The sequence below is a fragment of the Lupinus angustifolius genome, chromosome LG13 (genome assembly GCF_001865875.1).
Source record: "Lupinus angustifolius cultivar Tanjil chromosome LG13, LupAngTanjil_v1.0, whole genome shotgun sequence".
NCBI classification, from domain to species: Eukaryota; Viridiplantae; Streptophyta; class Magnoliopsida; order Fabales; family Fabaceae; genus Lupinus; species Lupinus angustifolius.
In genome coordinates this window covers 17,686,456-17,756,333 of record NC_032021.1, presented here as the reverse complement: position 1 = coordinate 17,756,333, position 69,878 = coordinate 17,686,456, and the positions used below count along the sequence as shown (strand labels likewise).

The 69,878-nt window shown below is 32.3% G+C and overlaps 11 protein-coding genes across 14 annotated transcripts in view; 7 read left to right on the top strand and 4 right to left on the bottom strand.

Moving 5' to 3' along the window:
• Positions 1,680–2,980, top strand: LOC109363247 (calcium-binding allergen Bet v 3). Its single transcript, XM_019609444.1, has 2 exons — positions 1,680–2,048; positions 2,361–2,980. Exons 1-2 carry the CDS (start codon positions 1,835–1,837, stop codon positions 2,684–2,686), a joined length of 540 nt encoding a protein of 179 aa, XP_019464989.1. The 5' UTR covers positions 1,680–1,834; the 3' UTR covers positions 2,687–2,980.
• On the top strand, positions 5,621–9,678 carry LOC109363179 (protein PIN-LIKES 6-like). Of its 2 annotated transcripts, XM_019609340.1 has the most exons (10): positions 5,621–5,834; positions 5,909–6,113; positions 6,273–6,394; positions 6,491–6,691; positions 7,047–7,121; positions 7,449–7,549; positions 8,303–8,355; positions 8,469–8,657; positions 9,280–9,425; positions 9,456–9,678. In XM_019609340.1, the coding sequence occupies exons 1-9, from the start codon at positions 5,637–5,639 to the stop codon at positions 9,399–9,401; spliced, it is 1,266 nt and encodes a 421-aa protein (XP_019464885.1). In that variant the 5' UTR covers positions 5,621–5,636; the 3' UTR covers positions 9,402–9,425; positions 9,456–9,678. The 2 variants fall into 2 exon arrangements, with proteins under 2 accessions (XP_019464885.1, XP_019464884.1); XM_019609339.1 differs by having other exon boundaries at positions 9,280–9,674.
• Positions 11,058–13,817, bottom strand: LOC109325039 (RING finger and transmembrane domain-containing protein 1-like). The gene is made up of 7 exons (XM_019557182.1): positions 13,324–13,817; positions 12,992–13,237; positions 12,818–12,906; positions 12,568–12,732; positions 12,382–12,459; positions 11,717–11,820; positions 11,058–11,546 (listed from the first exon to the last, which is right to left on the bottom strand). Exons 1-7 carry the CDS (start codon positions 13,742–13,744, stop codon positions 11,441–11,443), a joined length of 1,209 nt encoding a protein of 402 aa, XP_019412727.1. The 5' UTR covers positions 13,745–13,817; the 3' UTR covers positions 11,058–11,440.
• On the top strand, positions 14,374–15,805 carry LOC109325189. The gene is made up of 2 exons (XM_019557386.1): positions 14,374–15,540; positions 15,631–15,805. Exon 1 carries the CDS (start codon positions 14,611–14,613, stop codon positions 15,514–15,516), a length of 906 nt encoding a protein of 301 aa, XP_019412931.1. The 5' UTR covers positions 14,374–14,610; the 3' UTR covers positions 15,517–15,540; positions 15,631–15,805.
• On the top strand, positions 20,836–24,981 carry LOC109325190 (KH domain-containing protein At2g38610-like). Its single transcript, XM_019557388.1, has 7 exons — positions 20,836–21,050; positions 21,143–21,231; positions 21,477–21,628; positions 23,675–23,791; positions 23,893–24,009; positions 24,110–24,253; positions 24,353–24,981. Exons 1-7 carry the CDS (start codon positions 20,971–20,973, stop codon positions 24,497–24,499), a joined length of 846 nt encoding a protein of 281 aa, XP_019412933.1. The 5' UTR covers positions 20,836–20,970; the 3' UTR covers positions 24,500–24,981.
• On the top strand, positions 25,930–27,290 carry LOC109325188 (protein RETICULATA-RELATED 3, chloroplastic-like). Its single transcript, XM_019557385.1, has one exon. It carries the CDS (start codon positions 25,993–25,995, stop codon positions 27,037–27,039), a length of 1,047 nt encoding a protein of 348 aa, XP_019412930.1. The 5' UTR covers positions 25,930–25,992; the 3' UTR covers positions 27,040–27,290.
• Positions 28,307–32,954, bottom strand: LOC109325185 (putative zinc transporter At3g08650). The gene is made up of 5 exons (XM_019557383.1): positions 32,272–32,954; positions 31,355–31,639; positions 30,200–30,328; positions 29,447–29,544; positions 28,307–29,354 (listed from the first exon to the last, which is right to left on the bottom strand). Exons 1-5 carry the CDS (start codon positions 32,746–32,748, stop codon positions 28,541–28,543), a joined length of 1,803 nt encoding a protein of 600 aa, XP_019412928.1. The 5' UTR covers positions 32,749–32,954; the 3' UTR covers positions 28,307–28,540.
• On the bottom strand, positions 35,456–42,396 carry LOC109325183 (probable LRR receptor-like serine/threonine-protein kinase At1g06840). 3 transcript variants are annotated; one of them, XM_019557379.1, is made up of 21 exons: positions 41,964–42,396; positions 41,545–41,695; positions 41,367–41,438; positions 41,203–41,274; positions 40,846–40,989; positions 40,675–40,746; positions 40,465–40,536; positions 40,157–40,231; positions 39,936–40,004; positions 39,776–39,844; positions 39,576–39,647; positions 39,348–39,434; positions 39,164–39,232; positions 38,397–38,905; positions 38,124–38,276; positions 37,743–38,026; positions 37,479–37,530; positions 36,949–37,208; positions 36,352–36,486; positions 35,893–36,264; positions 35,456–35,672 (listed from the first exon to the last, which is right to left on the bottom strand). In XM_019557379.1, the coding sequence occupies exons 1-21, from the start codon at positions 42,205–42,207 to the stop codon at positions 35,670–35,672; spliced, it is 3,036 nt and encodes a 1,011-aa protein (XP_019412924.1). In that variant the 5' UTR covers positions 42,208–42,396; the 3' UTR covers positions 35,456–35,669. The 3 variants fall into 3 exon arrangements, with proteins under 3 accessions (XP_019412924.1, XP_019412925.1, XP_019412926.1); XM_019557380.1 differs by having other exon boundaries at positions 35,456–35,608; positions 35,877–36,264; positions 41,964–42,395; XM_019557381.1 differs by having other exon boundaries at positions 35,456–35,608; positions 35,877–36,264; positions 36,949–37,205; positions 41,964–42,395.
• On the top strand, positions 45,282–48,121 carry LOC109325187 (DNA-directed RNA polymerase II subunit RPB1-like). Its single transcript, XM_019557384.1, has 4 exons — positions 45,282–45,655; positions 45,728–45,776; positions 45,850–46,752; positions 47,163–48,121. Exons 1-4 carry the CDS (start codon positions 45,435–45,437, stop codon positions 47,589–47,591), a joined length of 1,602 nt encoding a protein of 533 aa, XP_019412929.1. The 5' UTR covers positions 45,282–45,434; the 3' UTR covers positions 47,592–48,121.
• LOC109325184 (putative leucine-rich repeat-containing protein DDB_G0290503) lies at positions 49,780–61,048 on the bottom strand. Its single transcript, XM_019557382.1, has 23 exons — positions 60,902–61,048; positions 60,131–60,538; positions 59,325–59,387; positions 59,171–59,233; positions 59,021–59,083; positions 58,871–58,933; positions 58,720–58,782; positions 58,569–58,631; positions 58,426–58,488; positions 58,276–58,338; positions 58,124–58,186; positions 57,973–58,035; positions 57,829–57,891; positions 56,426–56,488; positions 56,262–56,324; positions 56,028–56,090; positions 55,845–55,907; positions 55,674–55,736; positions 55,452–55,514; positions 55,103–55,162; positions 54,318–54,455; positions 50,760–50,858; positions 49,780–50,596 (listed from the first exon to the last, which is right to left on the bottom strand). The coding sequence occupies exons 2-23, from the start codon at positions 60,515–60,517 to the stop codon at positions 50,153–50,155; spliced, it is 2,199 nt and encodes a 732-aa protein (XP_019412927.1). The 5' UTR covers positions 60,518–60,538; positions 60,902–61,048; the 3' UTR covers positions 49,780–50,152.
• The window catches only part of LOC109363658 (putative F-box protein At4g17565), a 1,197-nt gene continuing 1,182 nt past the window's right edge, over positions 69,864–69,878 (top strand). The window contains exon 1 of the mRNA XM_019609914.1: positions 69,864–69,878. This exon is cut by the window's right edge and continues 1,182 nt beyond it. Within this exon, the coding sequence (XP_019465459.1) occupies positions 69,864–69,878 (15 nt within the window).

Genomic DNA, 69,878 nt, shown 5'->3' with positions numbered 1-69,878 from the left:
GCTTTTAGTTGGAGTATGTTAACATTGTGCATCAAGACTTTTGGACAAAAATAACCATACTACTTTAGTTACAATAAGTTTAACATTGAGGGTATTTTCATAATTTACATTTTATAAAAAAAAAATCTACCCGACTCATCCCTAACCCTTTTTCCACCCCCATCAACCTATTTCTCTCAAATCAAGAAAATGCTCTCCACCAAAAAAAAAAACCCTAAACTGCCCTGTCACTACCTTTCATCTATGCTCCTCCAAATGAAGTTCCATTTCCAATCACCGTATATCCATTCACCTAGCATCTATAACGAATGTTAAAGTTACAACTACTAATAACCTAAAAATATCAAAATAAGACTAAAATTAATTTTCATATTCTTTATTTCTTTGAACATAGGAAATAAAATATTTTAATAGTGAACATTAAAATCATAAACTACTGGAAAGCGTCACAAGTTGTTGAATGTCATTACTTAGAAAAATCTATAATGATGGTTTTTATTAACTATTGAGTTTATTTATTTAATTTTTCTGAATTCTACCGAGTTTAATATTTTTTTTGGTACTACCAAAGATATTTTATCATTTTTTGGGTAAGGGATTAATCTTTTTTGGGTTCTTGACTGCCCCTCTTAACAAGTGTCGCTCCTAGAAATCGAACACCGAATTTAATATTTGATTGTGATAAACTTTCAACTTGGGCTTGATTTCCACTAGGCCCAATTTCATATAATATTATAATCTGATGAACATAGAATGCTCCACTGAAAGTCAAAGCCATATAATGAATTTTGGGAGACTTAATTTGGTTATTAATTGTTAAAATTAAAAAACTCCATCTTATTATTTTGTACCTAATAATATTTGTTAAATTACTAATATTACTTATTTAAAGAGTGTAATATTTATGTACTAGTAATATTAAGATTTATACAAAATTATTATATCATTCACTTTCATTTAAAATATTTTTAAAAAAAATAAATAATAATTGGAAATAAATAATACATAATATTTTCATTTCGTCATCTTTTGCTCTATTATAAAACTGTTTCATGTTAAATTTCATATTAAATTTTATATTAAATTTTAAAATACTCCTTAGGAACTTGGACACCCATGCACTTGAATAGAATTGACTAGTCTACAGGCAACTTATTAAGAAGCTGTCTTCCAACCAATCAAAGCTGTCCCATTAAATGAATATATTTTGAAGATCAAGGTTTGACCAACAAGTTGAGAAGCTCAGGATGACTTGAATAAATCCTACACGTTCCGAGTATGAAAGCTACCTCAACCTTCTCTTGCCTTCATAAAAATAAAAAGTCCATGTGCAATTGTAAAAGTCAACGCTATTATGTTTCTAACTATTTATAGATTATTCTTGAATAGAGATAATATGTTTCTAACTATGTATCGTTCAATAAAATTATGACACATTAAAAAATAGCACATAATTTTAATTATATTTTATACTACTTAATTTTAAATATGTATTATAATTTTATTGGGTGAAATAAAGTTTGGAACACATTTTGGAGACAATTAACCTTTATTAGGTTATTATTGTTATTATGGTTGATAAGAGAAAGGGTGGTTGAGAATAAGTCCGTTTTGGCAGGCCAAGAAACACGCACCATCCCTTATTAATATAGCGTAGTAGCACACATGATGAAGATAGAGAAAGTATGGACCATTGATATTAATATAGTTTATCTAAACATTACTACTTTTGCAATCATAAATCTATTGATCTCCAATTCCAAGCCACTTCTAAGGCTGAATTGAGTCCACAACATTGAATAAATACAAACAATAATTGTGTGAGAGTATACGTATGGGACAACCAATGAAGAACATTACATCTTCATCATTCCGCCTTCGAAGCCCGAGTCTGAATTCACTACGTCTCAGGCGAATCTTCGACATGTTTGACAAGAATGGAGATTCCATGATAACCATTAAGGAAATAAGCCAGGCCTTGAACCTCTTAGGCCTTCATACTGACCTCACAGAACTAGACTCTATCACACGTTCCTTCATTAAGCCAGGCAACTACTACTTTATATCATATTATTATTATTATTATTATTATTATTATTATTATTATTATTATTATTATTATTATTATTATTATTATTATTATTATTATTATTATTATTATTATTATTATTATTATTATTATTATTATTATTATTATTATTATTATTATTATTATTATTATTATTATTATTATTATTATTATTATTATTATTATTATTATTATTATTATTATTATTATTATTATTATTATTATTATATCTAACTCCTTATATATCTTTTCCTGGTATACATATATAAATCTTTTATTAATATTGTGGCAGGTAATGAAGGCCTAACTTACGAGGATTTTGTAGCACTTCATGAGTCTTTAGGGGATACATACTTTGGAATTGGAGACGTAGAGGAGAATGAGGATCAGGAAGAGTCAGACCTGCGTGAAGCGTTCAAAGTATTTGATGAAAATGGTGATGGTTATATATGTGCAAAGGAATTGCAAGCGGTGTTAGGAAAACTTGGACTCAATGAAGGGAATGAGATTGATAGAGTTAATAAGATGATTGTATCTTTTGACACCAACCATGATGGTCGTGTTGATTTCAGTGAATTTAAGACCATGATGCGCACCACTCTCATAACCACCTCTTGATTTTCTTACATTTCTGTCTTCTTCAAATCCTAATTCTGTACTATTATGTACAATCGTTTCTTCCCACATAGTCTCTCTCTTTTTTGCTACCTTTTCTTATTATAATTAAGATCAGTGTAATCTTTGCTTTTAGTTTGTTTCTTTCTTTCTTCCCACATAGTATTATGCATGCTGGATGCTGCTCTTTACTGCTTTTCTTATTTTGTACCACCAACCATGCTTTTTATATCCTTTCTTCTTATGATATTGTAAAGCTGGAAATGCATTTGAAGGAATTAAAAATATTTCTGCTCTGAGAAATCATGTTCATAAAAGTGTTAGTAAAATGGAAAAGAACCATTGCCACTACGGAAAAGATTAGTTGTTATCTTTGCATTTATATTAAAAGGTAAAAGAAGTATTATATTATTATATCTAATGGGATTTACATGTTGTTTTTTATGCCAAATGATCAACTGGTCATGTAAGTGCTGTAGTAAGTTCTGAGTATAATCAAAATGTAGACCATATACAAAATCTCATAACAGTATTATTATACCACAAACATAAATTTGGTAGGTTTTTGGGAACCATGTTTGAGAATGGAGATTGGGGAATGGGGTGGAGAGTGAATTAGGATAATTTGGGATGAGGGTGAAGAAGTTTGAACTATCTAACCAGACTAAATATACTTTTGTAGTAAGTGTTCTGAGGAGTTAGTTTCTTAATTCACCTATTAACAACCATTAGGATATTGTTTGAATCTTGACTTACATTTAAGGGTCTCTAGAAAAAGGATTGGTCTATAATAATAGAGATCAAATTGATAACCTTGCATAATCTGATGCATATTAGGTTGGTCTATATTAACTTGTTTGAATCTTGAGATATCATAAAGGGTTCCGAGAAGAGGATTGATCTATGAGAACATGTGTCATCTTGATATCTTTACATATTCTTAAGTAGATTGGGATGTATGTTCGAATGATAGGAAATCAACTTCAGGTTATCGTGTTCCCAATGAAGACAACCTTATCTCATGGAAGAGTAAAAAGTAGAATGTTGTTGCTAGATCAAGTACAAAGGCATACACTAGGAAAGTTTATGTGGCTCAATCATCTTCTCTTGAAGTTAAAGTTTTGAAAAGTTGAATGTATAAAGCTTACTTGTAATAATTACCCCACAACTTTGCACATTAAATCTATTACAATCTTTTATGGAAGTTGAGAATGAATGTCATTATGTCCATAAATAAGTCATTGAGGGAGATTAGTAGATTATTTGAGTTCAAATGATCAATTAACATATATCTTCACTAATTCTTTTAGAGGTCTTAAAATATCTATATATGTGTGACAATTTAGATGCATTCGATATATATGCACAAGCCTAAGGGGTAATATTGAAATTTGTTAAGATTGATTATTATTATCTGATTTTATTATTGATTAAGATATATTTTTGTTATTGATTAGGATATGATTATGTATTTATCTCTTTGATTCTTTCCCTAAAGTCATTTAAATATTTTGTTTGTTCTTAAGTTAACCATTATGAGTGTGCCTTATGCTAAGCACAATATTTTGTATATTATCATATCCATTTAAAAGCATTTTGATAGTTCAAATAGAATGAAAAATCATGTGGTTAGTGTAATTTGCAATTGTTCGATTTCTAGGGATGATATTTGTTGGGATTTGGGAAGAGCAGTCATAAATCTAAAAAAAATTAATTTCTTATTTAAAAGTGAAGGTATACACTTAGTAATACCAACAAATTATTAGTATGTAGCTTAAAACAAACACTCGAGAAACAAGTAAATAAGATTTGACAATTGGTTAAATAGTTTATTATTTCCTTCCTTAATCCTTAGATAATGTTTGATGGCATCGATATTACTAAGTTTATCTAATAGCTACCAAGTTTATAATTTTATTTCGTTTTTTTGTACCAAGTTTATAATTTTATTTCTTTTTTTTGTACCAAGTTTATAATTTGTTAAAATATATATAAAAACATTTGTGATATAATGCTCGAATTATATCTCTCTACCTTTTATATGATTTTATATTTTAATCATATTATTTCATTTTCTGTATAATTTTAAAATATACTATAAAAACATTTATAATATAATATGTAATTAATTATTAAATATTAATGCTTTGATTATATCTCTACCTTTTATATAATTTGCTATTTTAAATCATATATGTTACACTTTTCTATATACTTTTATTTATATAACTTTGTGGAATCTTGAGATATTATCTAGAAGGGGATTAATTGAGAATAGTGGTCATATTGATATCTTTGTATACTCTGATGTAGATTGGGCAATACGTCTAAATGATCGAAAATCAATTTCAAGTTATTGTGTCTTCATTTGGGACGATCTTATCTAATAAAAGAGTAAGAAGTAGAATATTGTGGCTAGATCATATGTAGAGATAGAATACTTAGCAATGATCATTTAGTCTCTTGTTTAAATATGAATCATCAAAATACTATAAAATTAATTATTACTAAACATTAAAGTTCAAATTATATTTTTTCTATTTTTCATATAATTTTCTATTTTAAATTATATATATTTTATTATTACTTTTGTATATAATTCAGATTTATAAAAGTACTAAATTGATTTTTTGGGTATCTAAGGAAGTAATCTTGTTTTGAGGGTGTATAGTTGGTTTTTTGGAATTAGCGTGATGTACATGAATTGGTTGTTTGACTTTTTGATATTCTGGGAATCCTGAGACTTTGTTCATGAAGTATTATTAAATTGATTGTTGAATAGGAAAAAGGGGTTTAATAATAAATAAAAAAGAATAAAATAGTGAAGAAGTGTGTAAAAGGTGTGGGGATGTGAGGCGCGTGAAATGGAAAGTCCGTGAATTAGATTTGATATTTATATTTGAAAATCATTGAGAAGAGAGAAGAGAGAAGAGAGAAGAGAGAAGAGAGAAGAATGCTGAGAATGGTGATGAGAATGTTATCATCAGCGAATGAAGGAGTAACAGGAAGAGGAGGAGAAACATTGTTAGGTTCAATAAAGATAGCAGTATTACCAATTGCGAAAGTGTTTACTGTTTGTTTATTGGGATTCCTAATGGCTTCTAAGTATGTTAACATCTTACCTTCTCGTGGTAGGAAACTCTTGAATGGGGTATGTATTCTCAATTTCCTTTTCAATTATTCTCTCAATTAATCCATTCAATTAATGATCGTGTATTGCTGCAGTTGGTGTTCTCACTCTTGCTACCATGCTTGATTTTCTCACAACTTGGACAAGCTGTTACCCTGCAGAAGATGCTTGATTGGTGGTTTATACCAATGAATGTTCTTCTGAGTTCAATATCAGGTTCACTCATTGGTCTACTTGTTGCATTCATCATCCGCCCTCCATACCCTTTCTTCAACTTCACAGTCGTACATGTTGGGATTGGTAACCCTCACAACTATTCTTCTTTTACTTCTCTATATATCTTAACATACCAAAACAACAACAACATTATTTAATGCTTATTTATCATCACCAAATAGCTTTATTGTCTTCTATGTCTTGCTTTTCCTTCATTCTTACATTCAAAATTCTATCATACAGGGAATATTGGGAACGTGCCGCTTGTCCTCATTGCTGCTTTATGTCGAGACCCATCAAATCCTTTTGGAGACTATGATACATGTAGCACAAATGGAACAGCCTATATATCATTTGGCCAGTGGGTACGTTTCTTGACGTAGTTGTTCGTAATTTACACTAGTTCGTGTATTTATATAGTTCTGTCCTAGTCAGGAATTATTAATTCCCACTTCTCTTAGGTTGGTGCTATCATCCTCTACACGTATGTATTTAATATGTTGGCGCCTCCTCCAGAAGGCACATTTTACATTGATGAAGAAGGCCTTGATTCCATAAAGAGCACTCTAAATAGCAATGGTGGTTCACCTGAACAAGTTCCATTGCTTCCTCAAACTGATGGGATAACTACAACAGATTCAAATCCTTCAAAGAAATGGAAGGTGAGAATGACTTTATACACACATGTTAAGTTTTTTTTTCTTTGTTAAAGTTGCACTTGGGTTGAGTAGATGCCACTTGATTACTTTTCCATGAAATCATGGAGATCCTTGTTAATGAATCTGTTGTTTCATGATTATGCCCGAAATTTAAGTGGATGTGTATTTTAATATCAACTTTCCTTCGATACACTTCAAGTCTAATTCACAAATCGTACTCCTTTTGGTCTCAAAATTGTTGTTCATGGCTTAGTTTTTGTATTATGCACTATATTTCTGGTGATTGCTTTCTTTCACTTATCTCATTTGTATTTCAATTCTTCCATGGATTAATGTTTAGACATGGTTGTTAGTGCAGATTAAGGATATCTTAGCATTACTTTATGAGAAATTGAAGCTCCAGCAAATTATTCAACCCCCTATCGTTGCATCAGTAAGATTCTCCACATTGAACCTGTGATTACTGTTCAGATTTCTAGTTCTATATGATGGATTTTCCTTATCCCTCCTTTTTTGTCGCTCTGTTTGTTGGACATTACATCTTTCTTGTCCTGATATGGTAATCCACTTATGCACGATATGTTTTCTGCAATCAGTTTACCTACTTTCATAATTGTTAGAGCAAATACCTTACATATAAGTTTGTTCAGGTTGATGTTATGTTCTTTTTGGATTAGTTTACTGTTATTTAAGTATGTCAATTATGTGTTAATATATGAACAAACTTGATTTTAATTGAGGTACTGCACACATTTTACAGATTCTAGCCATGGTAATTGGTGCAATCCCATTTCTCAAGCGAATGATCTTTACACCTGATGCTCCATTGTTTTTCTTCACCGACAGCTGCATAATTCTTGGGTATGCGTGTTTAATTTTTAATGAAGTTGATGCATTCATGCTCATGAAGTATTCAACTACTCACCGTCTATTGAACAACATGCCAACTTTGGGCATGGTCAATATATAATTATTATTTTACACGGACAATAAGATAATGACATGTTTGTATTTTATGTCACCTTAATAGTACAAGTTCTAAGTTAAAAATATAGATGCTTTTGGTGTGACAAGTATGAGCCTTTCAAGGTGAATGTTTTCTTTCTGCCCCTTTATAGTATAGAGCATGATATCTTATCCCCCTCACTCTTAATCTTCCTCTTTTCTATCAAATAAATATTTTGCTTAATAAAACACTTATTTTCAGGAAAACATTTCAATCTTGGTTATAAAGCAATCCGTAAACAGATAAACTTCAAAAATAAGTGTTATAGAACTAAGTCACAGTATCTTAGTTTTCTAATACTTTTTCAATTAGAGCAGAACATTTCAATCTTGGTTATAAGGCAATCTATAAACAGAAAAACTTCAAAATATTTGTTATAGAACCACGTCATAGTATCTTAGTTTTATATTACTTTATCAATTAGAGTAGAACATTTCAATCTTGGTTATAAGGCAATCTATAAACAGAAAAACTTCAAAAATATGTTATATAACCAAGTCATGGTATCTTAGTTTTGTAGTACTTTTTCAATTAGAGTAGATTTCCAGTGAGGAATACTTAAGAAGCTATTATCGGTGATACTATCTAATAGTTCCTCTGATGATCAGGGAGGCTATGATTCCTTGCATTCTGTTGGCATTGGGAGGCAACCTTGTTGATGGTAAATTTATGTCGCAATGACCTCAGTATATTTAATCAACATTTCAGAGTCCTCTGATCTTTTGACTGAGGCATTTAAACGAATCATGGTTGGGTTTTCTTTTTTGGTTGCAGGACCTGGAAGTTCAAAACTTGGTTTTCGGACAACTGCTGCAATTATCTTTGCGCGGTTAGTTTTAGTGCCTCCTGTTGGAATTGGCATTGTCATGTTGGCTGACAAGCTTGGTTTTCTGCCCCCTGGTGATAAGATGTTTAGATTTGTCCTGCTCCTTCAGCATTCAATGCCAACGTCCATCCTTTCAGGTATATTTCCCACATCTGTCATAGTCCTCATTGAATTGGAAGTGTTTTGATAAAATTAGCTGAGTTGATAAGTGTAAATATATGACTTAAAAGTTCATAGCTTATATAAGTCATACGCTACTCCTATCAACTTATCAAATCAGGGATTATAAGGTATGGATTTTTTGTAAAGTCCTCCTCCTTAACCAAACAAGGTTTATTTTTTGTGAAATAAACTCATTGACTAGCTTTTAAGACCCTCAAGGGTTTTGCCAAACACACACTTAAGATTTGTTTGCGAGACAGTTTTTAGGGTAAAGAAGGAAAGGGAAAGGCTTGTGAGATGCCTCTCAAACCTTCCTTTCCCTCCAAAAACAAACTCACAAACAGGCCCTTAGTCTCAAGTTGCTCAAGGATGTTTCTTATTGGTAAGAAGAAATAACAATTGTTAATGTATAAGGGCAACTCAGTGCACGAGGCTCCCACCTGGTGAGGTTTGAGGAGGATAGATGTATGCAGCCTTACCCTTATGCGTCAAGGCTCACCCTCTAACAATTGTTCATAAATAAAATCATTTTAAGCTAGACATGCCTTATTTTGGGAGTTAGTTTTTATGCATAATAAATGTTTAACTTGTTTGTAGGTGCTGTTGCTAATTTAAGAGGTTGCGGAAGGGAGTCAGCGGCCATACTGTTCTGGGTTCATATATTTGCTATAATCTCAATGGCTGGATGGATTGTTCTATTTCTAAACATCCTCTTCTGAGACTCAGGAGAGCTGTAAAAGTTTGCCAATAGTTTTCAGCTCAATCCCATTAATTTGTCCATTTGAAGTTACATTACTGGATAAATACCAATATTTAGTGGGGGTATATATACATGGTGTCTACCATCTAAGTTCTGAATAGCTGAGAAGTATTTTCCCTGTTGAAAGTTTACCAATTTATTTATTGAGTACTTATGCCAATGGTACAAGATTATATACCTTGATTTGCAATAATGTGGCATGCCAAAACTGCAATTGCACATTTCTTTTTGATTCCCTTGCTTGCTATTTCAACTCATTATTAGGGTGTAAAGGACCAAGAATTCTCTCCCAAATACCTTGCTTGAACGGGTCCATATCCTTGCACACAATTTCATTTTCTTCTTAATTTTAGTCCCACTCTTTTTAAAAATAAAATACAGATAATCTTTGCCATCACAAGAAAAAAAGTGTAAGTTGCTACTCATTATTAGAACTAAACCAGACTTGTTTTTCTTATGGCCAATTATTGGTGTAGTCACTGCAATCATCCAATCTAAGGGCTGATAGTGTATGATTCACGTGTTCCTTTAATTTTCAAACTTTAAAAATATTATTTTGAAAGGTTGAGATTTTTAAACTCAGATTTTTCCCATATTAAGTCAAAATTTCCATCCGGGGACAACAAATGATCCCTCAACCAACTACCATAGTAGCCAAAACACAAAATGAGCTTTTCTCTATGATCTCCTCAATTTCACAGTACCAAATTTAGATATATCATAGTTCGCATCCAAATGTATTATCTCATAGCTCTCATTTTAGCAATCACCTTACATTAATATTAATGTTCTTCATAGTTATTTTCATATCTCATAGCTCTCATATTAATGCACAATGAGTGATTTATTGTGGTAGTTCAAAGGAAACAGATAGCTCACTATGTTGAGTGCCCATGCAAAGTGGGTTATGTTACAAAGGAGACACAAGGTGAGTTGCAACACAATGAAAAGAATGATTATGTCAAGTAATTATGCAGAAACACACATACACACACATGCAATTGGATAGAAGAAAAAAGATGTAACATGAGGGTTTTCAAAAGAGCTTCTATTTTTAGCCCTTAGAATTATTCCTCTCACTCCCAATTCTGCTCTCTTCAAGCTTTTAATATCTTCTTGATGCCTCAATTAATATTCTTTTCTCTCTTCTCACACAATCATAATATACAAAAGTGAAATCCCATCCCATGCTATAATGAACAACACTTGTAATAAGAATGCTCCTCAATCATGCCATAACTACAAAAACAACAAGTATTTCATAGGGTTTCCATCTATTGAAAACAAATAATTACAAACCTAGTATAAAAAAGGTCCAAAGACAATCAAAACTATAGAAGATGTACCATAACGTGTCTCAATAAAATTTTGATTTTCCAATTTTTCCTAATTTTTTTGGAGCACTTTTTCTTCCCAGTTACAAAATATAATTGTATGGTTGTTTCTGATAGTTTCATGTTTTTGGTTGAGTTTTCCAGAATTTTAAATTTATACTCCACAATATGTTTGTCATAATATCTCAATGAGTCATTGATTCTAAAAGATGTTCTAATCTCACTAGATAAATCCCACATATATATTCCCAACCAAGCAGAAACTTTCACCTTTGGTTCCAATATATATATTTAACTATCAAATTGCCACTTTGATTTACACTATAGGGCACAGTCGCTAAGTGATTTGGAGAAAGCGACTTTCATTCCTTGCAAATGAAGAGTCATAACATGTAATAAGATTTCCATTAAAATTGGTCAGGTTACAAGGCTCATTCAGATTATAGATACACTATACCACTTACTAACCTTACATATATGAACACTGACCAGTTTAATTCTATTTAGGTGCATTGATCTTTTACAAGGCTTGGTTGCTGTTGATCTTTCTCATCATACTTCCAGTCAATTTTACATCTGTTGTTGCAGTATAGTAGATCAAAAAGTATAGCTTCCAAGCAGAAAAACTCTCTGGTTGGTTGGTTTGTTTGTGTTATCTCTGATTTTAAAAGAACTGTAAAAACAAACTAGTAGAACCATCACCAAATGACTTGAGATCTGCAGGTTTTACCAAAGCCCTACACAGTGGACAGGTCCTTTCCCTCTCAAACCTGTCAAAATAAGATAATCAGGAGCCAGCCAACACAAAGTGATAAAAAGGTTAAAGTATTCGGAGCATCCTATGATTACAATTATTAACCATTGGTTAAAAAATTTAAGTGACAAATTTCAGATCCTTTAGCAAAGCAGTTCATAAAGAGAACAACAAAGCAAGGCTCACCACTCTGATACACAATCTTCACAGAAAATGTGTTTACAGCGAAGTAAGACTGGGACATGCATCTTCTCCTGACAAATAGCACAAAGATCACCAGCTGCATTGACCTGCAACATCACATAAATTACTTGCATGAACAACTAGTTGCTCCGAGACATGCATATAGTGGGCTAAACATTTCTCATGAGCAGACTCTTAAGTGTGACAAATGACTAAAGCTCAGATCTTAGAATCAACTGCACCTCTAAACTTTAGAATCAATAAACCATCTCTAGCATCAATTTCTACTCAAGTTTTTAACTCAAGCCTAAAGCATAACAAGCGCTTACGCTTTAGCTATATCTTATTCTTTAAGTTTTCACAGACGAGGAATGTAAAAGTGATAAACAGAAAGAAAAGAAAAATCAGAGAAGGAGAGAAACTGCTGAAACTGTATTTTCTATTTCTGATTGTTGAAATGATTACGAGAGTTAGTTAGATATATATGTAGCAGAAGCTCACCTTAAGTAACTAACAGTTGACAGGTTAGCTCTGAGGCTAATTGTTATACTTTCTAACATAACAGACTAACTATTTCTAATTTTTAATAAAAAGGATAAACAATGAAACTTTAGTGGTTGCTTGACGAACTCTGAAATCAATGATCAAAAGAAAGGGACCCAAAGTACCTGCTCTGATGTTGCATAAGCCCCATAGTGCACTTCTTTAATTGACAATTCCTTCACTGCAGCGAAGAAAGATTGCACCTGACAACCACAACATATATAAGAGAAGAATCACCAGATGTACACCCATGCAATGCACAAGCTATATTTGAAGTTTAAAGAAACTAGAGTCTATGACTATTAAGAAACCTTTTCAACAACAGATGTAAGCTTAAATGTGAGATACAATCCTGTGATCAATGATGAAAAGAGGGTTCCGTATTCTTTGTTGAGGAAGAAACGATACCAAACTGGGGTTGGCAACAAGGCACGGTAGAGCAGAAGAAGATACTCAACTAAAGTCAGCAATTGGCCCTGAATAAATGATAGTAATAAAATGAGAATGTGATAGCATGTGAAAGACTAAAACCATTTAGAATCTGATAATGAATTACCTGACCTGCTTACGATAATTTCGGGGTGTAGTGTTTTTGAAATACATCAACAATATACACTTAAATACCATGGCAGCTTGGCGGACTAAAATATCTGAAAAGAGATAATAATTGGAATGAGATAATAAATGAAATGAAATGAGATAATAGAAGTTTGGAAGGGAGGTGTGGAAAGAGACCGTTGAGGATGATGATGAAGAAGGCATGCCAGAAAGGAGGTATATCTGTGGGAGGAAGCATGAGCAATGGATAGATAAGATCATGATTGTGATACCACCAGTAGACAGCAATTACTTGAAGTGTAAAAGCTATAGAAAGTGCAATTAGGATATGCATTTTTCTTTCTCCCTTTAGAGCTGTTTGTTTGCGTACAATGTCGTTGGACTTGAAAAGGAGTGCAGCAATCCAAATTGTAACAAAGAACCCTGCAAAGAGATACAACTTCTTCTTCTTGATGTTGTTGTTGAGAAACATAGATTTAATAATAATGATGGATGAAATAGAAAGGGACCTTGGAAATGTTGACGGATGAAGAGAAGCAAGAAAAGTAAAGAGAAAGGTAATATCTGTTCAAGGCAGCGGGCGGCATGCTGAATATCATATCTCTGATAAGATGAAGAAGAAAGAGATGAGAATGGTTGATGATGATGATGATTATGATGATGATGATGGGGTTCAGAATCAGAGGGGACAATGATCCTGATAGAAACCTCTCCTGCTCCTGCTCCTGCTCCTGCTGTTGTTTCTGCTGATTCTCTAATATTAGGAACATGGATAGGGATAGGGATAGGGATAGGGTTGTGACGGAGAATGCCGGAATATTCCAACAAGGCAGATAAAGGAGAGCGAAGAATGTTGGAAGGAGATAAGGAATCTGATCCTACTCCTCTCGTCGTTGATATAGGAGGAACACCAACGTGGTTCTCTTCCATAACCCCAACAGGATCAAACCCTGACTCTCTCCTCTCTCTCTCTCCCTCCCTCTCTCACCACATCAATCCTCCTACTAACATATCAATTATCATTATCTACCTATGCATTTAATCTCATATTATCATTATCAAAATCTTAAAACTTCTATTCATGGAATAACAATTATTAAAATGGATAATTATAAATCCAAAACTGATTAATTTCTTACTCATGAGATGGGTCGAGAGGTATTCTTTAAAAAGAATCTCATTATTTTCTATCTTTTATTTTTGCCTTTTAACACTTATCTCTTATTCATCTATATCTACCAATCAATTATGACCCTTTTGCACAAATATGGCATACACATGCTTGGTAATCTGCCAGAATTGCAATGGAGTGACCCCACTTGACAAATGAAAAATATTAGAAGTGAAAAAGGGGAGTTGGTATTTAAAAGTATAGAAAGAGTGGCACGGTGTGTACAGATAGTAGTTGTCTGGTTCCCACTTCCCACTTCCGACATGTGACATGTGACATGTGAGTGATGATTTGATGAGTCTTTATACATTACAACTCTACATAACACAATATATGAATGCACCAACATCCATTACCAATAAACATTATATTCTAAGGTACCCTTACTTTCACCTCCGATTCTCATTCTTTAAAATTCCACTTTTTATTCTTCTATATATACATCTCTCCTTAAACCTTGCCCATTATTATTGCTTACTTACTCCTCCTCCTTAACAAGAAGATTCCCACCCATTCATTCTTCACACAAATCCCACCTCAGTTGGAACACTCCTCACCTTGCTCAAACATATCATATTCCATTACGTGGCTTCTTCTCCTTCCAGCAAGTGTCACCACCACCACCATGCTTGTGCTTCTTCTTCTTCTATGCCTATTATGCTTTCAACCACTTCCTCATGTCAAGGCTCAACCCTCTTCCAACTCCCAACAACTTGATGCACTTCTCCAACAATGTGCTTACAGGGCTCTAGTCAATCCAAAAACAGGTATCACCTACAATGCAACTCAACAACTCCCTTCAAATTTAAATGGGATTAGGACTTCAGCATTGAGATTAAGGAGTGGTAGTTTAAGGAGAAAAGGGTATCAAATGTATAATGAGTTTAGCATCCCAAAGGGTCTCATTCAAACCCCTTATGTTGAAAGGATTGTTTTTGTGTATCAAAATTTGGGTAATTGGTCCACAAGGTACTATCCTTTGCCTAATTATACTTACTTGGCTCCTGTTTTAGGCCTAATTGCCTATAATGGTTCTAATTTGACAGCTACAAATTTACAAGTGCTACATGTTAATGCATCTTCTGACCCTATATTAGTCATGTTCCATGATGTAAAGTCACCTCCTCATGGCACAGTTGCAAAATGTGTTTGGTTTGATTTAAATGGTTCCTTCAATTTCAGCAATGTTATTAAAGGTAACACATGCTATGCTTCACAACAAGGTCATTTCTCTATAGTATTTAAATCTAATGCTCCTCTTACACCAAAAGGAGAAGGAAAAAAGAGTAAAAGCAACAAGGTTTGGATTGTTATTGTTGGGTCTGTGGTTGGAGGATTAGCATTGGTGGTGGTACTTTCATTTCTAGTTTTGTGGATGAGAAAGTTCAAACAAAAGAAGAAAATGGAACAGATGGAGAATGCTGCAGATGTTGGAGAACCTCTTCATATGACTTCTGTTGGAGATACAAAAGCACCTGCTGCAACTGTTACAAGAACACAACCAATCCTTGAACCTGAACATGCAAGCTAACACATTATTTTTTTGTTCACAATCTTCAGTTTTCAAGTTAGTTTAATGTATTCAGAAATTCTTCTAGTCACACTTTGTTTGTTTGGTCAGGCTCCTCGGTTTGTACTTTGGTGGCAATATAGGATTCTTGTGTAAATCTATGATTTTATTTTATGATTCATTGTCGTGTGAACTCAGCAGCCAAAATTGATTATACATGATGAATTCAGTTGTTCTGTTGACAAATAGTAAAGATGTAGCACCTATTTTTGGTTCTTATAGCTTTTGAATTCAGCTTTTATTATCATTATTTGCACATGGTTGAAAGTTGATAACTTTGATATAAATGTTCTGGACTTGTGGGCACTCATTTGCTTATTTGCTCAGACACCAGTTCCTATCTTCCATGTTCATTCATTTAAGTGAAGGAAGACCCATGATCTCAATGCCATAACCTTGTTCTTCATAAGCATATTGACCATTCAATGTGTACTTTTTTTGTCTATCTTATTTTTTGGTCAATGCATTTATTGGTAACGGTCTTGCTAATAATAGCATTTTTTGTTGTTGTAAGCAATGGTTTAGTCTTTTTTTATACACAAAATGGAAACTTACAAATTAACCACTAAGAGAGCCTCATGTATTAGGTGGATGAAATTATTCATGTAGTTATGCTTACAAAGTGTAATCATTGTTTCCAAACAGAGAAGTGGGCAAGGGAAAGTAAGGGAAGAGAGTGAGTAAATAAATAAATAGCAAGACTAGCTGGTAGAGTTTGCTGGCACTTGTGTTGCCATCTACTCCTGAAAGGGACAGTGTAATGCAGGCAACCAAACAAGGACATGTAATTTAAACTTCTTTCCATCTTGGCATGTTATTGTCCAAAGCCAAGGAATCCAATTCTTTTGCCATCACTTCAAATTCCAAATAACATAACTCCCAATTCACATTTAATAATAGAGTAAAAGTTTAAGCCCAAGGCCTGAAGGCTGATATCACTAATTAAGTACTTGAAAAAAAAGAACTTAATTGGTGTGTTAAGTAATTAAAATGACCAATGTAGCAATGTTTTAAATCTTTGAAGAATTGAGGTGATAACAAAAAAACTTTAAAGTGCATGTCACCTGGACTGTAGTTTACATCTGAATCCTTTAGCCCTGTAAAGCTTCAATGTCCCTTAATATATAAACACAACCACTATTTCATAATTTGCATTATTTGTATGAGTCAACCACTCAATCTATGTATAATAAAGTGAATAAAAATGCAGACTCTAATGGGGAATCAAATTCACAGCTCAGCACCAATAACACCTAGCTACAAACTGTTATAGTAATTGAAAACTCAACAATTTGTGTCATCTAGTAGTAAAGACATGGACAAAAACTTATAATCTAAAATTCTTATTTCATTCAATTCTAAGATGCTTAGATGCTTGAGTTTTGAGGCCACCACTCCATAAAGCTACCCAAATTGACCTGAACAATGTATAGGAATAGCATTTACAATGTCAGGACCTTAATCTATGACTTGTTTCTGTCATTCAATAAATTGTTGCATATACGTCACTCATAATCTTTTTTATAACTTGAAGTTTGATGCATTGTTAGTAACTTAGTATGTTTACTTTTTTTTATATAAGTTTAATGATATAAGAACATATATATAATTTGATGTTTGGGTTTGCACTCAGATAATGACATTAATCCATTGCCTTGACCTTGAGGCACCATTTTAGACATGAACTCATTATATATAGATACAATATTGGATGAATATTAAACTGTATTTATAGACATGAACTCATGCAGGACTTTGTATTTATATTTTGACGGTGGTTTAAAAAATGTTAGCACTTCATAACTTCATCTTCATTTAATATTGAATTATTCAACCAAATTTGAATGTAGGAATAGAAATGGTCAAACTCTTTGGGAGTGAAGCCCTTATTGTATGAGCTTTACTCTCGGACTTGCTTTGTTCCAAGTGTAACAGTCACTACAACAACTTTGCAAGGTATTACCTAATTTAACTGTCATACTTGAGATGAGGCAAGACCCTTTTTCTGTTTTTGTTCATCCTTGTAGAAGAAAGAGGAATCAAGGAGAAGGACAAAGGGAAATGGGACAACACTTTATCTTACTATTTTATTGCATAAACATGTACTTGTTAATATGTTATATAGCTTAGGATTCTTCATCAGACCAACTACTTGGTTAAACAAATGGGCCATATTATATTGTTGTCAACTGTTTTATCATTCACAATGTCATCCCCTTTTCCCCACCACCATATTATATTGTTTATCATATACTACACTTACCTCACTTTTTCTTTTGCTTCCTAGATTGTTGGTAATTATATATGATCCTTATTTCTAACAAAAAATGCACACTTATAAGTTTGTGGCGAATCTGACCGATTGTGGCGAATCTGACGTAGCCAGTTACCAAACATTGTCCAAGTTACTAAGCCATCTGACAGTATTGGCATTAGTCTTGATTTTGGTTGTTTCGGTCATGGCTTGTCCAAGTCCAGAGACAGTGGTGTAGAAGAGCTTACGTATAACATAAACAAGTATTCATTTTCCACTTATAACATGTGCGTATTATATTAGTTAGTTAGGATTTTGTTTTTCCTTTTTGGTGCATTGTAATTGTATAAATACTTGATTTAGACTCTTTTATACATTGAATCAATCTTTTCCAATATCAAATAATATAGCAAAACATATTTTCATTCTTTTCTTCGTTTTCATCAAACTTGGGTTGTGTTTCACACCCTTCATTTCTTCTTTCTTCAAACTCAGACAAGTTTGAACTTTTATTAATAGAGGGGATGTTAAGGAATCAATATTAATAGAAAGTTTTTATTGGAGAATTGTTACATTTAATATATTAAAAATGTTATAAACACTATTCTTCAATAACCTTAGAGCAAGTCAAAATTGCATAAAGTTGGGAAAGTTCCTTATGAGTTATAAAATGATGCAGTATAGTGAGACTAAGTCTAGTATATATATTAATAAAGCATTACAATAATGTTTTATATAAAAGATGACATAACTTCCATATATTGTTAGAGTTGAACATAAATTAAGTTGGAAACAGTTCCTTGGATTCATTGACACACATAGGACATAGGACATAGGACATAGAAGGGAGGGAAGAGTTGTAAGAGCGTGGAGTGTCATGGTCCAGCTAAGACCGTGTACGGTGATGGCATAACATCATTATTATATGTGCTGTTCCTCCAAATATTTTTAATGAAATTTCGACCTCTAATTTAACTACACTATTTTCAAAGTTAAAATTAATAACTTCAAACAATTTGGTTTTTGATTAAGTGCATGCCAAACACGCGTCTCCACTCACTCTCTCACTCTCTCTCTCTCTGCATTGTGCCACTCAAATCTAATCTTATCTTTTTTACCACACTTCTTCCCTTCCCCCCAACTCAAATCTTTTTTCACTCGGTCAACCATGTTTCTATCACTCATATTGTAATTGGATTGTGTTTCTTAAATCTCAACAAATTTTACTTGTGAGTTAACAGTTCGAGTTGTAGGATTGTCAACTTAGGAGACTCTTACATTACTATTTACCTTAAGTAGAGTTAATCTCATTATAGCTGTAAGTAGTATAATATTTTTGTCTAAGACTTTAAATTGTGTTAAATTCCAATCTTAAGCTTTTTTTTAACACTATTAGCCCATAAACAAGGCATTGGAGGTTGAAAGAGCATAAACAAGATCGTGATTTGAAATTATTTAGTAAGATTAAATTAATTAGTTAGTTGATACTTATAAAATTAGGGGCTATCATTTGATTTCCTATATATAAAATTTGTCTTTTAAATATTGACCAGACCAAATTTATACTTGAACTTGTCTGTGGACACAAAGAAATTCGAACATGCATGAGGGATAAGATAAAATAAAGATATGTCTTGGTTGATTCAAAATAAAAATAAAAAACATATAATTATAGATTTATCCTTCGGACTAGAATAACAAGCCTAAAATAACTTTGAAGATTTACAAAGAGTATCAAAATTAAGATAATTTTATGTAAGAATACGTATTACACTATGCTTTTGAATCACAAGAGAGATTTTAATAAATGACAGATTTATTCAATCTATCAACAATTGAGCCAAATTTAATATATGATAAGAAATTTGCTCTTTCTATTGATTCCTCCATATATTGGATCAATAGAAATACTTGAATGAAGTATTATGTCCGTCCATGATATGTAGTAGACAAAGAAAATTAATCAGCATTACATGAGAGTGAATTATCTATCCAGATGAAGAAGCGAAAAGGCATGAAGAGCAAATGAGTTAGAATTCAAGAATATATTGCTATTCTTCTATGGCAATGTAGGATGGAAAATGGGAGCCTATAAATTAGGTAAGACTTCTCATTCTCAATATAGATATGGCAAAATAGATTGTCCGGTTCATTTTGTTTATATGTGTAAATGTCTGCAAAATTTAATCGGACATGGACATAACCACATTATTTTAATGAACAAAATTGCATATCCAACATGTCTTAAAATGAACTAATGAACATGTAAGTGGTCTCCATACTTGTTTGGCTACTACCAAGTGTATCCTTTCACCCTTTAGGTAAAGATCTAATCTCTTTCAAAGTTTGTGATTGACTCTTCCAATAAGTGTTAATATCAGGAATCCAACTCTTAACATTTTGCTCATTCTAAGGATCTAGCAATGTTTTATATTACTTTACCAACTCTAAACTCACAGACATTGATGAATAATTAAAACTGAAAAATTATAAATAAAATAAAAAAAATTAAATAAAGTAGTGGAAGAAAACAAAATTTAATATTTTATATGAAGTTGAAGAAATCATATCACATCATAATTTTTGAAATATTAAAAATCATATTAGATCATGATCTATTTAATTTTTTTCTTAAATCATTAATACTTAAAAAAAAAGTAATACAAATAAATAAAAATAATAAAAATAATATATATATATATTATTCTGTTATATAATAAGGCTGCTGCCAAAATGTATGTTTACAATTACATGCTTAATTGTAGCCGGTGCCGTTTCCTGTTCCAGTCCACTGTGTTGAACATTATAATTTATTAATATTATTTTGTCCTTATTGAATTTTTACAACGCAGCCCGTGGGACATGGGAAATTATATGAAATAATAATAATAATCACAATAAAGGAAATATATATTGAGGCTGGCAGACAGACAGAAAAGAAGAAATAAAAAAATAAAAAAATAAAAAATTGGTAGGTTTCCTTTTTGTGTAAAATTGGTAGAGAAGTGAGGGTTGTTTATTGTTTATTGTTTATTGTTTCATGGTTGTGTGTTTGTGTTTGTGTTGTTGTTGAAGAAGTGAAGTAGAGCACCTTTTGATGTGGTTTCTATATTTTTAAGGTTTGTTTGGTTATTATTGTTGAAAGAAAGAAAGGAAGAAAGATGTCAGGTTTGTATAATAAGAACTTCTCAGCAGCTAGAACTGGTTCTCCACAGATTAGAACCCATTCTGACGTGGAAAGGTGTGTTTATGTTATGCTATGTTATGTTATGTTATGTTTATGTTATGTTTATGTTATGTTATGTTTTCCTTATTTCTCTTTTGTTTTCTCAGTCACTATCTTTCTGACTTGCTAGCTGAACATCACAAGCTTGCTCCTTTTTTACAACTCTTTCCTATTTGCACTCGCCTCTTGAATCAAGGTTTCTTTCTCTTTTCTATTTCTTTATTATTCATATCACTTTTCAATACCCTCAATTCACTCACATACCCTCAATTCAGTACACCTTTTTGCACACTTATAACTTTCTACCAATCTCTTCAATCAATCATCCAATATGCATTCTTATATATATATATACATGTAAGATTATCAAATTATATATTTGCTGACATAGTTTATCACTCAATATAGTCTTCAATAGCGAGTTTCTTTGTCTATGTGCAGAAATATTAAGAGTTTCTGGAATGTTGTCAAACCAAGGTTTTGGTGATTTTGATCGACTGCAGCATAGAAGCCCTAGTCCTATGGCTTCTTCAAATATCATGTCAAATGCCACTGGGACAGGGTTGGGTGGATGGAATAGTCTCCAACAGGAGGTGACTACTGCTTTTAATTAAATTATTATTAATTGTTGCATCTCATATTATGATTGTATCATTGGGGAATTGTATATGTGTGGATCCTCATGTAACCTAAACCCTTGTATTCATTCTCTAATAACAGTAAAGTAATGCAATGGAGCGCGTTGCTTGATTACTTAGCTTAAATTAGTGGCAAGATCTTGAAAGTCATACATTATTTAGGAATTTTGAATATCTTAATAAAACCAATATTTTGGTTAATAGGTGTGTGTGCCTGTGAACACATATGTGTGTATTATTGTGATTAAAAAATGAATCTTCTTGGATAAAAGTACTAGATTAGATGATAAGATGTCCTCATAGAAAAGACAATAGGAAACAAGAAAGAACAGCCAAACTAAACATTTAACCCAAGCAAAGCTCTATCTTGGTATATCCACCAAAGGTCCACTAAGTAGTCATGCGCAAGCACCATAAAGAAGGGAAGAAAACCACTTTATCTCATAAAAGATGCCAATGTAAGTGCCTGCCATTTTGATTTGTAGCCTTGTTAGGGCGGCCCAGTACATGAGCCTCTCACCTAGTAGGGCCTAGGGAGGGTTGATGTACGCACTTTACTCTCACAAGCTAAGAGGCCGTTTTCAGGGTTTAAACTCATATCCTCCATGTCACAAGTTAAGCAACCTTACCGCTGCGTCGAAGCTCACCCTCATTTGCAGCGTTCCTTTAAAGAAATAAAAGTTTGCTAGTCTTAACACATAAGACGACCTTTAGGGAAGAGGTATAGATCTTTGTGGAGCTTGAAGTCTTAATATATAAAATGGTCTTAGTATTAATCTTATAAAAGAAGAGATCCAAACTGGTCCTTGGAAAAATATGGGGATACATTTGGTCCCTAAGAAATGAAAAATTCTCTGATAGCGACCAAAATGTCCCTTAAATTTATTCGAAAATTACTAATTTGACCTGCATTTGAGATTTTGGATGACCTTATTAAGATTTTTTATTTTTACGGGACCAAACGTGTCCTAGTGATTGTTTTTGGAGGGACAATTTCGGTATTGCAGTTGAAGTTCACCTTCAAAAGGGATGGAGGTATGATTTACAAGTAAAGGCTTCAGAGGGATCTAAGGAATAAATCTTTCTATCCAGCTTTTATATTGGCATTAGCTTGATGTCCAACATTTCCTGTGTTAGGGGGCGTTTGGGAGGTTTATAGAGAGTATGTTTGGACTTATGAGAATATCTTATGAAAATAATCTTATAAAATAGTTTATGATCCTCCTATAAGCTGTTTTTAGCTTGTTTCAATAAGCTTGCCTGAGATGCTTATTAAAATAAGCTCCTTTTTAGCTTATTTCAAACTAACTTATTGAATAAATGCTTCATTAAGTTGATTATCCAAAAGCTCCCTTAATACTTTGCACTACAGTTGTCACATGACTTTCATATACACCTGCCATGATGATGGTGCTTTGACATTTAATTTCAAGTGGTGCTTGTTTTTTTATTGCACAATGTGTATATACATTTCTATCTATATAACATATTGGTTGATTTTTATGTGTTTCCTCTTATATAAATGACAAAGTAATATACCATAATAATATTCTGAGGTTGTCTATGCTTTTGTAATTAATTTTTCATGATAACACACCAGACAAGGTTGTACTTGCATAAAAATTGGGCTTAGATGTTTATTCCTGATCTGAAGATGGGAAGAAATATATATACAAGTGAAGCAATACCTAATACAAAACTAAAGGATTGAGTCTTTCCTTCTAGTAATAACAGTTTTGTACTTAAACCAATTTCATTAAGTCAATGAGTGCCTCTGAAGCAACATAAAATTTGACTGATCTTAATGTTATCCATGAAAAGTAAACAACATGACTTGCAGAGAACTTTAACATTTAACTCGTTCATTATCAGATTTTTGTAATTTCCTGTTTTTTTTTTGCTTATCTAGATTGAATGCTAGTTGCTTGTCGATTTCATTTCTATGACAAAAGGCATTATCATTTATATGTCAACATTTCTTTCTTTGAAAAACAAAAACAGAGATTTTCTGGACCCCCGGGAATGACAATGGATTGGCAAAGTGCACCAGCAAGTCCTAGTTCATACACTGTTAAGCGAATCTTGCGCCTAGAAATTCCAGTAGATACATACCCCAATGTAAGCTTTTTACACAAATAACGAATGCACTTCATCTTTTCTGGAACTAAATGCTCTCTCAAATAGAAGTAATAAAAATATATTGCTCCTTGTTGTATTAGTTCAATTTTGTTGGAAGACTCCTGGGACCAAGAGGCAATTCTTTAAAACGGGTAGAAGCTACTACAGGTTGCCGTGTTTATATTAGAGGAAAAGGATCGATAAAGGATCCAGAAAAGGTAATGAACTTAAACATATAATTTTCCAGTGTCGTGATTGATATGTCTATGTAAATTGTATATTTGTATCAACTGAGATGACCAATCTTTCAATCTTAAGGAAGAGAAATTGCGAGGAAGGCCAGGCTATGAGCATCTGAATGAACCGCTGCACATTTTGATTGAGGCTGATTTACCTGCTAATGTTGTTGACATAAGGCTGAGGCAGGCTCAGGAAATCATAGAAGAACTCCTCAAGCCTGTGGTAAGTTACATATATTTGTTTGTTATTTCGGATGAACAAATATTGTTCTTCAACTTGTCTTTTTAAAAAGTGTGTTGGATGTCAAATATTGATATGCAGGAGGAGTCAGAGGACTTTATTAAGAGGCAGCAGTTGCGCGAATTAGCTATGCTGAATTCAAACATGAGAGAAGAGAGTCCAGGGCCAAGCGGTAGCGTGTCTCCGTTCAATTCTAGTGGAATGAAGCGAGCGAAAACGGGTCGCTAAAAAGGTGTAAATGTGTAATGTGCTCCTCCAACCTATTCCTTATTGCATCTTCCACTGCATGTTATGTCTCTCAATCAATGAAACAAAGAATACTCTTGCATTGTGGTGGATTTTTCACTTTTCTCCCTACTTTTTCTTCTTCTTGTGGAACCGCAGGAGACATAGCTGGAGAATAGTTGGGTATTGAGAATAGGTTTGTTGAAATCAATCCTTATTTTATTGTAAACTTTAATACTTTCATTGGATTTATTCTTGCATTAGTCACTTTTGATAAGTGTGGAATTATACATGTGATGGTGAGGTTATAGGCTTATAGCTTATATATAGGTGTAAGATTATGAAAGTGTTGTGCACATGTGACATGTATCATGCTATATTTTGATATTTATTTCAAGTTAGCAAGCATAGGGCTGGATTATATATATATATATAGTTTATTTGTCACAAGCAGCATTTGTTGGAATTATCATGTCAAATAAATATGTAATATGTGTGGCCATTAGTTTATATAGATGAATGATACATATAAATGTTTTATAATTGGTCTCAATATATATGGTTCTATAATTTAATGTCCAATCCCTTTGCCTCAAATAGATTATCCCCTCCTTTAAACCAAACAATCACTAGTGACAAAAACCTTTACAAATTGTTTATAACAAAGTTTAGAAATTGGGTGTGTCAATGATGTTTTGGGCGATATAGAAAAGATAAGGAAAATATGTTAACTTACTTTCAAAATCTGTTTTTTATTTTACCTATTTTAAAGGCCAACTTTCAAAATCGGGTTATTTTCAATCGATTTTTATTACTTTTTTATTTTCTAAAGTTGCTCATTAGATGGCAATAGACAGAAATACAACATTTAAAGCAAACTAAAAATGATGGAATAATAATAAGTTAATTATTCTTATTTACTATATATACAACAAATGATAAGAAGAATATAACTAACCCATTATTTGTCATGTGTATATGCATACTTGAAGATGATTATTTTTTGGGTTGGTTGGTGGATAATTCAAGACATTAATTTGGTTGATTATTTATGGTTGAAGTCTGATGGTCATGGAGAAAGTGTAATGCTCTTGTCGAGAAATGAGTGAGAGGATTTGTGTCATGCAAAATTCTATTGGCAAGAAAAACTAGCAACACATATTGATTTTAACGGGAGAGATTTGTGTGATGTGCAACTTGCACATTAGATGCATGTTAGTATAGATTCATTAATTAGATGTATAGTAATCATTCATCATATTCTTTTTTCTTTCCTCTAACTCTTATTAAAACAATTGACTTATTTCTAGCACCGTTTATCTTGAGTTAGACTCATCTGATTAATGGAGAGACAAGTTGTGATAAAATGCACAACAAAACTAAAAATAATAACATTTATCATCTTTAATGATGATCCAATCGAAGAAGGTAAATATGAGATCTTGAATTAGTCATCTCATATATCTCCTCTCTTTTCTCTTCATAGATTACATAAAATGACTCAACTTCGCTTTCCCCCTCTCTCTCCTCACTTTTATCACTCTCTCTCTCAACAAAACAACAATAACAATAACACACTTTCTCTTCCTTTTCCATCTTCTTCTTGTTCATCTCAAAAGTTCCACCTTCACAACAACAACAACCCATCTCGCCTTTCCTCCCAAAGTTTCAAACTTCACTCTTCCTCCGCCGCTGGAGGCAACAATGGCGGAGGAACCAGCGGAGGCAACAATAGTGGCGGCGATCATAACAATGATGAAAATTCCAATGACCCATCGTCAAATTTGTCAAGTTTTGGAATATTGGGTCTATTTGTAGAAGGATGGAGATCAAGGGTAGGAGCAGATCCACAGTTCCCATTCAAGGTTCTAATGGAAGAGCTTGTTGGTGTACCTGCTTGTATTGTTGGTGACATGGCATCACGCCCCAACTTTGGTTTTAACGAACTTGATCTAGTTTTGTCAACCTTAGTTGTTGGATCAATCATCAGTTTCACAGTCATGTATCTCTTAGCACCAACACCTTCTATTTCTTCAACAACCTTGCCTTCTATCTTTGCCACTTCTCCAAAAAGTCACATGTTTGAACCTGGTCTATTCTCTCTTATGGACCGCTTTGGAACTTTGGTTTACAAAGGTTCTATTCTTGCTGTTGCTGGTTTAGCTGCTGGGCTTGTTGGGACTCTACTCTCAAATGGGTTGACCAAAATGAGGGTAAAATTGGAAGAGAATGTGGGACCCACTAAGAAGTCACCACCTATTGTTTTGAATGCTTTGACTTGGGCTGCACATATGGGAATTAGTACTAATTTGAGATACCAGAGTTTGAATGGTATTGAGTTTGTGTTGGAGAGAGGGCTTAGTCCATCGGTTTTCAAGAGTTGTGTGTTGGTGCTAAGGGTATTGAACAATGTGCTTGGAGGAATGTCTTTTGTGGTGTTGGCTAGGTTGACTGGTGCACAAAGTGTTGGGGAACAAGACAAAAAGGTTGTCCAAGTTGGTGGTCCAGAGGAGAATCATAATAATCAGTCAACATCAAACTGATCACATCATATCACTTCACTCACTTTCCTTTGTTTTCAATATCAGATCATCATTTGTCCTCTAATTACTGTTATTTCCTATACCAAAAGAATGACCTCATGTCCTATATACTTTCTATACTCTTTTCTCTTTAATTTACATATGCATAGGGAGTCACACAAATGATTAACATAATTAACGTTGTTATCCCTGGAAATAGAGGAAGTGATAATACTCAGGTGTTGTATCATAGGTGTTTGTTCTTCAATAAATGAGTATGATATTTGGCCATGATAAATGTCTTGATTATTAAAAGAATTACATAACAATGTTTTATTTGGGCCTATTAAGGCTTAGCTTTGATTGTTACCTAAACAGAATATGGGCAAATGGCCTTACCATCCATTTTTTCAAGTGAGTTTGTGTTCTACTACTTTGAGAAAGGTTGTTGTTGAAGAGGAGATACTTTTGATTATCTGAAATGTCTCTTAGTTTTCTTAGTCCTGTCATCAAATAAATAGATTGCTGACCAATTTATGCCTCAGTGGAGGTGTTTTACTAGGTCTCTAATGTAGTAGTTCTTACTAAGAAGAATTTTATGATTAAATACTATAATTAATATTCTTATGAATATCTAATGCTATTCATATTGCCTCTAATATGACTTTAATATCATCCCCACCCTTTCAAAGAAGTTGAAGGAAAATCCATTACACAATCTTCATGTTGGACTGATCTGACATGATAATATGTGAGTATGAGTATGAGGAAAATGAGCAATATAATAATGAGTGTGTTTGTATGAAGAAAACAAAAGAAGAAGGACTGAGATTGTCACAAAGAGCAACTTCAGTCCAACAATTGTACATGTTCCAAAACTAGATAGTCACTACAAACTTGACTTTGCCTAGGAGTCAACTATGAATGTATTTCTCTACTTTTTTGAAGGGAGTGGCCTTAAAAGTGTCATCCACCAATCTCTAAGCATACTAGTGCGGAAGAGATCAATTTTGCAAAATCATTTTGTTGAAAAGAACTCAAAAAATTATCTTCTTTCATCACTTATCAATGATTAACATCCTGATACAATAAAAGTGACCAATTGCTGTCACATGAGTGACAAGTAAAATTATTTAGTTCGTATACTATTTAATTAATTTTTATTAATGTATTATAAAAACAACTATGTCATAAAATCCTCCTAAAGACAAAATACTGAAGAAAAAAAAGATATTCATATATCAAAATCCACAAGATGCTAATGGTCTCTATCTGGAAAGAATCTAAGTTGGAAAATAAATTAGACTTGCCTCAATGAGTTTAACACTGTTCAACTATTTAAGCACCGAGTAGAACCATGACTTCTAAATCCTCCTAACTCATACTACTAAAAATTCTTCTAATAATTACTAGGTAGAGAAACTTTTTCATGTCTTTTTATATTTCCGAGACAAAATGCTTTCTTTAGTATTAGAGCGATGTTTTGGAGGGTGTATTAGGAGGATATGCAGGACAGTGGTCTTTATCTAACAGCTTCTGGTGCAGAATTGCAGTATGGGGTATTCAAGCAAACCAACCTAGTGAATGTTAGACATAAAGTAGCAAGGGCAATACCCATAATGAGGCCAAAAATACTCTTCCTCTTATCCAAACCAAGTGCTCTCCTAACTACATTCCCAAAGCTAGGGATTAATCCACCACAAGCAATAACCATTATGTGATCAAGACCACTATAATCAATACCGGTGAGAATAGCTCCTATTGCTGATATTGGACCCATTAATCCGATTATAGCAGCTGACGCAAGAGAACTGTGCCAGCTACCAGTGGCACCGAAGATGCAGCTAGCCACGGCTGCACCTCGAGGGAGACCGTGTAGAGAGACCGGAAGGACCATGTGACGACCAAATCCATACGCTTTTGGTGCAGCCACTCCCAATGCGAGCCCTTCAGCCAAGGCATGGAAAGCAATCGCACCACTTGATATGAATGATTGAAGAGTATGCACACTGACTGGAAAGCTGGTGAGTGTAGGTAAGTCATTGACCGACGCTTTTCTGGAAGCTGCCACTTTCAACACACCAGAAGTAGAAAAATGGATGAAAATCGCCCCAATAGTGAGGAGTAACAAAACAGGAATAATACCCAATTGAGAAAACAAAATAAGCTGCACTGGTCGCCAGGCAGCGAGAACAAAGGCAATGCCACAAGCTGTGCCCATTAGGAATGCATGCTGAAGATGAAAAGCAAGAGCAAATGCAACCAAAATAACCCCTCCAAGTAATGGGCCAAGGCTGAAAAGTAATGAAACAAAGAATCCAGATGCGTCCTCAAAGCTGAAACAAATAAATAAGAAATTCAGAGAAGAAAATAAACACCAAAGCCTAAGTAAATAGAGTAAAATTCAATAACTCCTATACAAACTCACTTGTAGTCATGGCTGAAATTCTGAAAGAAGGTGCCGAGAGCTTCCATGAATGCTACAGAAAGGGTTGCTGCTGATGCAACCTGTGAAGGTGAGGCTTCCTACACCCCAAAAGAAAGAGGAACTAATATTATATATCTCAAAAACATGATATCATAGAAGTTCAAGAGAAGATATAGCATGTTCATGCTCTGTGGCTCAAGGAGTAGAAGTCCTGCAAATTCCGGGAAGAAAAGGGAGATGATAAAAGAAAAAAGACATATCTGAACCACCCTTTTCAGAAGACCCATAGTTGTCATCCCCTCCCGACATATTTTATGTTTTCAATTTTGGTTATTTGCATTTCATGAGTCATTTTATGTTAGTAGTTTAACATAAGAGCATCGTGCTAGACTTTTGTAACACATTATCCAATCCCAATAAGTAAGGGTTTCTCTTGTCCCCCTTTCCTTATAATTTCAGCATGGTAGCAAAGTTAATAATTAAATTCAATTACAGCACAAGGTAAAAAGGCGGGCTTGTGCATTAATAACATTTCAAGCCCAGAGGGGTCTTGCATAAAGGGTATTGTTAGAGATATAAAACCAATCATGAGCCTGCATCTAATAGTTTAAGCTTTTAGAAAGATTGGTCTATGACAAAAAGCAAATGTATTAAAATAAAATAGTTCTGGAAAGATAAATTTTAAGTCTTCAAAATGCCATATGAGATGAAAATATCAGAATCTCTATTGTGCAAATTATAATGGTAAATAACCTTGAATGCATCAGGAAGCACTTCTGCAATAACCATCCAAATCATGCATCCAGCAGCAAATCCGGTGCAGAAAGGAAGGAACTTACTGAATGCATCAGCACAAATAAATGAAGGAACAGCTACGATTGGCTGCATAACATTATGAATAAGATGGTAAAGAGAGGCTAAGGTCAAAGACAGCATTCAAAAGCTTAAACAAATTAACTGCAGTGGACTAAGTACAATTTTCCCTTCCATATGCTTTCCTTTTGCTAAATCAAAAACATAAAACATACTAAGACCCAGCATTTAGAAGTGCAAGTAGGCCAGTGTTAGTGCACTTATAGTACAGTCATAGCAATGTGGAACGATTAAGAGTCTTAATTGTATAGCACTAGCCTAAAGATAAATATATAAACCACTAATGAAGAAACCTATAAAGGTAAAACAAGTTATAGCAGTACGAAGCTATTTAATCAGAAGGGGACCCCAATGCATGAGGATCCCACCTAGTCGAGTATGGGGGTGTGGACTATTATTACATTACATACAAAAGATTGACAAGTTACGGGTTCCATACCAAATCTTTGATGGTCCCTATGTGGTAGCAGTACAAAAACAGAATAGTCCAATTAGGTTGGATGGTACTACCTACCAGCGAGTGCACAGCATAACTACTAATGGTTCACTGTAGTGTTTTTTCATTGATACAAAAAGGACTGAATTGCTAGAAACAAAATAAAATATAGAACCAACTGGGCTAATCATGCAAAACAATATTACACCTCACTTAAATACCAGACTAAAACATCCTTAAATATAGTTGTCTAGTTGAAGAACCAAGACCAAGCAGAGTAGTGTCTCAACTGGAAAGAGAAAGTGACTTTTGGCATCTGATGCCATAACTGACGGGAGCACATATTTTATCCAAAAAAGTGTCACTTGCTATGATTGGTCAGAATAATACTTAGTTATTAAAATTTTAATTTCAATACATTTTTTCAACCAATCATGACACATGGAGTGGTACACATTTTGTGACAGTAGATGTGCTCCCTTAACTGAAGGTCTAGAAAACATTTAGTATAACATTCAGAAAGGCAACTATACAACTGATGTCAAAATAATTTTCTCCTTGACAATTTAAGATAATTAAACTTTTAAATCAATATTTACCTGAGGTAAAGATGTGATTACGCTCCATAACATAGCATTCTGTGGGGAGACACCCCTTGATGCCAGCACCATGCTCACAGCCAATCCCTCTGGTATGTTGTGTACTGCAATAGCCAATGTTACCAACAGGCCTTTAGTGAAACCGTTTGAGCCAGCAAAGGAGACGCCAACCCCAGATCCTTCCCCAAAAGAATGGAGAGTCATTATTCCAATAACAAGAACAACTTTGGTTGCATCAGCACCCTTCAAATCCAGCATGCTTACATCCCCGTATTGCTCAAGAAACTGAAATCCGAGAGGCAAATGAGACCATCGACCACACAAACGAGACCATGATAAACAAAAATAGATTCCTAAGGTAAATTTTGAGAACCGTGCATCCCATAAGAATAGAAAAAGAAGAAATGCATTATACATGATTCTTTTATTACATGACCAATTCAACAAATTTGCTAACACCATCAGCGAATATCTACGCCTTACTTCAATTTTGCCTTTAAAGAAACAAAATGCTGTGGATGTCGAGCTTATTGACATAAAAAATGTAAAATAGTACATGGGAAATCAAAAGAACATGTAGGACTTTATCATATGAGAGGGCATTTGGAAGAGCGACCAGAAAGCTTATTTGGGCTTTTCAGAATAGCTTATGTAAATAAACTTATAAAAATAACTAATGACTTTTCTATAAGCTCTTTTTTTTGCTTATTTCCAAAAAAAGTTCACATTGAATGAGCGCTTAATTCGGTCTGTTACCAAAACACAGCCTTAGTGAAAACATTGAGAACAAGGCATATATATAAGAGCATATAAGTACTTATAAAGGACAACAGTACCAAGCAAGTACATTTTCATATAAAAGAAAAAGAAAGACAGTAAGTACTATAAAGAAAAGAACACCAACAAATCATCATCACCTTCTTGCATAGCCAAATAAAGACTCCACCAGATAGAATCCCAAGTACAACCCAATTTCCAGCACCACCGTGTTCCTGCCCTTCCTGTATGAGATCAAAGCTTGCAGCTAACATAACACCTGCAGCCATTCCATTACATAACCCAGCCCACTGTGGATCAAGCTCCACAAAGAAGAAAGGCAGAGCACCTAAACCAGTAGCAGCTGCCATTGCCAATGTAAACAATGAAACCGTCGAAATCGAAACCTTATGACTGCTTCCACCACCACTCCTAACATTACTACTAGTATCCTCAAACTTAATGGAATTCTCTACACCAGTGCCATCAATCACTTTGGTTCCTACATTCTTACGTGGAGAAGCCCTAACTTTGTGAAAAACTTCAGATTCGGCATTTGAATTGACAAACAAAAGAATAGTCAACAGTAAAAACAAGAATGGGGGATGGAAAAACCTAAGCTTCAGATTTGGTGCCATGTGTATATGAATGAAGTAGCACTTTGTTTTTATGTTTAATGGCACCAGCCCCAAATCAAAACTTGCAGAAGCTACACCTTCATAATCAATAGGTGAAGCAGAACAGAAGATTCTATTTCCAACAGCTTAATTCAAATTCCACAAAGAATTTAACTTGAAATTGAAAGTGCAGTCAGCAGCACTTGTACCTAATGGCAAAAACTATCTGCAGATAAAGAAAAAGAATTAGTTAATAACTTAATTATGAGAGAACAAGGGTCCATTTGTGTATGCTTATAAAAAAATGTAATTTGAAGATTGTATAATTTGGAGTAAAGCAGAATTATTTGGTTGAATTAAAATAAAGAAATCAATTTTGACATGAAAAGCTATTCATGTTAATAAGAAGTAATGAATGCAGCTTCTGATTATAATTAAAAATCTGATTATTTGAACCTAATGGCAAACCTGTCTCTGCAGATGAAGAGAAACAAATAATCAATAACTTATGAGATAAGAAGACATAATTCCTTCATTCAGACTGTGACATACATTGATTACCATAACCGCTATCTATCTGTATATTGTTGAATAATATTATAGTAAATAAAAGTGAAGGGGCAATAGCAATGACAAAAAAGTGATCTTTAGATTTTATGAGTTGGTGTTAAGCAAAAGCTATTTGTGTTTGGTATTAAAAAAACATGAAATTATAGTTGAAAAGCTAGTAATGTTAATGAGAAGACAGTGAAAGTGGATTGTAATTATAATGAGAAATATGATAATCTGAAGCTAATAAAAAAAGGCATTAATTAATGAGAAGACATAGTGATATATACATAGATTGTTGAATATTGTTATAGTGAATGGAGGAATGGTAAAATTGAGAATGTTAAATAAATAAAAGAAAAAGGAAAAGGAAAAAAGGATGAAGAGAGCATACAATGAAATTGCAGAGAAGATGGAAAGAGTTGAGATTGAAATTGAAATTGAAATTGAAATCGAAATTGAAAAAGAATGAAAGAGACAAATATTGAATCACTTTTTATACACAAAACCGCGACATCGCCCGTGGTAAACGCCTGCTGACGTCACCCCCATACTAGCTACTACTACACTTTTTGCAAGTCAAACTTATTGTTTTAATATTATACTTTTTATTATTTTTTACCAATCTCATATTGTTTCTTGCAAGTCAAATAATATATTATTTTACTCTTTTAATTTTATTATTATTTTTTAAAGCTTAATTATCATTAATCACTTTATCCATCATTTTAAAATGTAAAAGATATAGTTTATTCCAAGTCAAATATAGTATGAGAAAAGATATATAACTGATACTATATCAGTTTTTTTATATTATTATTATATTACTCATATTTAGTTATAATTAACTTTTAAATATAAGTAAGACAATTGAATGATTGATTATATACTGATTATATATAAATCTTTAGACGAGTAATATATAAATATTATAATTACTAATGTATTTAGAGACACTATTGTGTCTAACAACTCATATTCCTATTTTTTATTTGAGATTGAGTATATAATAATTAGATGATATAAATTATTGAATATACTTGATTTCATTAACTTTATTTCTTTCTTGCATAAAATTGTGGGCTCAAATTTAAAATTTATATAAGAAATATACAATACTTACATGTATTGTAATGTATTAGCGAATTATATATATCAGAATCAAAACTAAACTCTAGGTAATGCCACGTTTGAAAGAAATGACATTAATATTGTTTCTAAAATTTATTTATAGAAGTTGGTTCAATACATTTTTAAGTAAAATATTTTCTACCATATAAGGAGTTGCTTTTTTTTCCACACAAATATATTTTTTTAGAAACATGTTACACCTTTTTTAATTAGTAATTATTACTTCTTTTTTCAGACATAAAATAAGTCACATATAATATATTATTATTTCGATGGAGCATACCTTACTGTAGCTCCCAAGTAAAGAAATATTGCAATATACCACTATTAATTAAGACAATATAAGAATTAAAATAAATATAAGTAAGATAAAATTACAAAACAAACTATGAACTAATACTCTAGGAAATACTCAATTCAATCAAATTAAGAACTGTTGGAAGATTCAGAAAATGGCAAGTACTGCAAAACAAAAGAATCATATATTCAGAAAAATTATACATTGTTATATTTGGAAGATGACACAGGAGATAAAGTGATAATTTGTCAAAATAGTAATTTACAATAACTGAATGTTTTTGGGTTGGTATGATTGAAGCATTTCTTGCTCTAGTTTTTTACAAAACCTTTGAAAAATAATGTGTATTCATTCTTTTTTATATTTGAGGCAATATGTTGTTTTTAATAGCCCCATTTGTTTACGTTACAGATAACACCAATTGCATGCATTCATATAAAATATAATTGGTTTGTATGTGTTAATAATAGCATGAAAGAGGTTCAAGGAATTAAATATGAATCCTATTGTTTGTCATATGTTATCATTAAACGTTCAGTATAGAGAAGAAACGAATTAAACATTTAATTTAATTTATATAAAGTGAGATGGTGCTATTATATTATCAAGGAATTAAACGTTGAAGAAGTTAACAATTGCATGCATTTGGTGTACACCTGAAGATGATGTGTTTATAGGCACTCATAAACACAATGCATGTATTAATTTTATACAAACATGCTGATTCTTAAAAAATAAAATATTCTGTGAAATAAAACTATTTTTCTTTCAATTGTATTTTTTGTTTACATGAGTATACTTACAAAAATTACAAAAACTACCCACCTACGTTGCTAACAAACTTCCTACCTTAATATTATCAAAATCCTAAAAAGTACATAAAAGTGACACTCAGTGCATAAGTACATGGTTGTGTGAATAGTAGAAAACCCACACAGCATATCAAAATGTCAGGGAGACTAGACTACTAGTATGGCATCATCAAGGTTCTAAATTACTGTTTTTAATTACAATTAGAACACTAATTTTACCTTTTTTTTGTGTACTTTACACAACCATATCAATCATAGTGACCACTTTTGTGACCATATATATAGGCCACTTTTTCATATTTGTTTTCCTCAATATAGTATTTTTTAAATACTTTCAATCACGACAACAACCACAATTTAAAATCTTGGGCATCAGCGAGGAACAATGGTGGGAACAACACCACTAACAAGATCACTTCCTAACACATATGAAGACATGTATTGTTGTTGGTCCTCCCTAGTCACATTAGATGATGCTGAAGCCAATGATGAAGATGAAGGTGCTACTTTACCAGAATTATCTGTTGTTATGTCTGAGAAAATACAAGTATAATAAGTTTCTGGCAACATTGCAATAATATCTTCTAGTTCCCTCACAACATCTAGCATTGATGGTCTCAACTCTGGATTGTCTTGGCAGCAACTAAGGGCTAGAGATAAAAACTTGTCCAAACATTCAGATGGATAGAAACCCATTTTTTTGTCTGTTATGGAATATATCATGCCTGATTCACGAGCCACATTAACCTGCATGATACCATTACAATATAGATGGTGGTGACTTATAGGTATAAAAAATGGTAAAATGAATGCTTTCCATAACTAAATAAATACCTCACGAACAATGTTTTTTCCATGTGATATTGGTTGCATGCCTGTCAAAAGCTCTAGATACACAATTCCAAGGCTATATACATCACATTTGTCTGTCAACTTATGAGTCAACAAGTATTCCGGATCCAGGTAACCCTGTCACCAAATTATAAAGTAAATTGTTTTATGGTTATTACAAAGTAGAAGTATCAACTCTTTAGAACTACTTCCCACCCATCAAGCACACATTTTTACAAGTTAATATTCACGTTTTTTATAGCTATTATGAACTGGCTTAGTGAGCTCGAGCCGCTCCTGAGCTCATATCGAGTTCAGCTTAAGATGCTCCTAAGCTTATTGAGGTTGAGCCATCAGAATGAACTCATCTTCTTATTAAATTCAGATTGAGCTAAGCACAATTTCATTGAACCAAAACCTCGGTTTAGAAAAACTCAACTCAACTTAACTCATTACTAGCCCTAACTCGGAGTAAACAAAATTCTCATAATTAAATTTCTAATTTGCATAAAAGGTATTAGTTGCAAATCTAACCAGAAAGTTCTCAATATATAGTTCAAAAACAATATTAGATTTGAAATCATTCCCAAAGAAACTTACTGGTGTTCCTTTCACAACTGTAGACACATGTTTTGGAAAATCTCCTTCATCATCTAGGTATGGTGCAAGCCGTGACAGTCCAAAATCAGCCACTTTAGCAATAAAATTGGAATCCAAAAGTATGTTACTGGCTTTAATATCACGGTGGAATATAGGAGGGTTGGCCTCTGTATGTAGATATAGTATGCCTTTGGCTGCACCCTTTGCAATTTGCAGCCTCATACCAAAACTTAAGCTTTCCTTCTTTTCACTTTTATCTGCTACATCATACAATCCATATCAGCCATATAAAAAAAATCTCACCATTTGTGTCAAAACAGACTCTAGACCCAAAAACATTAAAATTTGAATGAGCATATACAATATTTTCAAAACTAAAGGCCAAAACTTTAATCTTGAGAGCAGAATACATGAAAAGAGGTTAATATGCACAAACAAAATGAAGTTGTAGTCTTGTAGATATCTTTTTTATATTGGCATAGAAGAAAGCATTGCTAACTTTAATACAAAATAGTGCAACAATTTAGTACCGGAAATCCAGTCCCTGAGGGTGCCATTGGGCATGAATTCATAAACCAGCATCTGAAACAGCAGAAAGAGTTTATGAGAATGAAATTGTTGTCAAGCTATCATGGGAAAACATATGTCTAAACTAAGATTAAATGTCTAAACTAATTGACACTTGGATGAACGTTTACATTAAGTTGTGGCAATGTTTAATCATTATGTAGATTCACCAAGACAAATTATTTTATCATTCATAGATAACAAAAGTGTGGCTATATGTCATATACCTGTTCTCCTGCTTCATTGCAGTATCCAATCAAGGAGACAAGATTTCGATGATGTAACCTTGATAAAAGCTCAATCTCTGTCAAGAACTCTTTTTGGCCTTGTAAGGAATCTTCTTCTGCTCGCTTTACGGCCACAAATGTTTCATCAGATAAAATGCCTTTATAAACAATTCCATAACCTCCTCGGCCAACTTTATTTGTACTGTTGAATTTGTTAGTAGCATGAGCTAATTCTTTAAAAGTAAATGCTTTCAGACCATCTATCTTGATAGATATGCTAGATGCTGCAAAAAATGAAATAAGCATTTAAATATCCTTCTTCCAAGCTGATCCAAATTCACTTTATCAACACAAAGCCTTAGAATGAATGCTTATACATACATTTGTTGGGAAGCTTGTGGAAGTATTTGATACGTCTTCTAGAAATCAGGAGAAGAATTATTGCACATATTGCTAAAACAAAAGCAACAGCTGCGAGTATAACAGCAACTAATACACCTTTGCTAACTTTACTCCTCTCTGAATCATTAATTACTGTAATAACATGTGAAAAAGTTACATGGAAGAACTTCGACAAAGGAAATACATTCCATTACCACTAGTTACTCACTATATCAGATAAAATAAAACAAATGTGGAGATTAAGGAACTTACGATGTTCATAAGGTCCCAGAAGAGTGAAGTTGAGGAGTTCGTACGGTCCAAAAAAATCGGTGCGAGGAAACTTCCATGATGTAAATATGCCTTCAATGCGACGGACTTCACTCTCATTGAACACACTAGAGTGTGAATCATTGTACTTAGGAAAGATTTTTAAATACATATTGATACGGGGTCCCTCTTCCCATGCATGAGTATATATTGATAATTGATAGAAGGCTATGTTCAAGGACTGAGTTATATAAGATTGAAAATAAGTTCTATATGGAGGGAAGTAAGAAAAACTTGGACTTTTCAGCCTATATCCAATTCTTAGAGGCGCTGCGCAAAAGCAAGGAACCGGAGAAGAGGGAGCATATTCATAGAAATTATCCATTGGACAAGCTTGAACTGGACAGACAAGCGTTGAATTTGCTTGCTCTTTGGAAACATGTTCTTCCAGTTCACAATATTCACCAATGTTTTGCATGTTAGAATTCTTGCAAATAGGATTTCCGGAAAGCCTTCATGGTAAAAACAAAGGAAATGGTGAACAATTTATAAAAACTAGGGAAAAACATAATTGCGCAAATATTGTCCACTATAACCATGAATAAGAAAGAATGTAATAAGGAATGTAATTGAAGAATGCAAAACATAAGCATGCATGAAATAAAACTGAAATAGAAATTTATGCTACATTACAGATATGAATTGAACAATAGAGAATCATATGAGGTGGTTGCATAGTACATATTACTGAACATTTAAAATGAGAATACCTCAAGGTGACATTTGCTGGCGGGTTCAGACTTCCCGATACGTCTAAGAGTGAGTTGTTACGGAGGTCGCTGCATAGGTAAGAGTTAAGACAGAACATATTGAATTCACTTTGGAAACAGCATACTCAAAATTGGCTAGTTTTGAGACAGAAATAGTGATTTGAACTCAAAAGTCAGAACTTACATTAAAAGTTTAGAATTCATACTGAAGGTAATGTTCTGCCATATGCTAGCATGGATGAACCCTGACAAGTTATTGTTCTCAAGTGACCTGTCATTGCAAAGAGTGTAAAAGGTTCACTAGAGTTTAGATGGCTACTTGCATCTCATAATAGGTTTATATTTAAGATATTCCAAGATATTGTAATGTAATGATCATATAAACAATACATAATTATGAGTATTTTCTCACAATTTTTGAAGATGAGGAAGATATGAGAAGCTTTGAGGAATAGATCCATTGAGATAATTATTGGACAGATCACTGCAATAGCAAGAAGATTACCATATTAAACTCAGAATAGTCATGGCAACCATTAATGAAGATAGATATTATGAAGTACATAATGAACCAAGAACATGGTATATAAACGAAGTTGGTTATTTACATACATAGTCGTCATGTTGTCTGAAAGTTTATTTGATGGTATGTGTCCGATAAAAAGATTCCGGCTAAGATCTCTAAAACATGAAACAATTACAGATCAGTGGCTAACAAAACCAGAAGTTAAAAACATTTCACTGTCATTAGGCACAATATACTAAAACATACAAATAGCTAAGTTCTGGTATTGAATTGAAATCTGGAATAGCTCCTTGCAAACCACAGTTTCTTAGACTTCTGTTAAGTCAAAGAGGAAACATTAGCTCAAAAAAACAAAACAAGTAGTAGTCATTAATGTCCTTTTCATAATTCAATTTCAAATCTTAGTGGTGAGGTTCTGTGCTTCCAAATCATCCTTGAGCTCATAATTGATGACTAACAGTACTTACAGTTTTACTAGCATAGATAAGTTTGCATAGGTAGAAGGAATTCCAGTCCCGCTGAAATTATTGTTATCAAGTTGGCTGCAAGGGAAACAAGTGAATATGAAAATCAAAAGGATAAGAATGTATCTAAAAATCCTTTTCTGTCCAAGGTAAATATATATGAAAGCATATCAGAATGCTAGCATGTGGTAAAAATATATGTGGTAAAAATATATGTGGTATGCATGTTAAGTTTTTAGTATGATTGCATAAAAGCTGTTGTATACACTTTGATTTGTGAGGTAATGGCACGATGTGGAAGAAGAACATACAGTATGCGCAAATTCTTTAGCGTAGAGAACTCTGGTGGAAGATAGCCTGATAAGTTATTGTTGTCCCCAAGCCTGTAAATTCATTCCAACAAGTCAACAACGGCCACTGTCAAAACTTATAAACAAGTTTTAATCTGGAGAGACCTTAGAATGCAACATAAGTTTTAATCGATGAAGGAAATGCGACAAAAATAAGGCTTAAATACTTACAAGTGCATTAGATTGGGTAGCTTTGAAAGGTTAGGTGGAATTTGACCACTGAAAGAGTTGTTGTTTATGTGGCTGCAAAATTACAAATAAACAGAACATTTGTCAGCATGCTTAAGGAATCCAGCTCCAACCTGAGTTGATTATGCATTTGGCTTTGAGATACACACTCACAGGTGTATAACATTGATCAAGTTTGCAAATGACTCCGGAATAGGACCCGACAATTGGTTTTCATCAACTTGTAGTCTACTCAAATTCGACAGGTTGCTAAGCTCATCTGGTAAAGTACCAGATAAGTTATTGCCATTCAGGAGCCTGCATAGCCAATGATACATCAAGCCAATTATTTTACTTCAAACTTATACAAAGAGATACATTATGTTTATTTATATAACGCATAAGTCCAAACTTAATTCCACATACATACTTAGGCAAATAAGATCCTCTTTTAAAACAAATTCTCAGACAATGTCACATGACATTCTTAAATAAAAATCCATGAGGATCAATTCTAAAAATCATTCTTACAAGAGTGTCAATGATGTAAGATTTCCAATCTCCTTTGGTATGGTGCCTGTCAGATTATTCCACATGAAATTCCTGAACCATAAAATGATTAAGGTATTATAATAAACTCTTATGATGCTTTTTTTCATCTTCAGAGAACAATTATACCAAATGACAAAACTCACAGAATCTCAAGATGAGATAGCTGACCAAGCTGAGGTGCTAGACTTCCGGAGAGATTCAAAGTCATGAAGTAGCTTCAATAAAAATCGAGATAATAGAAAAATAATTAGAATTTAGACATGCTTGGAATGATAACTTTTATGAATAGAAAAGTAGAAAGATAAAGAAGAGAAGACATACAGTTCCTGGACATGGAAGTACCCATCATCACCAACCTTATCAAAACACCAAACTCCAGTCCAGTTTGATACACACGGATCACCCTTATTCCAGTTCCTCAGGTTTCCCTTGGGATCAATCAAACTTTTCTTGATTTCAATTAGTGCATTTCCTACAAATGAAGAAGAAATTATAGACCAAGTATATGTTAAACATTTCATAAGATAAATCATATTATTGTACCACACTTTCTCTAAGCTTTTCAAGATAACAAATCCCTTACACTTACTATTTTCAATCTTGGACAGAAATATTAATCACACCTCTCCTCTCTTCATTCCGGAAAATGTTTTATGCATTACAGAAGGCAAATCACAGGCTAGAAAGAACAAAGAGAAAGAGAAAGTTCAATTTTTGAAGGCTTACACAAATTTAATTACCTTCAGAAGGGTGTATTCTTTGTGAGGCTGCTACCAAAATGATAAAACAGAACAAAACAGCCAAGGCATATCCATGGATTCTCAGACCCGGCATTACAGTATTCTGTAAGAAAAAACAAATGGATAAATTGAAAGAAATGCCATAACCATAACAGTGAAATGAATACATTATTGGTCTCAAATCTCTTGAAATGCTAACATCAGTAAATGTAAATAAAGAAACAGAAATAACCAGCTGAACCATATGAAAGCAAGCCTGATAGAATAACTGGGGTTTATTAAACTTAGAAGAAGTTCAAAGCTTTCAAAGCTTGTAAGCCTTAACTCCCTCAGATAACTCAAACACAAAACTATATGTTTTTCCAAGACTTCATGAAAAAACATAAGTTTATGTTATGTTTTTCATACAAAAAAACATAACATCAAAACTTATGTTTTGTTTTTCATACAAAAACATACATAAAAGCTTATGTTTATCAGATATCTAAGTGTTGAATGAGTTGAATAAATTAGTTAGGAAGACATAAAAAAGAAAGAGATTCTTACTTGAGAATTGAGATGATTGAAATGAAAAAGGTCATAGAATGAAACTGAAAAATGGAAGGGTTGGAATGAAAATGAAAAGTCAAATGAAGAGAATCCGTGAGGAAGTTGTTATAGTTAAATTATGATTGTGTCTATATCATGATATCATATGATATGATAATGTTAACAATGAAACCCATTCAAGGTTATAGTTGAAGTATTCACCAAACACCACTTTAATTCTATTATGATTATATAAACATACCACAAACACATATAAAAAGCCTGCGTAATGTCTTACTTATTTCTCAATCACTTTTTACTTTAGTTAATTAAAAGTATAAGCTACCAACTTCTCTACCAAATAGCCCATAGGTGTTGACTCCATTATTAACAAAAGCTGCACAATTTGAACAGCTCATATAATGTCAAAAGTTGGCATAATATTTCCTTTATTCTTTCTTTTCAAAGTCACTTTCGACATGTATATATATATATATATATATATATATATATATATATATATATATATATATATATATATATATATATATATATATATATATATATATATATATATATATATATATATATATATATATATATATATATATATATATATATATATATATATATATATATATATATATATATATATATATAAAAGCATATATTTAGGGATGAAATAATAGGCAAAAATAGAAAAATAAAGAGCATATAGTATAAATAATAAGTAGTGCACGTCTTGATAGCAAATAAGTAATAAGTAATAAGTAATAGGTAATATTTGGTTAGTGAGAGAGAATATTTTGTGTTTACACACTATCCACCAACCACACTCAAAGGACAAATCGTTTTTGCTGTCTATCATATATATGCAACTTTTAAGTAATGCCCTCCTCTATATATATATATAAGAACAACACAAATTTTGAGATAATAAAGTATAATTTATTATGGTAATAATCAAATTTGATTGTAAGTTAGAATTAGTACAATAAGTCCCAACCTTACTTAGCAATCAAATATGGTTAGAATAATCAACATGGTTAAAATAATCATCCAATTTACAAAAGTTATATCTTAATCCACCTTCATAAGGCTAATCAATTCAAGTTCTTCTACACTGATATGATATGATGAGATAGTGAATCATATCAGAGATCCTCCATGCAATTTTATTGTTTCACTAAATGGAATCGAATGATGTTAAGAAACTTGACTATGCGAATCCACTAGCATAGTATGCATCTTGTAATGCTTCCAATTTCTCTTTTTAGATCAATTCTTGTTCTTAAGGGATCATACTCATAACTCATTGTTGGAAAAAGGCAAAAGAGGCATGTCATCAAGTACATGCATTAATTATAAACACTTTCTAACACAACAAATTCACAAATTAATAAAACAGGAAGAAGTCTATAACTACCATTCTCCTAATCATTCATATCATATCATATCATATCTACTACCACTTTGATTAAAGAACATGAATGAATATTATTAGGTTGCTGCTTAAAGCTGAAGGTATAGTTGCAACCTAACATCTCTTGAAATTCACCTACAAATGATATTCCATTGCAACAAAGCAACCAATTATTTATTCTATCCATCTTCATCTTACTTTGTCTGTCTTTTAGTAGTAAGGAAGGTTAAGGACATTGGGACAAGTCACTTTCATTGGCAACCTTCTCAACCAATTAACTATACTCAAAACTATTATCTTTTCAAAATATAATGGTTATATTGATATACATGACATTTATGCTATATGCTTTTCCTAATATACAATTTCTCACTTATGAGTCATTATCTTTTCTAACAACTTAAGTGAATGAAGGGGTGTTAAATAAAGAAAGATAAGTATAGTTTACATTCTTACTGCATCATCATCATTCATATTTAATTATTATTGACGTTTAATTACAAGTAATACAAATGAATAGTGAATAATATATTGATTTTGTATAAATCTTTATACTAACAGTGTGCTAACTTACAAATTGGGATAGAAACCGATGGGAAATTCAATACAATAACAATGAAAATTCTAGTATATGCAACGGTTAATAATTTTTCCAACTTGCTAGAATCTATGAGGAGCAATACCAAATAATAAAATAACTAAGAACACACAAGGGACACCAAAAATTTTAATGTGGAAAACATTCTCAATGTGAGAAGTAAAAACCACAAACACAAGTCGGTCAATCAAGCTTCACTATGATCAATATATGAATACAATTGTGTTTCCAAAATATAGCACAAAATGTTCTCAACAATACGAACAATAAAGCAACAAGCTTGAAAATGATAACACAAAGTTGCAGAAAAAATAAAATAAAAAAACAGTCACTATTATAGCTTGGTTTCTACCACCTAGGATAACTTTATACCGATCCAATTGTTCAAAATGAAGTACTAGAAGTTGTAAACCTGCTGTCCAAATTTTAGCCTGATGATCCAATAGTGAAAGAAGACACCGTCGCAAATTTCTCATAGTTGCTATGAGTTCTTGCGGGTTGAATTCTTTCAACTTCTCTCTCACTTTTCTATATTGCAAATTTCCCAGAGCTGCTATGAGTTCTTGCGGATTGAATTCTTTCAACTTCTCTCTCACTTTTCTATTGTCTCTTCATCGGGTTGGGAGAAAAGTAGTATAATGTAGGATGAGGTGGAATAGTGGGGAAATAGATATTTGATAACGTGGGTGATGATATAATATGAGACGTGTCAATTATTAAGAGTTTAAGATGTATTATTAATAATAGAGGAAGAGGAAGGAAGGAAGGAAGAAAGAAAGGACATGTGAGGATGGGTCATATTGATTTGTAATAAACTACCCACCCATGTGCCTCTTTCTTAGAGAGAGAGAGAGAGAATGAGAGTTGCAGTGAGAGAGAGAGAAGGAGAATTGCAGATCGAATCTGAATAGTGAGGAGGAGAATGATGATGATGAGTAATAATAGTAAGAGTAGAAGTAGAAGGAATGTTGTTGATGATGAAGTAGAAGGAGTCGGAGTTCATGGAGTCGGAGTTCATGGAGTCGGAGTTCATGGAGTCGGAGTCCATTCCGACGATAACCATCTTCATCTCTTCTCTCACGTGCTTCCATCATCATCATCATCATCATCCATTACTAATGGAGGAAAGCATGATTATGACTGGTAATAATACTCTTCCTTCATTCATTTCCATATTCCATATTCCATATTCATCATTCATTCTTTCTTATTCAGGCTTCTCACTCCCCCTGGAACCCCTCTTTTCCCATCTTCTACTTCTAAGGTATGTTGTCATTTCACTCATTTCGATATCCATTCTTCATTCTTCATTCTAAGGTATTTCTCTTTCTTTTCAGCTTTCACTCTCTCAATCAGATCACATCATTCACTCTAGATCACTCACTCGCCACTCACACTCACATTCACATTCACATTCACATTCACATTCACACTCACATTCAATCCTCAACACTAGCTCCTCCTCTGTCTCTTCTTACATTAGACCCTCTTCCCCCTCCAAACCCCGCTCCCAATCACGACCCTCCACTCCCTCCAAGCCCCGCTCCCCTGCCTCCAGGCCCACCCCTACTCCCAGGCCTGCACCCTCCCAACCCTCCAGGCCCGCCACTCCTACCTCCAGGCCCGCCACTCCTACCTCCAGGCCCGCCACCCCTACCTCCAGGCCTGCCACCCCTTCTGCTCGCTCACTCTCCCGTCCTTCTACTCCAACTCGGCGACATTCAACGCCTTCTCCATCACCATCTCAAATTTCATCAACTTCACCAGCACGTCTTCCATTCAATTCACGCCCAAGCTCACCAACTCCGCGACCCCGTTCCACTCCTCCCCCAATTGTACCACCTCATTTTCCCCAACACACACCGCCTAACCTCAGAACTACTTTACCCAATAGGCCTCTCTCCGCTGGCAGGTCCCGCCCCGCTGCTGCTGCCACTTCAAAGACCAATTCTGAAACTCAACCATCCTCGGCCAGTAACATCTCAAGGCGACATTCGTCTCCTATTGTCAACAGGGGAAGATTTACAGAACCTCCTGCACCAAAAACCCGTGGATATGCCAATTCCAATGCCCATCATTCTGATCTTCATGAGCCTAGAAAACTCTCACATGCCCCTGAGGTTGGGGCAAGGAGATCTGTGAAGTCCTCAACAACAACAACAACAACTGGCACAGACAACAATGGAGGATTTGGGAGAACTATCTCTAAGAAATCCTTGGATATGGCTATTAAGCACATGGTATGTATGCTCTTCTTTTTCACTTCTTCAGGATTCACAATCAAATTTTATTGGTTAGGTCAAAACTTCATAACACCAACATCCTACTTTCTATGAAGATCATTACCTTCATGACTCCAATCCTTGCTTGCCATTATTGCTTTCATGATGATCCTTTATGATATTTTCATCAAATACTTTGGAGCAAACTCATGCTGTTAGGCTTGCCATATTTCTTGTTATGCTTAGTATTTATTTCAGGGTTGTGCTAACTGGTGTGTTTAAGAATCATAACATGGGAAGTTTGCACTGAAAATCTGTGTAAATCAATTAAGTACGCACATTCACATTATGTGATTTCTATAAATCACTTATCTAGTATAAACTTTTCTATCTTTGATTTCTTAACTAGTTGTATATCATTTTAACAGGATATAAGGAACAGCTCAGGAAATCTTCGTGCACTATCAAACACCACACTGTTTCCTCAGAGTATTCGATCTTCCGCCACTCCAAATCCGAAGAGCCAGTCCCATCGAGTTTCAAGTGCTCCAGCATCTATTAACATGAATGCAAGACTGGTAAGCAGAAACAACAGAGTTGCTACCTTCGATGTGGGAAACAATGTTAACCAGAATATGATGATAAATGGAAGAGAGGTACTAGATGAAAGACAACATAACTCTGCAAAACTGAGTGAAGTGGTGGACATCTATGAGAGTTCTCGTTATGATGCACTATTGCTTAAAGAAGATTTGAAGAACACAGATTGGCTCCATAGTGCTGATGATAAATGTGATCAAGATTCAATATTTGGTAACGGATTTGAGCACCTGCCTGAGCCTTTTGGTCTCTTATAGCATATAAAGAGCCTCCCCTTTGCTCATTTGTGACCATTGTTATTATCGGTAAGAGTCAGTAGTCCATTTTCACAATATTATTACAAGACTTTCCGTAATGTGAAATTGGTACCGGAATGACCATTTGGTAGTGATTCGCAGGGTTAATGACCGAATCCGGTAACTATGCTTGTGACATGCTATTTATGTTCTAAATTGTTATTTCTTAATTTTTTTGAAGGATGGGATACTTGATATGTCAACTTCTATGTCCCAAGGTGGAGAAAAGAAGATGCATTTTATACATTTTATGTAATCTGCAGAGAATTTAATGGAATTTAACTTTGATATTACATCTACATACAATGCATGAAAACATTACATGAAATGTGTTCAACTTAACTTCGTTTGTATGTGATGTGGGTTTTTAGAAATGAGTTACTTCCGTGCATGCATATGTATGAATTTGTCAGAAGGCAAATGTACTACTGTATGTATATATGAGTCAGATGGAATGTGATGTTTTCTGCAAAATCCATGGTTGAGTTTTATTTCCCCTTTGGCAATGAACACTAGTCTATTGTTGAAGTTGGGTTTACAATTTTGTAGTGATTTTTACTTTAAGACTAAAGTGTAAAACAATCTCTTTAACTATACTTCAATGTCAGAAAACTTCCGTGATCTAAGGGTTGATTTTACACTAAGTTAAATAATTTGGTATGTTTGGCTAGTTTAGGTTTAGCCTTTACTCAACGTTAGCACAACTATTTCATGTTGAAAAGGTGCCACAAATAAAGTTAGGAAAATTTGTGATGGGATTTGAGTTTCAGTTAACGGTGGGTATTTCTTTTATGAATTTTCCTATTGTGTGACATTCAGATTCTCATAAAAACATATAATATTAATAATTGTCCCTTAAAAGTTAAAAAACTCTATGCTACTAACTATATTTTCATTCATCTTTTCTAATTCTATTTAATTATCTTATATAGGAAAATCCAAAATCTGAGTGGTTTGGTAAAATAATTCCAACATCCACACCGACTTGTGGAGCAGAGGGTAGATAAGATATGTTTGACTGTTATTTTCCCTTTTAACTCAAAAGAAGTGTATATTGAAAACTTTATTCTTTTGGAAGTTTCAGTTTATGAAAGTATTGACTATACATTTGTTATATTGTGTGGGATGTTGTGCCCAACAATCATAGGATCCGATGATGGTAAGAGTAGATGGGTCGATATTCTATTAAGAGAAGTTATGGTAGTGTTATGCAAATTTTGAATCATGATGTCACTAGCTTATCAGAACCAGTCATATCATATATCAACCCACACGGACAAATGAACTCTACTGTAAAAAGAAACTTCACATAATGATTCTATAATCACACAACTTTTCCGTTCATGTTTTTTGAAAAGTCGATGATAATTAAATATAAATAATACACTGATAAAGTATAAAACTTTTACATTGTCAATATATAAATTTTTTTCAGTGAGGTATTTGCATGGCCTCTACGTCAAAAGAAATCCGGGTGATGTACACACATGCATTCAAGACATTAAGTAACAATAAGTAGTGATTTGTATGGGACAGGTTGGACTAGGTAAAGTTTATTTTATCACCCAATCTTAAATATTTGTCGAAGTCATTTTTTACACCTGAACTCCAACCCTAAAATTGAAGTTAACATGACCCTAAACGTTGACTGAGACAATATTTAAACACATATAATGCATAACTGTTTTAAATAAAATCTTCTCAATATTATTATTATTGTGTATATATAAGAAAAATAGAAAATTAATGGTACTTCCACCAAAGAAATATCATTACTTTATACATAACTAAATATATACCAAAACAAGTCACATCCAGTGAACTACTGATTTATATCCAACTCATCCCAAGATTAATAGTCAAATTTACCTACCTAGCACCTTTCCTATGATGAAAGTGAGCACAATCTATCTAGTGTTACTTTTTGATATAATTTTATATTTGATCTTGAATAATTGTTAAACATTTTTCAATAAAAAATATCAAGAGATTAAAGTCTGATGTATACAGTTTTGGTGTCATCGTGATGTCATCCTGCTCAATGAAGTGTTTGATCTTCCAAAGTAGGTGCATTCTGTTGTTAGGGAGCAAAGGAGTGGTGAAGTGTTTGATCTTGAGCTTATGAGATATCAAAATATTGAAGAAAAACTGAAGAGCATGGAGCCATGAATTCAATACATAAATATATCAAGATTTCAATAAACAAGCCAAATGATCACAATAGTATAATACTTATTGTACATCATCAACATTAGTCACCAAAATGAATGATTTCATCACAAACCATGCACAACCTAGTCAACTAGTATTGCACTCTTATTCATGATGCTATCCTCTCAAGGTAATCATTCCCAACTGTGAAAACAATGTGAAGTAAGAATACACAATATAAAACTCTATACTTCCAAATGTTCAAAGAATTGACATAGAAACATTAAAATGGGCGGCAACCAATTAGTATTTTCTGCCTAGAGTGAGGTTAAAAAATCCTGATAACTGTCCACTTCACCAGTGTTAGAGAGTCAACGACCGGAGTTTGAAGAGGTTTGGTTAACCAAGTCAGCACCACTGACATACTTGGCAACAAATGACACGAGACGAAACGGAGCACCAATAAGGGGAGCATCTGCCAGTGGAACAACATCACCATTTTCAACATCATTGGCAACATCCTGCAATTCTTGATCTCGTACTATTTCGTTGTCATCCAATGGAATTTGCACAATTTCTCCAGCATCATCAGATACCGATGATGAGTTTGGAACTAGACCCACATCACGCTCAGCATTGGTAAAGTCCTTCAATGAACCCTCTTCCAATGAAATTATCTCAGTAGATTCAGGTACAGCAGTAACAACAGCAGCTTGTTTAGCAAATCCAGTCATCCCATCGGACCCAGTGACACCAGAATGTCCAACTTCTGCATGCCATCGTTTTTGCTCCAGCTCAATAATTAACTCGTTGACCTGAGGAGAAAAATAAATTAAGGGTGCATAAAACTACGTACATAATCTTACCCTAACAATCCAAATATAATAGTATACAAGTATGAAATATTTTAGTAAGCCATCATCAGTTAATCATATTCTTTATTTCTTTTACAAAACCATAAAGAACCTTGTACAATACCTTCTCAACAAGTTCGGCATTTTCTGTCATCAATTTCTCCACTAACACAACGGCTGATTCAATTTGAGATTTCAAATCCTCATTTTCAGAAGCACAATCCTACACTCCATGAAGCAAAATAATGGTGAGTGGCAAGGCAACTTAAAAAGGTACAGTATAGGTTTCTTCTTCCTCTACTTGAAGTCACATATTTACATGTTGGACAGGTTTATAACACATCTCATGTCTCATGCTCTATCATTAATTTTAGAAAGATGTATGCCACAAAACACAAATGTAACTAGAAATAGTAATGTGTATTACTAAACTGCAGTCCACAACAATAGGTTTGAGACTAAACATATTAGAATAGCATTTTTTTAAAAAGTCCAACATAACTATTCATCGTCATCCTTTCCTAAAAAAAAATCAACAACAAATGCTACTAGGTGGGGGCAAATTGAACTATTACTACTACAACAACAACAACCAAGTCTTTATCCTACTAGGTGGGGGCAAAAATTACAAGATATACTGCACCTTCAGATTTGAACAGGGCTTTTTAAATAAAGAGCCTTCCAAAATAGGAATGCTCTTCAAAAAATAGGCGTATGCCGCTTAAAGTGAAATGACAGATGAGAGAATAGACAAGTAATTACCTGTTTCTCATTCAAAGAATTCAAATCACTCTCCAGAAGATGTATTTTTCTCTCTAAACCCTCCTGTGGAACAATGTACATTCACTTTAGAATTCAACATTTCATCCATTTAAAAGAAATAAAATAAAAATCAAAACAGTGCACACTGTGAGAGAGAGGAAGTCAGTAAAAGTTAAATAAACAATGAATGTAGGAAACAACAAAGTTCATTGCCCAATTCATACCCCTTTCTGGCTCAAAACTGCTTTTTCATCCAGCAAATGATTGTTTGTTTCCGCCAAACTAGCCTGCGCATGATATGATATATTTACTAAATATTAAGTATTTTGATAAATAACTTCTCAAACTGAACAGTCGTAAATCTTTTCAGAGGAAATTATTTCAAGCCCACCGACCTCTTTTTTTAGTAAGGAACTATTCTCACTTAGTAATTGTGCAATTCTCATTTCCAAATCAGTCTGCAGATAATACAGTAAAACATACAAGTTAGTATATAACCATATGCAAAAATAATATATAATTCAAATAATAAATGTTACTGATGCTTCATCAAAACTGTTATTCAAATTATATTACCTGTTTTTGCGTCTGCAATTCAGTTTCAGCTCGTAAGTTATTGATGCTCTCTTCCAGGGTAGCCTGTAAATGAAAAGGGAAACAAATGGTAGAAATCAAGCATTTATGTTGATATTATTGGGAATCAAGCTTAATTTCACTCATATTTCTAGAATTTTATTCAACACTGCATGTTGAGAGCTACAGTATAAACACTTACAGAAATACTTCTCGGATAAAACTTAAAATATATTACCTGCTTCCGAACATGTTGATCATTTTCTTCATTTAATTTTCTAATTGTCTCCTCTGACATGGCCTGTAGAAAGATACATCATATGTGTTCATGCTAGTAAGATTTGTGATATAAACACACAAGTAAATACATAAATATCTCAGATGAAATTTAAAGTAAATTACCACTTTCTGAATGTATGCATCATTTGCTTTGTTCAATTTTCGTATTGTCTCATCTGACATAGCCTGTTATAAGATATGCAATATGTAAAAGAGAAAGATGCAAGACAAATATAAAAAGAAAGAACAAATATCACATCTCCCAAAAAAATTTAAAGGCTTAATATATTTTAGTCCCGACAAAGTTCAGCTTGTTTGGTTCTGGTCCCTAGTCTTCTTTAATAACACTCCCATCCAAGAATGACCATTCTCCGCATAACCTTTAAGTTTAACACAGCAGTGATTGAATATAGCAAGGTTAACAGACTAAGAATTATGTAGATAATTACATGTGGAGACGTTTCCCATTTAAAGGAACACTTGCTATAAAACTTTATCCCTTTTAGAGAAGCAGTACACTTTCTCTCCAAATTATCTTCACATGTAATTATCATCCACTGCATTCTACAGATTTAGCACAGATACTCCAAATTGCAAACGAAATTTAGCCATGGGTGGTGGAGATTGAGCCTTCAAAGCAAGGAGAGTGTTCAGGTACAGTTATGTTGCCAATGTTGGGAGTACAAGTTTAGAGAAGCCAAAACACTATGAAGACAATAACTTGACACCATGAGTACATTAGCTTCCACTATCTTCCGTTGCTTCTTTTAAATTCCATTAACGCACTGTTCTCCTCATTCTTCTGTGCCACCACTCACCTTACCTTGAGACAGAAGAAGAAAAATATGCAGATCCAAGAGGAAGTTGTGGTTTGCAAGGATCAAACACAGACAACCCAACCAACAACGGCTACCATTCTCACTTAGGCTAGACATTCATGCGTCAACCAAGAGTGAGAATTCTCGAGGACTTGAACATCACAAACTCATCCATCACCTCAATTCAATTCAGGGATAGAACCAAAGATGATGAGGACATAACCAATTGTCTTACTGGGAATATGGGAATTAGGGATGACAGAATTGATATGACATAACTAATATTGACCTCGTTCCCACAGTAGCTAAGTTCGGATAGACAACTAGCTTCAGAAGTTAGACAGAAATCTAAGAAAAGGACAACAGGGGGTGAAAAAATGGAGACTGGAAATTCTATTAGATAAAGGATTAAATAAATTAAGTAAAAATTAAAAGAATTAAAGAATTTGCAGATAAAGGAAAAAACCCATAAAAAAGGTGGAAGCATTAACAGATAAAGCATCACTAATGGCGTGCGGTTTTGATTTTACTAAGAACAGGGAGTAGATTTTGGTGTTATATTCAAATATTTCCATGGTTATAGATATTCATTTGTCTGAGTAGAAATGAGAGTGGGAGACCAACTTTACAGATTACACTTCTACATATGTTAGCAAGACACTGACATTAGATCTTAGGAATAGGAGTTTAATACCAAGCATTAATCAAAAGGTGACAAATTGTTGTGATTTTGACTAAGGAAAATCTTGGCAGTTTTGTTATAAAAAGGATAAGAGTAATGGTTGATTTGGTCTTCAGAAGAGACGGAGAACATTGAAAATAAAAATAGCACATCTCAAAACAAACATATTTTCAAAATTTTGAAAAGTGAAAGTGGAAATGGTTTTCAGAAAATGAAAATATGAAATGCTTTCTGAAACCAAACAGACCCTTTTTAGGGTCTATTTCGTTTAAGAAAACATTTCCTACTTTCATTTCAAGTTTGATTAACAATTACAAGTATGTCACCTTGTTTTCATTTTGTTTTGTGTTTTCACAGATTTGTAGAGAAAACACTGAAAATTGTTTTCATTGTTTCCTATACAAATCCTTGAAAACAGTAGACATAATAAAAAAAGGTGGTACATTTGTAATTATTAACAAAAACAAAAATTGAATACAGAACGTTTTTGTAAACCTAACTGTATCTTACTTTCATAAGAATGAGTTCGGTCTAGTATATTTTAACCAAAGAGAATAACAAAAGCAACCTTTGCAGATGCATCCTGTGAGAAGGAATCCCGAATGTTCTCAAGATTCTGGATTGTTGACTGAAGACCTGATTCATTTTCCCTCAACTGTTGGTTTTCTAGCAAAAGATTATTCCTGGACTCTTCCAACTCTGCCACCTGCCAAACTTTGTTTTTAATTTCCATATCAGAATTAACACAGGTTTGTTATGAAAGGGACATGACCAAATAACAGTATGTGAGCATAATTCATCAAGCCGGTGTTTATAACATATGGGAGTAAAAGAAGAGATTTTTTTAATTAATGGAGCATCATTCATGTCAGAAAGGAATCAGAGATTGCAAACTTAACTGTTTGGCATAATCAATATGAAATAATCATTCTACCAATAAAATAATGGATTAGTATTCAGTAAAGCAAGTAAAATACAATTGGAATTGTATCATATGTTCGCCAGAATATCTACACAAGAAAAGTTGAGGAAGTAGTTTAATTGTATAAGGAACTGCAGAATATTCTAAAGTTCAAGTATGCACTAGATTGAAGTCTTTAAATTCAACATGGAACAGTGTGTTAACATATCATAAGGCTTACTTGTAACGACAATCTATGTTTCTATATTTTTATAGTAAACTGATATAAAACAGAATACTACTACAAGATAATGTTTCATATGAGTACAAGTTTACCACTCCTGCAAATGACTAGAAGGAAATTATGTATAATGATACTAAAAATAATAATCTCTAATACTTTTCTATATTCTTCAACATAAAATATTCATATATATGCATGAGCTACATACCTGTCCTTTTAGCAGACTGACATCTCCATTCAGGTTTGAAATAATCTCTTTAGTCGAGTTCTGTACATAAAATACGAGATATGACAAAATTTACACGAAATAGAGCAAGCATGTAGCGCTATCTACTGATTCTTAGCCTCACACAACTAGGAAACTAGAAGAAAAATTGTTGCTTTGAATTTTACAAGAAAAAAAATTAAAGAAATACAAACAAACAAATCAAAGGCAAATCTTTACATCTCATATCAATCAAGCCATGTAGTCCTTTTTCCTCTAAGGAGAATATTTAATCAAATCATATTTTCAATTTTCAATGAAATGGTAGATGAGAGAATAGACAAGTAATTACCTGTTTCTCATTTAAAGAATTCAAATCACTCTCCAGAAGATGTATTTTTCTCTCTAAACTCTCCTGTGGAACAATGGTCATTCACTTTAGAATTCAACATTTCATCCATTTAAAAGAAATAATATAAAAATCAAAACAGTGCACACTGTGAGAGAGGAAGTCAGTAAAAGTTAAATAAACAATGAATGTAGGACACAACAAAGTTCATTGCACAATTCATACCCGTTTCTGGCTCAAAACTGCTTTTTCATCCAGCAACTGATTGTTTGTTTCCGCCAAACTAGCCTGCGCATGATATGACATATTTACTAAATATTAAGTATTTTGATAAATAACTTCTCAAACTGAATGGTCGTAAATCTTTTCAGAGGAAATTATTTCAAGCCCACCGACCTCTTTTTTAAGTAAGGAATTATTCTCACTCAGTAGTTGTGCAATTCTCATTTCCAAATCACTCTGCAGATAATACAGTAAAACATACAAGTTAGTATATAACCATATGCAAAAATAATATATAATTCAAATAATACATGAGTTATTGATGCTTCATCAAAACTGTTATTCAAATTATATTACCTGTTTTTGTGTCTGCAATTCAGTTTCAGCTCGTAAGTTATTGATGCTCTCTTCCAGGGTAGCCTGTAAATGAAAAGGGAAACAAATGGTAGAAATCAAGCATTTATATTGATATTATTGGGAATCAAGCTTAATTTCACTCATATTTTTAGAATTTTATTCAACACTGCATGTTAAGATCTACAGTATAAACACTTACAGAAATACTTCTCGGATAAAACTTAAAAATATTACCTGCTTCCGAACATGTTGATCATTTTCTTCATTTAATTTTCTAACTCGCTCCTCTGACATGGCCTGTAGAAAGAAACATCGTATGTGTTCATGCTAGTAAGATTTGTGATATAAACACACAAGGAAATACATAAATCTCTTAGATGAAATTTAAAGTAAATTACCACTTTCTGAATGTGTGCATCATTTGCTTTGTTCAATTTTCGTATTGTCTCATCTGACATAGCCTGTTATAAGATATGCAATATGTAAAATAGAAAGATGCAAGACAAATATCAAAAGAAAGAACAAATATCACATCTCCCATAAAATTTAAAGGCTTAATATATTTTAGTCCCTACAAAGTTCAGCTTGTTTGGTTCTGGTCCCTAGTCTTCTTTAATAACACTCCCATCCAAGAATGACCATTCTCCGCATAACCTTTAAGTTTAACACAGCAGTGATTGAATATAGCAAGGTGGACAGACTAAGAATTATGTAGATAATTACATGGCATATTATGTGGAGACGTTTCCCATTTAAAGGAACACTTGCTATAAAACTTTATCCCCTTTAGAGAAGCAAAACACTTTCTCTCCAAATCATCTTCACAAGTGATAATCATCCACTGCATTCTACAGATTTAGCACAGATACTCCAAATTGCAAACGAAATTTAGCCATGGGTGGTGGAGATTGAGCCTTCAAAGCAAGGAGAATGTTCAGGTACAGATATGTTGCAAATGTTGGGAGTACAAGTTTAAAGAAGCCAAAACACTATGAACTGATGAAGAAAATAACTTGACACCATGAATACCTTAGCTCCCACTATCTTCCGTTGCATCTTCCAAATTCCATTAACACACTATTCTCCTTATTTTTCTGTGCCATCACTCACCTTACCTTGAGACAGAAGAAAAATATGCAGATCCAAGAGGAACTTGTGGTTTGCAAGGATCAAATACAGACAACCCAACCATCAAAGGCTACAATTCGCACTTAGGCTAGCCATTCATGCGTCAACCAGGACTGAGAATTCTAGAGGACTTGAACATCACAAACTCATCCATCACCTCCATTCAATTCAGGGATAGAACCAAAGATGATGAGGACATAACCAATTGTCTTACTGGGAATTAGGGATGACAGAATTGATATGGCATAACTAATATTGACCTCGTTCCCACAGTAGCTAAGTTCGGATAGACAGTAAGCTTGGGAAGTTAGACAGAAATCTACGAAAAGGATATTAGAGTATTATAATATTTCAGTTAACTAGTTGTAACTGTTTGTGTATGCCAAAGCTGTGAGCTGACACTTTAAGCCTTTAGTTTCAGCTACTATATAAGTAGCACGTTTCTCTCTTGTTAAGATCAGTTTTGATTAATAACAAATTCTTAAGTTTCAGTTACTCTCTCTCTCTAATCTTCTCTCTTCTTTAGCATTCTGTTTTTCTCCTCTTACAAAGGACAACAGGGGTGAAAAAACATATTTACATGGCCTGGTTTTGAGAAAGTAGAAAATAAATACAAAACACAAAGTATTTCATAAGGACCAAACAAATATATGACAAATTTAAAATACATTACCTTTTTCTGCTTGTACATATCATTTTCTTTTTTTAATTTTCTGATCGTATCTTCTGATACGGCCTGTGTAATGATGGGCATCAAATGTCATAAAAACTTTGAAACATAAGTGCTCACACAAAGAATAGATAGATTAAATATTACCTCTTTCTGAATATGCATTTCATGTTCTTCTTTCAATTTTCTAATAGTCTCTTCTGATGCATCCTATGGAGAGATAGACAATATGTATTAAGCAAAATTGAAAAATAAACATTGAAAAAATGTCACTGAGATAAAGTTTAAAATAAACCACCTCTTTTCGCATATGTGTGTCATTTTCTTCTCTCAATTTTATGATTGTCTCTTCCAATCTGGCCTGTGAACGATGAGATGTACATGTCATATGAACATAGAAAAGTAAGTTCCAAGACAAAGGAGAGAGATACTTGTCAGATGAACCATTACCTCTTTCTCAATATGCATATCATTTTCTTCTTTTAAATTCTTTATTCTCTCTTCTGATACGGCCTATGGAGTAGTAAACTTTACATGTTATTATGTGAACATTAAAATACAATGAAACTGAGGACAGAGGTTTCTTGTATAAAATATTACCTCCTTATGAATGAATGTGTCGTTTAGTTCTTTTAATTTCCTGATTTTCTCTTCTGATATGATCTGTGGACAGAATGCTATGCATGTCATAAAAACTTTGAAACATAAGTGCTCACACAAAGAATAGAGAGATTAACTATTACCTCTTTCTGAATATGAATTTCAAGTTCTTCTTTCAATTTTCTAATAGCCTCGTCTGATGCATCCTATGGAGAGATAGACAATAGGTATTAAAAAAATTGCAAAATAAACATTGAAAAAAATGTCACTGAGATAAAATTTAAAATATATCACCTCTTTTCGCATATGTGTGTCATTTTCTTCTCTCAATTTTCTGATTGTCTCTTCTAATATGGCCTGTGAACGATGAGATTACATGTCATATGAACATAGAAAAGTAAGTTCTAAGACAAAGGAGAGAGATATTTCTCAGATGAAACATTACCTCTTTCTCAATATGCATATCATTTTCTTCTTTTAAATTCTTAATTCTCTCTTCTGATATGGCCTACGGAGTAGTAAAGTTTACATGATATTATGTAAACATTGAAAGACAATGAAACCGAGGACAGAGGTTTCTTGGATAAAATATTACCTCCGTATGAATGAATGTGTCGTTTTGTTCTTTTAATTTCCTGTTTTTCTCTTCTAATATGATCTGTGGAGGGATATGCTATGCATGTTATAAAAAACTGAAACATAAGTGCTAAATAAAAGGACGGATATTCCTCAGATAAAATATTACCACTTCATGAATGTGCATATCATTTTCTTCTTTCGATTTTCTGATTGTCTCTTCTGATATGGCCTATGGAAAAGACAAGCTATACCTATTAAGAATTTGAAACTGCAAAATATACCATGCATATCTGAAAAATAAAGTTTTGAAGACATCTTACCACATTCTGTTTGAGCACACCATTTTCATTTCCCAAATTTCTAATCACCTCTAGTGAGGTGTCCTGTCAAAGAAGTTTGTTTCATTTAGTTTAGCAATACAGGTATCTCCAAAAACACTCAACTCATACAGAGTTTATAGCCAGTAGGTTTGAATGAAAGAGACAGGGAAGGGATAACAGAGATCCAATTTTCAATAAGCTTGTTAGGAATGTAGAATTATTGTAGTTAAAAATGGATTTTAGAAGATTTAAATGAACGGATGAGTATAATATTTGAGAATTGGGAACGCAAAAATGAGTGTAATTTTTAAAGTGCAGGTTTTGTTTTGGACAGTGTCAAGTGAAATCACTTTTTATCATTAGGAAATACAAAAAATAAAAATATTACATTTTATGAATAACACAAATTCATGAACACAAGACTGTCCATCTCAACAGTGAGATACCAAAAGAAACTTTTCGGCCATATACAGATTGTATAATAAGCCATACACATATACAAACAGTACTAAGAAACTGAATTAAGAAAATATGAAGTTTAAACTAAGTTTATATGTTCCGACGAAAAATGATAACGATGGCAAGCTAAAACATATTCCTTTCATGAACCATTATTATTTAAAATAGTGTATGACCTTCCTATAAGCTCTTTTTAGCTTATTTCAATAAGCTTATTAGATGAGCTTATGAAATAGGCTAAAAACAGTTTATAGGAGTCATAATCTCTCCTATAAGCACTTATTAAATATGTGCTTGTTTGAGTGCTTTGTTCCATGGAAATCAACATTGGCCGAAGGACAACTTACACATTCTTTACCATTTGGCAGATGTCCATTTGAATCCGTATTTGTACTACTTTGCCCATCTACAAACTCCATTGGTTGAACATGCTCATCTTTCATCAGATTCAGATTATACCTATCTGGTGTTTCCCCAACTCTAATTGTACCTTGTTCATCTGCTATCTCCGAGAGATGATTCGGCTCATCCTCAACATTACCTACCAGATTCTGATCCCTAATTTCTGTTTCTCCAACACCATTCAAACCCACATTTGAACTTACTAGCTCATCCTTAATAGTACCACTATTACTAATCAGATCTCGATCCTTAACAGTTGCTACACCACTCTCCACATTATTCTTACTGTGCTTGTTCTTCTTTTTCTTGTTCTTCTTCCTTCTATCATCCATAATCTACCCACCTCAGATTCTCTATTAAGAAGACCAAAAAAACCAACTTTAAGGTTTTACAAGTTTAACTGGATTGAATAGAACCCAATGTAATGTATAAACTTGAAAACAACCCAGACATTTATTCAATCAAATGCCACCATTATATAGCAAGGGGTTATAATTAACGTTTTCGACTCCAAAATCAGACCCAGATTCATATTCAATCAAAATTCAACATAATACAATAAATATTAAGAAGAAAATACACAAATTTTACAAGGACCGGTAAGTTACAATTAATGGGCACCATGAAATGTAAAATCTACAATGAAAAAGTTAATAAATTTGAGGGGAAAATAAATAAAAATGAACAAAAAATGAAAAGATTGATAAAAATGTGAGATGAAAGTATGAAGAAAGAGTGTTGAGAGTTGATAGCGTAATGAATCTGGAAAAGAAACTAACTTTGATGTTGATGTTGATGTTGTGTTGAGTGAAAGAGAAGAGAAGCAATTGAAATTGAAAATTGAAATGAAAAGGGATTCTTTATTTCCTTTTATTTGCTTCCAAACTTCTCCTTACACAAATAAATTAACAAAACATATTTTTAATCTTTTTCTTTACTATATGACATATTCATACCACCAATTTTTTAAATTTAAGTTACATATTCTTCATGTGTAGTGTATTACACAAATTTATATTTAAAATATACTTATTTCTTGTTAATATATAATTTCATAAAAAACAATAATAATAATCAACTTTTCATTTTATGGGGTATGATCGACTACCACTAATCCACAACAGAATAATATCATAATATTTTATGGTAAAAAACAAGATTGATTATTAATTGTGGAATCATAAGATAGTCTATCCATGGTATACTATATTTTTGTTTTATATTCTATTGTAAAAGAAAATGTGAGCAATTTAAAAGAAGTCTTACTTATATACAACACCCAAAGACATTATGTAGGATAGAAATATATATTTTAAAAATCATTAGGAGCATCATAAGTCATATATTGATGTATGTATTCAATAAGTATCTCAAGTATATCATATAATAAATATTTAAATAAATAAAAGAAAAATAGGGCAATAATCCTTTAATATGATAATATCATACCCATATCTATATTGAACAAGTATATAACTCCAATATTGTTTTTTTTTTTCATTTTTTAGTATTTGGATTAGTATACATGCTTGTTATAATAATACTAGTAAATATATTAAATAGTTGACCAAAATTTTATAATCAATACATTTTCTTTCAAAAGAAAATGTCAAGGGTTATTACATTATTCTTTTTAAGCAATTTTGTTGGAAGTTATCTTTATTCCTTAAAAATGAATAGTCTCTAAAAGAAATATCAGGAATAAAAAGAAAATTTTGATTCATCATGATTCTATAATAATTTTAAGAGAAAATAATTTATGACCTAGAGTAAAACTTTTCCACAGTAACAATATATATTGACCATGAAAAATATAAAAAAATCTCACAAATAATATTAGAGTTTTTCATTTTATGTACTTATAGTGTAATACATATGAATAATAAATGATAAGTTGATTATGTAAGAAACTCTACACTATATATATAAATATAAGATGAATAAATTTCCTCCATTTTATTTGAATGGTAAAGAGAGTTATATTTTTTCATAAAATAAAAGGGAGTTTTATTTTGGTTATCCATGTGACAATGAAATTATACTTTGCTAGACAGCAGAGTATTTGATCTTGTACAAATAATTAATAGTGTTAATTATTAAATCACATAAAGATGTGGAACTTTTATTTAGAAGCATTGTGAAAATGATGCAAGTCGTGAAGCTAGGCCCACTTTTCGTACTAACTTATGAAGCCCACATTAGTTTGGGATGAAACACTAATAGTAAGCCGATATGATATATTTTGGAAGCACGAGAACGAATATTAAGAGATATCATAGGTTATGATGTTTCATTTGGAAGGAAAATTGTAACATTAGGAGGAGATTTTAGACAGACACTTCCAGTGACATCTAAGGGTAATAACACAAAAATGATAGTTGCATGTATTGTTAAGTCTCCTTTGTGGGCATATACGAATGTGTTATATTTTGTGTTAGAATATGCGTTCATTGCAAAACCAAAATTTTGCTGAATATCTTATGAGGATCGGAGATGATGTTGAACTAACAATTCGTGATGATTTGGTAAAAAATACCCCATGAGATGACAGTAAGGTGGGAAGGAGAAGACTCTATACAACAACTTATACATGAAATATTTCCTGATTTGGGAAATCATGGATGTGATGCTTCTTATATGTCAGAAAGAGCTATACTAACACCCACCAATGGGAATGTTCATAAACTAAATGATATAATTATCAATCATTTTCACGAAGAATATCATAATTTGTTATCTTTTGATGAGGTCGAAGGAGACCCAAACAATTTATATCAACAAGAGTATTTAAACTCCATTACTCTTGGTGGTTTACCACCTCATATTCTAAAAGTAAAAAAAGGTGCACCATTGATGTTGTTGCGAAACATAGACCCGAAAGGTGGCTTATGCAATTGAACGAGATTACTATATCGTGGGAGTTACATGAATATGTTAGATGTGGAAGTCCTAAGTGGCTAATATGCTGGACATAGAGCTTTTCTGCCTAGGATTAAACTTAAAACGCCAGACAATGTATGACTCTCTTTTGTTCTTATCAGAAAGCAATTTCCTGTGCGATTAAGTTTTGCACTCACCATAAATAAGGCACAAGGACAAATCATTCCAAATGTAGGCATTTATCTTCCTAACCATATTTTTGGACACAGACAATTATATGTTGCTCTATCAAGAGGGGTTTCAAAAGCTACCACGAAAATTCTTATTAAAGAAGGAAAAATTAAAGGGAAGAGGGTGATTTCACAAAGAATATTATTTTTAAAGATATTTTATTGCCTTGACTTAATGTTATTGATGCTACTACATACATCTACATTTATGTGACTCATACTTCAATAACAATCAATGATTATAAGGAACAACCTAATGATTCTCAAAAGTCACACATCTAATGAGATTCACAACCTCGCAATGTCATCTTTTGTACTCTATATAACAATCCCTATTTCTTTACTATTTGTTTTTCAGTTCCAAAGTTGTTTCTTCATAAGGTGTAGTATCGAGAATACTATATTACTTTTATCACATATTATTGTTTTCTTCTTTACTTAATCTTACTATTTTTTTGTAATTCAATTACAAATTATGTACACATTTCATATTTCTATAAAAAAAAATTGTATTACATCAGCCAAATTACCTCTTATGTTTCCCACAAAAATATATAAATTTTGACTTCTCCACTATAATTCGACTTTGTGGCTTCAATATTCAATAACAACATTCTAAGCATAAAAATATTTCTCAATTTCATCATATCAAAGAAAATTCATTACCCAGTTTATTATGTCTATTATTTTGTGCAATCATTATTAAAAAAATAAGAATGCAGTTGACAAACATTTCATGAAGACTTTATATATTAGGGTTTATTTCAATGATTATGTCTTAATCATACACTTGATCTATAAAAATAAACGCGGGTTACTAAACTACTTGAATGTTTAATTTTAAAAATAAAAAATTAACAATTACAACACTCGAATAAACACAACTATAAAATACTCTTATTTAATACAAAATATTATATTTGATAAATATAATATACAGATTTGCATTTTTCTCATTGCGCCATAATAAGGGTAGCGACAAGATGACGACTCCACTAAGGACAACTGAGAGTCATGCCTTTTATGATTAATTATGTGAAGATTTTGTGCATTATTTTAATTTATCTTTTTTCTATTTTCGTTCTTGTTACTTGTCTTTTTTACCAGTATTGTGCATATTTAACTATTGTACATAGAACCTATGTTTGTCTACCATGTACACGTTCTGGGTGGTTTATGAGGTTTTATGCATTTCTATTGTTGAGGTTTATACACTCACTCACACACTTCACATATCATGCACTACCAGACCTATTTACCTATTGTTTAGCGATACATTGGCTTATCATCATTAGTCCTTCGAGTACATTTCAATATTATGCTAATTATCACTCAGATTGTTATTAGGTATTACGGGAATGACACTCATGATGTTTCGTACATCTTTGTATCGTATTTGTGATATCCAGGTCATCAACTTCCACTAGTGATGGCGGTTTGGGGACCTAGAGGAAGTATAGTACCACAAAATTCTACATATATGGACCTTAGAACTTTGCCTTATGGTGTGGCCTTTTAGATCCGAATAAACCTTGTAGGATCAAATACTCTTGTATATGACACATGATTACATTTTTTTATTTGATTAATTATTTGTCATGAATTCGGGAAAACTCCCATCTTGCAATCATAGTGATTCGCTATCACACGAGCCTGAGTGGTGTAAAGGTACCACTATACTTGGGTGTCCTTATGTCATGATGGAAGGCTTAAAAAAATCATTTCATGATAGCATCCACATGCATATCATGCACTAAAAAATCATTTCACTCAAGCATGCATTTGGTCGTGGATATCCAATACAAGGAAAATACAAAAAATGCATTCCATATTCGCATTCATGAATGTCATGCACCCATGTATAATTTTTTCCATACAACCACTCGTTTAATTTTATGCATGTCGTGTTCCAAAGAAAAAAGAAAAAAAAAGAAAATGAGAGAATTCACACGACATTCATATTACTGTAACATTCATCATATCACTTATGTGAAGGGAATGCAACAAATCATACATCCATTGCTTACACTTATGTGAAAGGACTATTATTATCATATATTTTTTAAGATTCTTTATCAAATGATGCCTCGTTCTACATATCATGAGACCACGAATACTCAAGAGAACATATGCAATCATATTATGGAGCCTATATGCTCTCTCTATGATTGTCGTCAACCATTATACGATCTAGAGAGGTTATAACCCTAGAAAATGATTATGGGATGATCAACTTGTTATATGGAAAGTTCCTCGTTCGATAATGAAAATAATTTCAATAATTCAAAAATAAATGTTTTAAACCCAAAATCTTTGGGAGTTTCAAATTTAAAATTGGAGTCATTGTGCGACCTAGGAAAAACAACACTAATCAAACTCATTTTTCAATACTAGAGCTCGAACAATTATGAAGGCTTGAGAGAATCTAGATGTCAACATAGATGAGGGGAGAGAAGAATGGTTATGTCAGATGACTTAGTTGATCCTTATCTCCACCCACTATCAATACCTCGGAGGAAGACGAGATGTTCATGAACAACGATATACATCCTTATGAAGATAATGAGTTTGTAAAGAATTGGGAGGATGATAAGTATGTTGGAAATATATTTGTATATTTCTACATTTATGCACAAAACATAATCTATCATTAAATATAATTAAAGTAATTATATTTATTTATTGTTATCATTTTGAATATTTAATTAAATAGATTAAATGATAAAATCATTAATTAAAAATTAGAAATTTGTTATTATAATAGAGATTATAATAATGAGAAATACATCTTTTATAAATTTTAGTCTAAATTATTCTTAATCATATAACATCAATGACTAAGATAAATCAATATATGATTATATTTATTCGATAAACATTAATAGATCTCATTTATTAAATTGCACATATAAATAATACATTTGCAAATATGATCATTGAACTAGTAATTGAGAATTTCTAATGGTTTTTTTAAAGGTTAGAGTGCAACAACACTCCAAATTCATTAATTAAAGAGTAGCAGAAGAGAGAAAAAGAAGAAGCAGAAAAGAAAAAAACGGAAACTCCCAAAGGAGGCAACTACAAGAGCTACATGTGCCTGAATCTGAAATTAGACAATCTATATCTATTTCTGTTATAATTAGAGACAATACAAGAGGGAATACAATCCCACCACGAGTCACACTTTGATTGGATTCCAACATAAGCCAACTTGTCTCCACAAGCATTCCCTTCTCTGAAGATATGCGATATTTTAAACCTCATTCCCTTGATTAATTCCTTGCACTGGTTCCAGCAGTGAAGCAGCTTCCAAGGAAGGGCAGCAATACCACTAAAAATATTAACCACCATTGTAGAATCACATTCCAACCACACCGAGTTCCAACCCATAGAGTGTGCAATGTTAAGATTACCTTAAATTGACAATAACAAATTCTCAAGAAGAAATGAAATAATTTCATTTGATATGAGATTAACATACTAATAAACATATTATTTATTATACGTTGATTTTGGACACATAATATCTCATGACATTATTTGAATGAATATTGGATATGATTAAATGCTTATAAAATTAATGATTAATTAAGAATGAATCAATTTTTGGTAATGAGTTTGAACTCTATTATAAAATAAGACATCGACCAATGTATTACAATGAATAAGTAAATTAGTTTCTTTGAGTCATTATGACTACTTATTAAAGTTTGACAATTATATCACACTTTAAAATTAGCACAAAGCTATTAAAATAGAGTAAAATAGAGGGTGACAATTAATCTTCTAATTTAGTAAAGAAATGGATATTGAATTTTGAATTACAATAGAGGATACTATCAAATATCAATGACATTTTTTAAATTAAATGTATTTTTCCTATAAACAAAATGGTAATTTATTAATGATAGTAAATGAATAAATATTAGATTATGAATTACAGAAAATTATATATCATATGGTGTCATGTAGCGTTAAGATTTTTGAAAGACACTATTTCTGAAGTGTAAATAACAATGACATTCTTACTAATATATAATACATGAATAAATATTCTAATTGCACTGCAGTCCAACAATAAGATATCATTATATCTCAAATAAAAATGATATTTTTATTGATTAAAATACATAAATAAATCTTTGAATTTTACAAGAAAAAATAATTATCAATAATTAATGTTACTCGGTATTATTATTTTTATCTAATTTATAATCAACAAGGGTAGAGCCTAAAAGTAAATAGAAATGCAACACCCCTGGTATCATTTAAAATCAAATAAATCAAGGAATACATAAAAATAGAAACAAGAAAAGAAGAATTATGAGCCATATTGGTTAGGTGGTTTGCAATCTGCACAATCACTAGCTTCCCTGCATGGATTAAGCCATTAAGGTGACATTGTTTTTAAAAGCTAAATGAAAGTGATAATATTTCTTATCCAACAAAAAAATAATATGAAAATGATAAGATTATTGTTTCTGAAATCCAAATACTTGACATTATTTTAAAATCTAAATGATAAGATATTTTTTATTAAATCTAAACTATTACATGAATAATTGATAAAAAATATTTGAATTTTAATTATATAAGGTTGAATGATAAAGTGGTGACATAAGCCATTCATTCAAAATAAAAATAAGAAGACATTATTTTTTTAATATAAACAATAATATTATTAAAACAAACAAACAAATAATAAATAAATATATTTATGTGAATTATAAAAGTACTAATTTTTTTTTGAAAACCAGTCCATAATGTAATTAATAAATAATTAAAAAGTAAATAAATAGATATTTGAAGTTTAATTAGACGAGAATCGACAAATCATATTTAATAACAAAATAGACATGGACTCTACCATCTCATCAAAATAAACTTTCAAGATAATAAATTTAATGTCCTAAATTATAAAATATATGTATATCATATATAAAATTAACTAAAAAAGTTTATCCATGTGAAAACGGTTAAGATATATTTTTCATCATTCAATTCATGTTACCAACTAAGAATTGTGATCCTGTTAAAAATAAACTTACAGATTGGTAATTTTTAGAATCCAGTTTAAAAATATATTATTTTTTTCATCAAAATTTCCTGCACGTCATTAGGGGAATAACTAAATCCAAATTCCATAATAATATAATTTTTAAATTTCCTTCAAGGTTTGAATTACATAGGCAATGTTTTGAATGTTCATTTGTTATATTCAATAGCTCTACCAATGAGATGAAAATCAAACTTTACAATATTGCATTTGTTGACCTCTAAAAGCCTGATTATATATTATAGCATTTTTTTTAGTTTTTTTATTATAAAATCAAATTTTGTCTTACATTTGAATATTTTGAAAAATATTTTTTAAATTATTCTATGATATTCAATTTTTCCATTTAATTATTTAAAATTTTAATAAATGACTCATTCCTAAACAGCAAAATTTAATGTTATTTACCTTATCCAGATTTCTCTATTTGAGATTTATTTAAACATGTCCATTTTTAGAAAAACTCTATAAAAAATGTTTCCATTATAAAAAAAGAAGCGAAAATAATTTAAAATTTCTCTTTATTTTATTCTTTTTTCCATAATTAATTCCAACTTTTATAAAGTATTGCAGTGCCAACTGTGTTCGAGGTCTGGAAAATGAATTGTGAGCACCTAAATTCAAACTCCACCTACTATATATCCTTATCTCACGAATTAAAAAAAAAAGTTTCTTAAAAAAACTCATTCATATATAGAAAGAATGTAATATTTTTCAGATTCTACATATTTGTCTTTTAGAAATTTAATTAAACATGTGTTAAAAATACTCTTTAGCAAATTTTCCTTTATAAAAAAACAAAAAACAAAAATATTTTTAAATTTCTCTTTGTTATATATTATTTTTACATAAATAATCATTTTAAACTTTAAGAAGTAACTGATTCCTAATTAGTAAAAGTTTTTGTTTTCTAGATTATCTAGATTTCTCTTTTCGAATTTTATGTAAATATATATCCAGTTTCAAATTATTCTAGAGAAAATGTATCCCATATATATAAAAAAGAAAATAAGAAAATATTCACTATTTATTTTTGGTAATTGGGAACATGCCTCCCACAGAAAATAATAATAATAATAATCAGAATTGGTATATAGATTGGGTGAGATATAAGGAGAGCATAATCATGTAGTAAAATTCTTTAATTGCTTGAGATTATTGCATACCACTTTAAGCAAATATGCATAAATCATTAATATAATTCTTAAAATGTGACCCAAATGTATCAAATTGCATGTCCTTTTCTATATACATGCATATCTATATCTATTCATTTTATAATGAATCCAAATGAATTTTCACACTATATAAATTGAGTATAGATCTTATTAGGATTTTGTCTAACTTGTTTGTTCGTTACTTTGAATATAAGAATTCTCTATAGTATACACTTTCTTGCACAAAAGTAGCTTCTGAAGGTTTATTCTTTTTCTCTCATCATCTTTTTTATTTTCCCTTTGCATCTTTAAATAAATCTTTCTTACTTATTATTATTATCACAGGATGGAAATAATGAAACAAAGGAAG

Excerpts from the sequence above, each read along its gene's own strand:
- LOC109363247 (XM_019609444.1), top strand. The coding sequence starts at position 1,835 with ATGGGACAACCAATGAAGAACATTACATCTTCATCATTCCGCCTTCGA. Across the intron at positions 2,049-2,360 it reads ACGTTCCTTCATTAAGCCAG|GTAATGAAGGCCTAACTTAC; the intron begins GCAACTACTACT and ends ATATTGTGGCAG.
- LOC109363179 (XM_019609340.1), top strand. The coding sequence starts at position 5,637 with ATGCTGAGAATGGTGATGAGAATGTTATCATCAGCGAATGAAGGAGTA. Across the intron at positions 6,114-6,272 it reads AGTCGTACATGTTGGGATTG|GGAATATTGGGAACGTGCCG; the intron begins GTAACCCTCACA and ends TCTATCATACAG. Across the intron at positions 6,395-6,490 it reads ATATATCATTTGGCCAGTGG|GTTGGTGCTATCATCCTCTA; the intron begins GTACGTTTCTTG and ends CACTTCTCTTAG.
- LOC109325039 (XM_019557182.1), bottom strand. The coding sequence starts at position 13,744 with ATGGAAGAGAACCACGTTGGTGTTCCTCCTATATCAACGACGAGAGGA. Across the intron at positions 12,907-12,991 it reads CTTCATCATCATCCTCAACG|ATATTTTAGTCCGCCAAGCT; the intron begins GTCTCTTTCCAC and ends ATCTCTTTTCAG. Across the intron at positions 11,547-11,716 it reads GAAGATTGTGTATCAGAGTG|GTTTGAGAGGGAAAGGACCT; the intron begins GTGAGCCTTGCT and ends TTATTTTGACAG.
- LOC109325189 (XM_019557386.1), top strand. The coding sequence starts at position 14,611 with ATGCTTGTGCTTCTTCTTCTTCTATGCCTATTATGCTTTCAACCACTT.
- LOC109325190 (XM_019557388.1), top strand. The coding sequence starts at position 20,971 with ATGTCAGGTTTGTATAATAAGAACTTCTCAGCAGCTAGAACTGGTTCT. Across the intron at positions 21,232-21,476 it reads CACTCGCCTCTTGAATCAAG|AAATATTAAGAGTTTCTGGA; the intron begins GTTTCTTTCTCT and ends GTCTATGTGCAG. Across the intron at positions 24,254-24,352 it reads AAGAACTCCTCAAGCCTGTG|GAGGAGTCAGAGGACTTTAT; the intron begins GTAAGTTACATA and ends ATTGATATGCAG.
- LOC109325188 (XM_019557385.1), top strand. The coding sequence starts at position 25,993 with ATGACTCAACTTCGCTTTCCCCCTCTCTCTCCTCACTTTTATCACTCT.
- LOC109325185 (XM_019557383.1), bottom strand. The coding sequence starts at position 32,748 with ATGGCACCAAATCTGAAGCTTAGGTTTTTCCATCCCCCATTCTTGTTT. Across the intron at positions 31,640-32,271 it reads TTATTTGGCTATGCAAGAAG|TTTCTTGAGCAATACGGGGA; the intron begins GTGATGATGATT and ends CTCGGATTTCAG. Across the intron at positions 29,355-29,446 it reads AATTTCAGCCATGACTACAA|CTTTGAGGACGCATCTGGAT; the intron begins GTGAGTTTGTAT and ends TATTTGTTTCAG.
- LOC109325183 (XM_019557379.1), bottom strand. The coding sequence starts at position 42,207 with ATGGTTCAGCTGGTTATTTCTGTTTCTTTATTTACATTTACTGATGTT. Across the intron at positions 38,277-38,396 it reads TCTGGGACCTTATGAACATC|TAATTAATGATTCAGAGAGG; the intron begins GTAAGTTCCTTA and ends ATGTTATTACAG. Across the intron at positions 36,265-36,351 it reads GAAAAAACATTGTTCGTGAG|GTTAATGTGGCTCGTGAATC; the intron begins GTATTTATTTAG and ends GGTATCATGCAG.
- LOC109325187 (XM_019557384.1), top strand. The coding sequence starts at position 45,435 with ATGATGATGATGAGTAATAATAGTAAGAGTAGAAGTAGAAGGAATGTT. Across the intron at positions 45,777-45,849 it reads TCCCATCTTCTACTTCTAAG|CTTTCACTCTCTCAATCAGA; the intron begins GTATGTTGTCAT and ends CTTTCTTTTCAG. Across the intron at positions 46,753-47,162 it reads ATATGGCTATTAAGCACATG|GATATAAGGAACAGCTCAGG; the intron begins GTATGTATGCTC and ends TCATTTTAACAG.
- LOC109325184 (XM_019557382.1), bottom strand. The coding sequence starts at position 60,517 with ATGGATGATAGAAGGAAGAAGAACAAGAAAAAGAAGAACAAGCACAGT. Across the intron at positions 59,388-60,130 it reads TGCCAAATGGTAAAGAATGT|GACACCTCACTAGAGGTGAT; the intron begins GTAAGTTGTCCT and ends CTTCTTTGACAG. Across the intron at positions 59,084-59,170 it reads ATATGCACATTCATGAAGTG|ATCATATTAGAAGAGAAAAA; the intron begins GTAATATTTTAT and ends ATCCCTCCACAG.